Consider the following 61,937-nt stretch of genomic DNA (forward strand, 5'->3'; position numbering starts at 1 on the left):
CGTACCAAGAACGGTGAAATGATCTTGGTACTAGCGTGCAGTTGCAATCCAGCGGGTGGCTTACAAAAAGCTTCCAGGAGGCGCGGTGACGAGCGCTCAGGTGTGAATGTTATGCGGAAGTGACCCTCCAGTGTAAGCAGCTGATGAGGTACGACCGCGGAAGACGCTCGCCCTGCCGTCAAAGACAGGGTGGGCACAGAGGTTGAGCGGTCCTCTGTACGTCTGCAGAGGGGATTTTTGGTACGCAGGTAGCCATCTCAGATCCATACCGGTGGCTGACGCCAAAAAAGGTCATCGAGAAAGGGAAGCTGCAGATCGGCTGGTCAGTATGCCCAGTAAGCGTGCTCCAGCCACCTTCGGAAGGTGCTACGGTGCCTTGAGTCCGGCACAAGTCTTATGACGCGTGCATCGAAGCAAATGTGTCGTTGCAGGAGAGGGACAGCACAGGGGACGCGACAAGGCACCAGGTGCCTATTTGCGCCAGTAAAAATCAGGCCGAACCATGCTATGGGCGGGCCTGCGTGTCCTTCGAGAAGCCAATCGGAAAAAGCCGTGCAAGTAACACAGCTGAATCTGAATCACTGTGCACCGCCCAGCAGCTGCAGTGGCAGGCGGTCTCGAGTCGAGGATCGTGTCGCCTCTGTCCGACCCGGTACAACGTCCCTGCCGGCAATGGCAACTGGGTGGCGGACGGTTCAGGTCGGCGGAATCTGCTACAACGGGAAGGTACCCTGTTCAGAGGTTGTACACCTCCTGCGGAGGGTGTCGCATAGCCAAGATCAACGGGTGTTCTATTGTGAGCTGCCCCACCAAGGTGGGCCAATGGAACAGTTCAACCATATGATCGAAGAGTATCGGCCGACCTGAGGTCGGAGCCCGTTCGTTATAGGGAGACTTTAATGCTTGGCAGTGGAATGGGGCAGCTGCTGCACAATCAGAGGGGACAAGCGTTACTCGAGGCACTTGCAAAACCCGACGCAGTGCTTGTCAACTGACGGAGCTGGCAGCACTTCCGTAGGAATGGGGTCGAGTCATGGATAGATGTAACGTTTGTCAGCCCCAGTCTGTCTCGACCCGGACTGGTAGATATGGCTAACCCATAGTGATCACCTAGTAATTCGTCAAGATCAACTATGTGTGCAGCGTCCGAGGGGGTGATCCTGTAGGTCCGTGGGTGAAGACGAATCACTTCGACAGCATGTTCAGGCTAGCTATGCGAGATGCTCGATGAGTGTTGTTTCTGAGAGATGGAAAAGGCAGAAGTTGGTACTGCTGCCGAAGGCCGGAAGCTCCGGGGACCCATCGGCGTACAGACCAATTTGCCTGATCGACACGACGGGTAAACTGCTCGAGAGGATTATCCCTCAACAGGCTCACCCCCGATGCAGAGGGTACGGATTGGCCTGTCGAGTAACCAGTTTGGTTTTTGAAGGGTAGTCCACGGTGGACGCTATCAATTCAGTCCTCAAGACTGCAGAGGTAGCGATCCAACGGAAAGGCGAGAATCGATACTGTGCGTTGGTGACACTGGACGAAGAACGCACAACAGCGCAAGCTGATGCCATGCGCCTCGTTACACCGGCTTAAGCTCGCCGGTGGGACTGTACCGGATCTTGGAGTGCTACCCAGAACCGTGTGTTGCTATACGAGACGATGCTGGTCAGAAAGTGTTCTATAACCGCGGAGTCCTGCAGGTCAATCCTGGGCCCGGTACTATGGAACCTGATGTATGACGGGGTTCTGAAGCTAAGTTCCTCCTGGTGAAGATCGTCGGTTTGCTGACGATGTAACCTAGAGGTCTAGGGGAGTCAATCCCGAAGTAGAGCTAACCGCAGAACACGCGATCAGCACTGTGGCGGACTGGATGAGTGCGAGAGGCCTGAGCTCGCTCACATCAAGAGGAGGTGGTTATCGTCAGCAAGTAAGTCGGCAATAAACATGCAGTTGTGCACGGGAGACGTCGCGATCACTCAAAGCGAGCGAAGACTTGGGGTCATCATAGACGACAAGCTTACCTTCGGTAGCCATGTCGAATATGCGTGCAAGAAGGCTTGACCTGCTGTGGCGGCATTATCGAGATGATGTCCAACAGCTCCCAGGCAATGTGCAGTAGACGTTACTGGCAGGTGTTGCCGCATCTATTCTTAGGTACGGCGGCCCGTCCTGGGCAAAAGCACGGGGTAATCCAGTTACCTGCAGAACGCGAGAGCACCTACCGCTTGATGTGTCTCAGGGTGATATCGGCGGGGGCAGCAGGGACAGAGATGCATGGACCATGTCCAAGGGCTTGACGACCTCCTCCCCAGCTGTCTGTGAGTCAGGGGAACTGCCTAGGGCGTGGTGGGATTAGCAGTGGGCCCAAAATCCTCCCAAAACCACAAGTGCCTCAAGCAGATTCATCAAAGCGACTGTGTGCCGCTCAAAGCCAAGCAGGAGTGCCATTGGACATCAGGATTGATTCCAGTAAGATCCTGATTATGGTATACTGGTTGATGTTATTGGTCTTGTTTTTGGATATTGAGATATTTGAACGCGAGGGCTGGTAGTCTCGTTATTCTATTCTTCTTAGTAAGGCCGGTGACACCGACCTGAAACGGCGAATGGGCTATGGCCAGGCTGTCTTCCGTCCCCTAAAACCGTGGCGGGCCTCGCACGCGGTACATCCTGTCGCCAGCTGGCAGCTGAGGGAGAGGCCTCAGATGCTTTTCCCTGACTAGCTGGATCTGGCTCGAACACGAAAGTGTCAACCCCTGGGCCTCCCTCATGCCGCAAGGTATGTATAGATAACCTGGATCGGAAGGCGACACACCGCAGGATTCGACAGCAGCCGCAAGGGGACCCACAGAATCGAGTAATCCCATTAAACAAAAACGACGAAGGAAGAGGGAAGGAATGGTGGTAAGGAGAACCTTCACCAGACGCAGGCCGGGGTCGCCCCAAAGATCGCGGGGAAGGCGATGGTGAAGCCGTGGAGGGTCTGAGGAGGTGCCGGTTGAAGTAAGATGGACGGCCCACCCTGACCCGCGTCATCAAATCTGTGATGGCGAACCACGAAGAAACGCGTGGTCACACGATGGAAGTAGATCACGAAGTATCCGACGTGATTATGTCCTTTCCTAGACAACTGGGCTAACTTCACAGCAAGGGACTTGAAAGTTGTGTTGAAGGGCACCTGCCCAGTAGTTGAGGCCAAACGGAGTGGAGGTCCCTACTGAGGCCAGTAAGAGGTAGAGAAGAGCCCGCAAACCCTGTCAAGGAGCGAAGCAGGCGGATAAGGATAAAGAGGAGGCGGATTGAAACTGTCTCTTGTCCGAAATCGATGCGGAGAGCCAGGTCGAGGAACTCCGCAAGAGGATGGCTTAAGGGAGCGACCCGAGCTGAGGTAAGGTTACGCAGGAGGCGAACCTGAAAAACAGCTGTCAAATTCCCTGCAGCCCTAAGTCAGGAGAAGGAAGAAGGTCGAGCGAAAGGATGGCCATCTGCCGTTAACCAGTGCCTCCACCAGTGAGGACCACTGAAGCTCGCCGGGAGGAAGGCGACACCTGGAGGAAGTCTGAACCCAGACAGGCGAGACGACAACGACAGCAGACCGCAGAGAAAAGGCAGGCGGAGCGACACGCGCCACCGTTAAGAAGGGTAGAGCCCAGAGACGACGCTGAACCTTCCAATGTCGGGGTAGGCGTAAAGATAGAGGTGAGGCGATTATCTCGCACGTACTGACGATGGTGAGCCGAGTCTTGAAGGCTAGGAGTTAATGACAAACTCACTGGCCTAGGAGAGGATGTCAACTGCATCCGAAGGACGCGGAGAGGCGAGGATTTCGTCTTGAAGCGGGATGCTGCCCAGAAGAGTTCTGAGTACAAAAGTTGACAGAGGAAGTCCGGCGATGGGTTCAAGCTAAGAGCCCATGTCCAGTTTTCGAACATCATCGGTAAGGGTTCGGATGAAGTAACCGAGGCTCGATTCTGGTCGACGACGAGAGATCAGTGCAATGTCGAGATCCAGGAATCTACGTGTCTGGTTACGCAAAAGCTTCGCGGAATGCAGGTGCCTCATTCGCAATCCCCAGGCTGAGGCCAAAAAGTAATGGATAAGGCTAACACAGCTGGGTTGGTCGGTATGTCCGCTAAGTATAGCCAACCACTTCAGACCTGTTTCGTGTGTCGGCAACGGTCTAGTCCCGCGACAGGACCTGATGCAGTAAGCTGTGCCGTAGGGTGTGGCCGAAGGCCACCAAGTCGCACCTGTCAGGCTGCACTAAGGTCTGATCGTCCCCGGTAGACACAGACACCTCACCGGTGTCCAGGCTTGTCCGGCCTCTAGAAGGATCCAGACACGCAGGTAACACAGCTAACCCGAACCACTGCGAGGCGGCTCCAATTCTGCTACAACAGTCGGTTACTGAGTGCTGATGTAGCCTTGTTGTCCGATCTCACGCATCCCTGCCGGTAACGGTAGTTGATGCGGATAAGTCCCAGATGGTGGCCATCTGGACTTGCGGGCGATATCCCATCCAGGAGATAATATCATCACCTGACGATGAGGGTTTCGTTATAGCAAGGTAAACGGTGCTTTACTTTGTAGCTGCTACTGTCCTCCCAGGTGGTAGGTGCAGTTACTAGGTGTAGATATTTTGCAGCAAGACTAACTGCTAAAACCGTTAGTTGTAGCAGGCGACTTCAATGGGCAGTGGACTAGATCCCGGTTCACAAACGCTAGAGGTCATACCCTCAGAGTCGCAGCGGTACTAAATCGAGTCCTGCTGAACGAAGGCCAATGCCACGTTCAGGGGACCCAGCGGTGATTCAGGCATCGATGTGACCTTCTGCAGCGGGATGGACGGTGGAGCCAGAATGGAGAGTTCAGAGGGGCATACTCCAGCGATCATCAGGAAATCCGTTTTATGATCCGGTATACCCCGTAGCAACCATGAGGCGGATCGGCAAAGCGATTCAGATGGCGCACCTCGCAGTTCAACCCAGAACTCATGGAAGAATACTACGATGGGAGACGCGAACAACGGGATTATGGCGACGAGTTAATCGATGTACTAACCGTGCATGCGATGGACGATGCCATGGAGGACCAAACCCCGAAATCGGCAACCGTGCAATTCAGTGGATCACGACACAATTGCGGACCTCGAGAACCTGCCTTAGGAGCAAAGAGAAGGCTGCGTACGCCAGGACAGAGCTGAAAAGGTCGAGGAGACGCAGGGAATCCAGACAGCGAGCAGAGCTCGAACTACGAGATTAAATGTAGTAAGAGAGCCTGCTTGAGGGCTGTGCAGGATGGCAACGATAATCCATGGGGAGATGCACAGAGTGGGATGGCTAGGACTAATAGCACGCCACCTGAGAAATCTCCGGATGTTGGGCCAAAAATAGTCGCATTTCTGAGGCATGAATCATCGAACTGGCCGCTACACCATACGAGCAGCTGATGGTACCGCTATGACTAACGAAGAGCTTATCGTAGCAGCAAGAAACTAGCTACAATAAGGCGCCAGGCCCGATGGTATCTCCAAACCCGGCCCTAAACACGCCATTCTTGCCAATCCAGATATAGGTCAGAGCTGCCTCCAGATGCATGGACAATGAAACTTCCCAGATCGATGGAAAGCAGAAATTGCGCAATCGAAGCCTGGCAACAGCGGGGGATCTTGCATAAGACCAATTTGTTACCGCACAGCTGGAAAGCTGCTAGAGAGGTCATTCGAAAGATTGTCGGCCCATACAGAGTGTGCTGGTGGCTTATCTAGCAACCAGTATGGCTTGAGGGCTCTTACCCATCGAAGCAATTATGCGGTAAGGATACGGCAGAAGAGAGGTTTAAACAGAAGAGGTATGACTGCGCGTATGAATACCTTGATGTAAAAACGCGTTTATACAATGCTAGCTGGCAGCATGCTGACTCTGCACCGATTGAGTTCCGGATACTGTGCAGGATAATGGAAAGAGCTTTTCAGAATAGGGTGTTGTTATACGGCACTGATGCTGGTCAAAAGTCGATCGTAGTGTCTCGCGGGTGTTCCACAGGGATCGATCTCGGACCGGTTCTGTGGAATATTATGTACGACGGAGTATTGCGCTTAAGTCTCCGGCCGGAGTAAAGATAGAAGGCTCTGCGGATGACGTAATGCGTAAGTAGTAGGTGACACTTCGACGAAGTCGAACTGAAGGCTTATACGCGATTGGCAGAGTGGAGGAATGGCTCAACCGAGATGGTTATCCCTTGCACACCAAAAGACGGAAGTCGTGGGTGATAACCGTCTGGGTTGCAACAGGTGTATAAAGTAGGACTCCACAGTTAACTCCGTGAGGTCCCAAGCATCTGGGCGTGATGATCGATGATAAGCCAATTTTACGAGCCACGTCGATTATGCTATGTCAGCGGGCTTCATTGGCGATAAAATCTTTATCACGAATGATGTCCAACAGATCGTCGGTGCAAGTCAAGAGCGTAGGCTGATACTGGCGTAGCATTGTCTATCATCCGTTATGGCGTGCCGGCATGGCCGTAGCACCTAAAGCCGAGTAAATGTAAAGAAAATTGATCAGGTACACCGGCTGATGTGCTTACGTGTCGCGAGCGCTATCGCCTCATATCATAAGGCGGTGTGCGTTATAGCGGAATGATGCCGATAGACACACCCAGAGGAGGATGGGATGCCAACGAAAGGGATCGCGCAAGTGCGACGTGTCAAGAGAGCAGCTCGTTCTCAAAATGGCAAGACATGGGACACCGTAAGTCAAAGGTCGTTGGACCCACAGACTGATTCCAGATGTCTCAACTGGTTGATAGGAAGCATGGTCAGTCAACTTCCACCTAACACAGGTGTTGTCTGAACATGGTGCAAGAAATCTTTAACAGGTTTGGCTTCGCAGATTCTGCGGAGTGTCCTGAATGTAGGTGAGGTAGAATCGGCAGAGATGTGATGTCGCATGCCCGCGATTCGAAAGAACCAATACCATGCTGCCATAGTGGTATGGATACAACCCGGACAACCTCGTCGAGAGGATGTGGCAAGAAGCTATGGAATGCGGTGAAATACAGCATCTCAACAGATCATGTCGAAACGCAGCGGTGGTGGCGTCTTGAACAAAACCAAAGTGCAGTAAGGCACCTGATGCAGTGAAGTTTGTCACCCCGACAACCAACATGTCGCGGGTGGGCTGCGGGACCCCAGATGAGATATAGAGGCTGTCTGGCACGCGCGGTGGTTGTTGTCGGGTGCTCGTCTCCAACGTGAGATTATGATACGGACCGTTAGGTTACCATCATAGCTTGCGATCGACGGTGGTGAGGTAGCCACCCTTGAAGTCGATGTTGTGTGTATTGACGTCAAGTGCGTTAGCATAGGCGTGAGCGTTCTCAATAGTCCCCCTTATGTATTGCTTAATTGCGGGCCGGGGGTATGGATCGAAAGGGTTTTGTTTTAGTGGGTCGGGTAAGAGTTATGACATACCATCCCCACACCTACCAGACTCTCCTCAGGTGTCGTTGCAGATTTCCGTATCTTGCTCAAGAAAAAAAAAAAAAAGGGTGATATCGGCTCACCGCACGATCATGCGCGACGCATCCTGCGTGATAGCGAGTATGATGCCAGTCGGGCTGGTCATCCGGGAGGACGAGGAGTGTTTTGACCTACGTGGCACCAGAGAGCCCGCGAGCGTACCAGGTGACTTCGGTGCGATGGCGCGAGTGGGATAACTCCCGAAAGGTAGGTGGACCCACCGGCTGATTCCCAACATATCGCTGGTGAGACCCCATGGGGAGGTTCCATTCCATCTGACAATTCCTGTCAGGCCATGGCTGTTTCCGACAGTCACACCACAGGTTTGGGCACGCGGAGGTCTCCGTCTGCCCTGACGCCCAGGTGTTGAGAAACTGCAGAGCACATACTGTTCGTATGTCCCTCTCGACGTCGAAAGAAGAGCAATGCTAGACGTTTGCGGCCGGACACAACCCGGATAATCTTATCCAAGATGTGTCAAGCGGTGGAGAAGTGAACGCAGTCTCGACTGCAACCACTCAGATTGCCTGCAGCTTCAGAGAATCTGGCGCGAGCAACAATCGACAAGCATGACTAACTTGTGATTGGTGTTAGAGCGAAAGTGCCGAACGCGGATATGTGTGAATGGTCTGCCCATGCAGAGGTAATGGCGCAGCGGGTGGCAACCGGATCGTCACCTCAAGCATGGCAGAAGGGTGAATGAATAGGGCAGGAGGATCTGCACACGCCGCGCTGGGGAAGGCAGGAATTGGTTCTGATCACTCCCGCGGCGTGGCAGAGGAGTGGGTGAGCATCCAAGTTAGTCTCACATGGTACAAAAGGAATGAGTTGAGTCGTGTTGAGCTAGTCTCATATGATGAACGAGGTGAGTCAGACTCACATGGTATGTCAGAAGTGGGAACCCAAGGAAGAGTCCCTACAAGGGATGCCAGATGGAGGTTAGGTCGAATGACTGAGTAGTGTGTCAGCGCGAACTGAATGAAAGAGGTGAGCAGTCTCAAATGCAGTACGATAAAGGTGGGCATAGAATTAGTCCCACACGGATGAGAAGGTGGGCACAAAGTTAGTCCCACGGCATGAGAAGGGTGGGCACACAAGTCAGACCCATAGGAGCGTTAGCGTGTGTGCAAGCATGGAGTCAAAATACTATATTAACAATATGATTCACTCTCCGAAATTTGGCGACACCACATGTGGCGCCAACTCGCGTCCGAAAGGATCGATACACACGTAACGAACTACCCAAAATATGACGATCGTTTTACATACTTCAAAATGTCATCATGAAAAAAATAGGATGCTTGTTTTTTTGCAAACTTAATCGATTGTTTAATCGAATGCAAATGGAAAATCAAATGTTGTAGCAGAATGGTAAGGCTTGTGGAAATGTATAATAAATTTGATATAGCTCGTTGAACTGTATCGGCGAGGACCATGCCGGCATCTACTGCTCTCTGTTTCGCACACCATGTTGCTGTTTGCTCATTTGACTGCAACACTTTTATCAAATGCACTATTGTCGCGCTAATCTTTTCTAGAATGTGCGGCGGTCTTACACTCGCAGGCTCGACTGTGAAGGTAAACGTCAAGATACGCCGTTAAAAGATAAGAATTTTCCGCTCAAAACAAAACCACGTGCTTTTCGCGAAATGACAAACAGTGTTCGATTGTACTAGTGAGAGGCAACCTGAGCCTCGGAGTGCATGGAGAGTGTTTATCATGGCAAGTGCATACAGTGGGTGAGGTTTCATTGACACTGTTAAGCTTAGTGACCGTTGCGATTATTGAGAAGCAACCAGCAGGAACCCGCAGTATTCTATTTTATCTCGAGATGCATAATATATTAACAATATGATTCACTCACGAAATTCTGGCGACCCCACATTGGCGCCACGATACACGATAACGTTATAATTAACTACCCAACATATGACGATCGTTATACACACACACTTACGGAGCTGAATTTATTGAATTCAACATTTCAGCAAACATTACCGCTAGGCAATGGTTAAACTCACTGTATTTTTTAACAGCAAGGAAGGACCCTGATCAATTAACTTATGTTTTGATACACTTTTTGAATTTAAATGTAAATTAACAAAATTTGTAGAGATTTATAGATTTATGATTTATAGATTTATATACAAGAGTTTACAAAATGATTGTTTGAGCTCGAAAAACGATGGAATTCCGACATTCAAGACTTAGATGTTTGAAAACGTAACGATTTTTATCACATTTTCAAGGATGATATGATCAAAATATTCTACCTTTACTTGTGAGATGAGCATTAGGGTGGTTCAAAAATTGATTTTGCTCCACAGTGCTCATCTGATTCTTTACCATGTTCTGAGTGTCTGAAATTTGAGCTCATTTGATTAAAACCGATTTAGCATGTGCTTTCAAGTTTGCATGCAAATTAGATGGGAAAATTATTTTTCGTTGTAGTTAATGACGTTTCCCATCAAGCGCAGGTTAAAGAAAACCTACATAGCTAAAAGGAATACTCAACAGCTTTTAACTCAGTGTAAACCGCATCTCAATTAATAGTTCCAATGATTCATGATAAGACAATGTTTTCCCACGTAAATCACTTTTTGGTAGTTGATTTGCATTATAAATATATTAGGAGAAATATCAATATATTCATGGAAGATCAGGGATATTGCTGTTACAATTATTTTAAATTGATATTTGAAAACCATCCCTAGAACGGAATAAAACTTGTAATGTTGCTTGGATATCACGCATGCTAAGGAAGGCTTTTATATTACTATGGTAGATTATTGTTTACCATGATCAATCGTTTTGAATAATTTTATGACACCAGTTAAACTTATTCATTTCGCATAACAAGTTTCAATTTTGCAGGTGTTGAGAAAGAATTGGTATATATGTAAAAAGATATCGAACCAGTGCATAAATTCCATCCAAGCGTTTCTCAGCTATTTTCAGAGGATTACTATACATTTATCGAGTTTGGCTTCGTTATGCTCTTTGACGCTTGAGCTTCAATAAACAAGTTACTTAGACATACTTACGGTAATAATCGATTCTCCTTAATTTTTATAGATGATTGGAAGAAAAATCAGGAAACTCATTTAGTAGTGACGTGTTAAATAATTGACTGTTTTACAACTAAAAGGTTCCGTTTAAGGGAGAAAAAAAGTGTGGGGACCCTCGGTGATTTTTTCAAATAGTCACGAATGAAAGCGTAGGGTCAAACACAATGGACACGTTTGCGTGCGTTTTGACAGTTTTCCCATGTGTTTCCCATAAGAGCTATATTTTACGTAGTGAAAGTATTGGCGATGCTCTTTTTTTGTCTACACCGCGTTGAATTATCTTTTTTATAAAATCAGATGATTTCTTTTCAAATTAACTCGCATGCATAACTATTTTTGAGAATTCCCAAATTGTTATCAATTTGTGAATATGATTTGACAGAGAGAAACGTACTTTTGTGAACAAACTGCCCAATATGAGAGTCTGATATAAATACAATTCAAACATAATTACGTTTGTGGTACAATCTCTCTAAATAAAAAGAGTTTGCATTTTTGAGGCAATATAACTCACGAACGGTTGACTGATTTGTCGGGTTTCTATAATCGATTCGTCTTGAGAACTGCTGTGTTATAAAATATCACTAAATTTTGAGGAGAAAGTTGAGAAATTGGAAATACAATTTTATCGAGTTGTAATGGAAACTCAATACGAATGCTAAAAATGATCTAGAGTGCGGCGCTGAATGAACTCAACAATTGACAGTAAGAATGCAAAATATACACAATATATTATAAATATACACAAACGCAATAGCGTTTGTTAACCGATTTTCGAAATTATTTGCTGGTTTCCGCAATTTTGACAGAAATCTCGGCAAAAACATGTTTGCTGGCACGGCTGAGGATTCTGTAAAAGTTCAAATTTGGTGAGATCCTGGTAAAAAATTAAGTGTGAAGTTGACTTGTAAATCTCGATCAGTGTTGTAAAATGTCATTTGCATTCGTTTGTATAATTTTCCCAGAACTTTTTCAGAAGGTAGCATCAATTCATGATGTATGACGAACTTATAGCGCTTAAATGTGCCTACAACTTTTGTTCATAGACATTGCTGTAAATATGTAATCTGAGGCGTGGGAGGCAAAAGTCATTCAAATGACATTATGTCAAATGACACGTGACATTTTGGAGAGTTTTCTCTCCAGCCTCAGATGTATATATTTAGAGCAATGTACCCTTGGACAAAAATATAGCCCTACCAAGCGTTAGAGTACATCTAAAATTATGGAATAAATTTGGTTTCTAAAGAAAGTTAAGAAAAATTAGTCAAATGACATGCAGATGACATTTTACAAGCCTGATCTCGATTTTATATCTCGATATCTCCCTATATCGATGGTTTCCTCGTCCCTTCAATCTACATACATTTTGACTTTCTACATCTCGATAATCTCCTTATCTTGATATCTATCCGATGTGTTGTAATCATATTTTGTTCTGGATTCACTCTCCTTATGTCGATATTTCATTTAGGCTACTAGACCATATTTGGACGATAACAATACAGATAAGCAATGATATTTGTTTTGTTGTCGTTTTTCATAGCAACAAGCTGTTTTGGATCTAGTACCCATTTAAATTTTCCTTTCATTCCTCGATCTCTCCCTATCTCAATGGTCCCTTCAATATCGAGATGTGAGCGACTGTAGTATAATCCGAGCAAGGTCGGTACGTTCAACTAGTTTTTCTTGCGAAGAATCCGAAAATAATCTATTAAATCCCAAAAATATCTGATATTGGATACGAAATCGAGAAAGCCACAAATAGGCGTAATTAAGTTTAGCCGAAATATCTCACCGTAATGTTTTGTTTAAAGGGCAAGTGAATTGAACAGCTTAGTTTAATGCAATTTATCAGAGTTGAATCATGTTCAACTTACTGTCCGTTCAAGTGAGTTGAGCGAAGGTGTTTGGACGCGTTTAATCCAAGCGACTTGTTCAATTCACTTTCCATGTCTAAATGTAACAAAATAATCATACCCATTATGATAAGCGCAACATAACAAAACGCAATCGGATGAGTGTCTTCATTCGCTGGCTTTCCACCAAGATACATATTCATTCAATCAATGTTGGGCAGCAAAAGTTTTCAATTCATAATAAGCGTAACGCAGGTGTTGAGTTCCAGTAGAATTTAGGACACCGAAGAGGAAGAAGAATGATGCATTGAATAATATCGATAATATTCAGAAAGAATTAATCAAATTTCTTGCTGAAGAAAATGATAGAAATGTTTACAGTGGAACAATCATTTTAATGTTTGCGGAACGGCTTTCACAGTTTGAAAGATTGAAGCAAAGGTGTAGTTTGTCTGTTTTGACTGCTTCATCGAAATATTTACAGTAGTGTTTGTACATCAAAGTCGATATTCGTAATCGATTTATTGAAAAATGTATGGACATCCCCAATTAAAATGTCATCGAACAACTGTATGACTACTCACCGAAGATGGCAGGAGGGTTTCTCAGCACAAGCTAGAAAAAACATGTTAGATTCTCTTTGCCTGCTAGATGATGTTGTTATCACCGGCAAATTGTTCGCCATTTCGTTGTATGGAAAACTCAAGTGAACCATATTGTTAATATAATATATTTGATGGAGTGTATGAGCATGAATCAAGGGTTTGGTGGGCATACAAGTTAGACCCCATGGCATGAGAAGGTGGGCATACGTTAGACCTGCACGGCATGACAAGAGGTGCAAAAGAGTATGTAGGTGTGTTTGAGGGTGCGATAGAGCGAGCACCGCCGTCTCGCACGGGACGGGTGCCTGTGAGCGAGAACGAGCGACTACGTTTAGTACTGCCATCCCCAGAAGTAGTACTGGGAGGTAGTTCCTGGGGAAACGATGGTGGAGCCAAGGGAGTTTAATGGTATTACTGGATGTCGAGTCCGACACTCCAGTACATCTCCGTGGTAGTTTAGAACCAATGCACGTGTACTGGGTTGTGTGTAAATGCATTCTCCTTTTAAAAAAAAAAAAAAGACCGTTCACCACTCCGCAAAGATCCCAGTTGGACCGAAAGGGCTTCAACAGAAGTTGTCGGAGACCCTTGTGTGACCAGTCCGCAATCTTTATATGATTATCTGCTTGAGAAGAGGATTCTTGCAGCGGCCGGAGCCCTGATTTTTCGCAATAATCGTGAGCTACTTAGGTTCCTTAGCTTCCAAACTGAACCTAAGTACTGGCCGACAGCACAGCACAGTTACTGAAGAATATCCAATGGTTTATAGGATCAAACCTGACATTTTTTTAAAAGATACAGCCCTTTGGTTATGTGTGTATAGATCAAGGTCTTCGTTACGCGTGCAGATTCCAGGCAACCCTGGATGACTTGAAATGAATCACTTGTTGAAAGCAAATGTTGAAGATGCAAAACAGATACTTAGTTCTTTTTTGAGAGGTTTTTATAAGTTTACTTTTGATGTCAATAATGCTTTGATTCTTTGTACGTCACGTCAAAGGGACGTAAAACGAAGTGAAGTATAAAAAAAGTGCCAAAAAAGGGTTGAGTTTATTAGCAATCTTTCCACAAAATAAAAAATCCACAAGAGATTAAAACTTTCCACAAAGTAATCAATGAAGAAATAAAAATAAGAACATTTTCATAAAAATACAAAAATCAATAGAATTGATTAAATATTCCATGAAAATGTTCAGTTTTATTGTTTTTTACCCTTTCTTCGAAGTGTCTATAATTTCGCTTTGTATGCATTAAGAAGTGTACGTAATAATATATCAATCAATCTTTTGAATTATGAAATAAAATGTGGTATTTGAAACAAATCTACTTTAATATTGAAAATATAATTATAACAAATGATGATATGGAAATATGGTTTTTCTCATTTGTCTAAAAGAAACAATTTTTTTAATTGAGGAACATAAAGAAGCATGTACCAAACAATCTTCAGAAAAGGAAAACGTAAAAAAATTTTTCAAAAATTTCTTCAGTGGAAGCTAGATAGCAAATGTAGCATGGTTTGAGACACTAATAGATCACTTATATGCATGTATGTGCAAATTCAGATTTTTTTAAATCTTCGTTTATTTGAAGGCTATTCAAAATTTAAAATTTACTAACAAATAATCAATCATTTGTAAGGTATTAAAACAAGATTAGTATTATAAAATTATTCATCCAGAAGGCGAACTACATCTTATTATTGAACGCTATTAAGTTTCGTTTCACAGTAAAAAAATAAAATATCACATCAGATTTGATGCATCATCCCTGTCGTAAATAAGGTGTTTTATTACATCTGAATGATGTAGTAAAAAGTTGACGTACTTGATATGTTCTCAAATAAACGATGTAATACAATTTCGACGTAATATTTTCTGACGTAATTGAATAAACGACGTAAAAACGGATAGGATGAATCTTGCCCGGAAGCAGGATTAGGAATTCGGATTATTTCTTTTCATGCTGGAAAATATATTTTCAGAGGATACAATTTTACATTTTATTTATTTTTGACACATTTTTGTTTCTACAAATAATAATTTATACATTTACTCAATTTTATTTTGATTTTAAGCATGATACTTTTAGTTTTAAATCAATTAAAACCAATCAATCAATCAAATAAATTATCAATTATAAATTGTGTTTCGATTTCAAATATGAAAATTTTAATTTTAGGTTGGTATTTTTATATTGAATTCAATTTTAAAACACTCAATTCTTAGGAAGATTCATTAATTACGTAACGCAAATTGCCCATTCTCAACACCCTACCCATTAGTCACAATTTTGTATGAAACATCTGAGAATTTGGTATGGATTGTCAAAATTCTGCAAACCCTCCATCTAAGCGTTACGTTATTCATGGATGTTCCCTAACTTCTTATTTTCAATTTTCATTCTTTAATTTTTATTTTGGTGGCCTGACGAGCATGATTCAGGCATTGAAAATTTAATCTAATATTTCAGGAAATCCTTCGAAGTTTCAACGAGAATTGTTTCGAGTTCCTCCAGAAATTCTCCGGAAGTTCCCCAGAAATTCATACGGAAGTTCCTCCAGAATTCCTCCGAAGTTCCTCCAGGAATTCCTCCGGAAGTTCCTCCGGAAGTTCCTGCAGAATTCTCCGGAAGTTCCTCCAGGAATCTCCGAAGTTCCTCCAGAATTCCTCGAAGTTCCTCCAGGAATTCCTCCGGAAGTTCCTCCAGAATCTCCGGAAGTTCCTCCAGGAATTCCTCCGAGTTCCTCAGGAATTCTCCGAAGTTCTCAGGAATTCCTCCGAAGTTCCTCCAGGAATTCCTCCGAAGTTCCTCCAGGAATTCCTCCGAAGTTCCTCCAGGAATTCCTCCAGTTCCTCCAGGAATTCCTCCGAAGTTCCTCCAGGAATTCCTCCGAAGTTCTCCGGAAATTCCTCCGGTTCCTCCAGAAATTCCTCCGCAAGTTCTCAGCCTCCGAAGTTCCTCCAGGAATTCCTCCGGAAGTTCCTCCAGGAATTCCTCCGGAAGTTCCTCCAGGAATTCCTCCGAGTTCCTCCAGGAATCTCCGGAAGTTCCTCCAGAAATCCTTCCAGGAACCTTCAGAAGTCCTCCAAAAATACCCTGGAAATTCTTCAGGAACCTTCTCCGAAGTTCCTCCAGGAATCCTCCGACCTCCAAATTTCTCCGGAGCCTCCAGGATTCCCCCAGGGACAACTTCCAGGAATTCCTCTAGAAAACCTTCAGGAACTCCTCCGGAAGTTCCTAGGAATTTCTCCAAAAGATTTTTCAGGAATTTACCTGGAAGACCCTTCAGGAAACTCTCAAGATCCGTCAGAAATTCCTCCGGAAGTTCCTCCAGGATTTCCTCCGGAAGTTCCTTCAGGAATTCCTACGGAAGTTGCTCAAGATATTCCTCCGGAAGATCCTTTAGGAATTCCTCCGGAAGATCCTTCAGAATTTCCACGGAAGATCCTTCAGGAATTTCTCTGAAGATCCTTCAGGAATTCTCCGAAGATCCTTCAGAAATTGCTCCGAAGTCTCCAGGAATTCATGAAGTTTCTTCAGGAATCCTTCAGGAACTCCTTTGAAGACCCGTCAGAATTCCTCCGAAAGTTCTCCAGGTATTCCTCCGGATGTCCTTCAGGAATTCTCCGAAGTTCCTCCAGGTATTCTCTCCGAAGATCCTTCAGGAATTCTGAGTTCCAAGAATCTTTAGACTCGAATTCCATCCGTAAATCTACTGAATTCTCCCGGAAGTTACTAGGAATTCTCGGTCTCTTCATGAATCCTTCGGAAGTTCCTCTAGGAATCCTCAGAAGTTCCTTCAGGAATTCGAAAGATCCTTCAGGAATTCCTCCGAAAGTTCATTCAGATTCCTTTGGAGTTCCTTGAATTCCTCCGAAATTCTTCAGAATTCCTCCGGAAGTTCTTCAGGAATTCTCCGAATTCCAGGAATTCCTCCGAGTTCCTTCAGGAATTCTCCGAGGTTCCTTCAGGAATTCCTCCAGTTCCTTCAATTCGGAAGATCCTTCAGAATTCCTCGAGGAACTTCGGAGGAATTCCAGGAGGAATTCTGGAGGAATTCCTGGAGGAACTGAGGAATTCCTGGAGGAACTTCCGAGGAATTCCTGAGGAACTTCCTGGAGGAAACTCCGAGGAATTCCTGGAGGAACCTGGAGGAATTCCTGAGAACTCGAGGAATTCCTGAGGAATTTCCGGAGGAATTTCGAGGAACTTCCGGAGGAATTCCTGAGGAACTTCCGGAGGAATTCCTGGAGGAACTTCCGAGGAATTCCTGGAGGAACTTCCGGAGGAATTCCTGGAGGAACTTCCGAGGAATCTCTGGAGGAACTTTCGGAGGAATTCGTGGAGGAACTTTCGAGGAATTCTGAGGAACCTGGAATTCCTGAGGAACTTCCGAGGAATTCCTGAGGAACTTCCGAGGAATCCTCTGAGGAACTTCCGGAGGAATCCTCTGAGGAACTTCCGGAGGAATTCCCGGAGGATCTTCCAGAGGAATTTCCTGAGGATCTTCCGGAGGAATTCCTGAGGAACTTCCGGATAAATTTATGGAGAACTTCCGGAGGAATTCCTGAGGAACTTCCGGACGAATTCAAAAGAACTTCTGAGGATCTTTCAGAGAATTGCTGGAGAACTCCAGCAATTTTGATAAATTGAGGTGGAATTCTGAGGAACTCCGGGAGATTCTAGGATCTTCTGAGGAATTAACGAGAATTCTAGAGAAACTTTCGAAGAATCCTGAAGAAATTCCGAGGAATTTAGAGGAACTCTGGAGGAATTCCTGGAGGATTGTCCAGAGGAATTTCGAGATGAACTATCTAATGAACTTATTGAAGAACTTTCAAATTGTGGTGGAACTTCCTGAGAATTGATTTAGGAACTATTGAAAAATCTGGCGGAAGTTTTGGCGCTGAAACTGGTTCACGCTTCCCACGCCGCCGATCAGCAACGGCGTGACGTGTCACGCCGCAGCCGCAGGCTGAGAACGATCTATCACACCGTCCCGGAAAAAATCAATTTGCACATGTCTATTATAAGTTATAAAATAAAAATTAAAAATAAAAATTAAAAATAAAATAAAAATTAAAATTAAAAATTAAAATTGAAAATTAAAAATTAAAAATTAAAAATTAAAAATTAAAATTTATAATAAAAATAAAATTGAGAATAAAAATCAAAATTAATTGTATCATATTTGGCAAATCGTGCGTACGAAAACATTTTTTTGTTGATATATGGTGTGCATGTGACAGACATGTTCGAATGGAAATTGTTATTGTAATTTGCGAAAAGAATCCACGTGTCTTGAAGGACCTGAACCCTTAACCTCTACTCCTACCTACTTCTTTTCCGCAAATTTTCATCAATTTGTCCATTTTGAACATGTTCTGCATATGCACAGCCAAAATATTAAAAAAAAAAAAAATTAAAATTATAAATTATAAATTCAGAATTCAAAATTAATATTAAAATAAAAATTAAGAATTCAAAATTAAAATTTAAATTTTATTTCAAACCTAAAAATTAAAATTTTTAATCAAACCTAAAATTAAAAAATCTAATATCAAACTTCTAAATAAAATTGAAAATTAAAATTACAAATTTTAAAATGGAAAATAAAATTAAAGATAGAAATTAAAAATTAAAATTGAAAATTTAAATTAAAAAAAAATTTTTATAATTTTTTCTTGTCTTTGTTTTACGTCGTTCAGTGCTCATTTTGCTTACGAAAATTATGAGATTTAGGGTTTGGCCAGAGTAGACGCGAAGTGCGAAGCGAAGCGTCCATACGATTTGACAGCTCCTTATTATTGACTGTTGCTCTTTGCGTGCAGTTTTCGTAGCGTCGCGTAGACGCGTCTACTCTGGCAGGCACCTTACGCGGCTCACAAGTGGTTTCAAAATAAAAAAAATGTGCCAAAATCGAATGGGGTCTGTATTAGAATAATCACTGTTTCGTTGTTTTACCGAGCGTAGGAGTTTCCCATTTCTGCTAGCAGCTGTTCAGCTGCACTCCTCCACCGTTTTGCTTAGGGCCGAAAAACACCGAAAATTGAACACTGACACGATAAACCCGGAATACTCGTTGGCTGGACACTTGTTCGTGAAATTCAGCGATCACTGCAACAATAACATTTTAACATTGCAATAAACCTCCTGCCGATCGGAAACTTACCTTTCATCTTGAATCTAATTAAATTCATTCTGAACTTAACAAAAACTGTTCCCGTAATTATATTTAAACTCCATGCTTTATATTATTGAACATTAAACGCACTTTGTTTAAGCTTCATGCTTTCGCACAAAGTTTTTCTCCACGCACCGACATGTTCGTCAACCAGCAACAAGAAAATATTTCTTCTGACTGAGTTCGTTTCGAGGGCGGGTTTGAGTGCGATTCCGCAATGTTCTGCATTTCACGTTGATTTAACATAATATACAAATAAGTATGTAATATTACGCTTCTTTTTCCAACTGGCATGATGTATATTTTATGTGTAAGAAATTATCGAGAGGTAATGTTACGTACTTTGCGTCACGAAAAATATTTTTCCGTTAAATTTTACGTTCAGTTATGTAATAAAACATCGAATTGACTTGAAAATACATCAAATCGGCAATTACATAGGTTTTTGAAGTACATTGACCAATGTTACGTCAGGATATTAACATTTTTTTGCTGTGTTGATTCAGTTAGTTCTGGTTAATTAAATCGAGGTGTTGTAATTGTTTGTTGCTAATATGGATTTAATTATGGAAATTTTGAATTTTTTTCAATGGAATGGAACGTTTTAATTTTCTGAACATAGTTTTTTTATAATTGTATTTCGCTTTTAAAAGTGCTAATTTATTTCCATTTTTGAAAGTTCTTAATTGTTTATGGAATTTTACATGATTTGAGGAAATTTTATATTTATTTGTTGCTTAATTTGATTTCTTCATTGACAACTTCCTATTTTTATGAAAATTTCTAATTTTTAGAGGAGCTTTTATTTTAGGAATGAGAAACCTGGTTCGCCCAGTGAGACAGTTTTTATGAATGTGCGAACGTTTAGAGCTGCGGCAACACACAGAAGCTGGAAACAGCTTTCATAGTGATGAGTGATATGCAAAGGCTCGTGATCAGGTGGTGGCCGATCAATGAGAGAATTTGTGTTGAGGATCAAAAGCCGTTCTTCAACTATAGCATAATCTACATCCAGCCCACATCCGGAAGCACTGATGATGATAAGGACGCACCATTCGCGCAGCTGTAACGTGAGTACTGTGGGCAGAGGGGCAGAAGGGTCGACGATCCTCCCAGGCTATCTGCGAGTTGTGGCTTCTAGGATGGTGGGGTTTGACAGGGCCCTGTTAAACCTCTTTAAAAGCTGCATGAATCCGCAAGTAGGCTCCGCCAAAGCGACCGTGTGCCGCTCAAAGCGCACATGCCCAGTCCTGGTGTTAGGGACTAAACAGCCCTGACACGACGGCCCTCCGACGAGAGATGTTTGCGCAGGCCCAATTGCCGCCTGGAAAACCAATCATTACGAACAATATAAGAGATAATGCGACTCGATATAATCGGCAAAGACCTAGGCGACGAATACAGGATCACGATTGGCTTGAAACTGCAAGTCGCTAGGTTTCGCAGGTTGCGACAGTATGATCTACGATGAATTACATTCCCGCAACTTGACGTCGTGGCGCTGCAGGAGATTTGCTGGACAGGACAGAAAGTGTGGAAAAGGGCATCGAGCGGCTACCTTCTACCAAAGCTGTGGCACCACCAACGAGCTGGGAAACGGCTTCATAGTTGGGTAAGATGCCAAAGCGTGATTGGGTGCAGCAATCAACGCAAGGATGTGCAAGCTGAGGATTAAAGGCCGTTTCTTCAACTATAGCATCATCAACGCACCGCCCACACGAAGGAGACCGACAACGAGAAAGAAGCGTTCTATGCACAGCTGAGCAGACATACGATGGATGCCCACTGCGGGACGTCAAAATCGTCATCGGTGACATGAGACGAATTTCGCGCCAACTCTTCTATGGGGCTGGATCACCATCTCAGAATCGAATGAAACTTGGTGGGCATAAATATATGGTATTTCTAAGCCACCCTGCATGTTTAGTTTTTCAAAAATTGTCAAGAGTAACATTTGATGAGGGCCTAATTTTTCATGGATTTTTATAAATCGCTGTAACTCTAAAATGACAAGACCTACAAAAGTGTTGTATGGCGGACTGTCGAAATTCTAGAAGTTTTTGGAAAATATCCAAAAAATAAAAATATGATTTCTACACGAGAAAATTATTTTTAAAATTAAAATCGATATTAAAAAAACCTCATCTCAGAAATCGATAAATTTTTCGCAGATAGGTATTTTAATTATCTAACTTTTCTGGAATAATGTTCCTGTGACATATTTAAGTAAAAAAGTTGTTCTAACAAAAACTTTTTCATGTCCATATTGAGTCAAAAATAATCAGCGTGTTTTATGCCTACAGCGCCATTTATAGGTTCAGCAGCCTATCATCAACCAACGACACATTTTGGACGTATAAAAATTTGTTTAGAAAGCAATTTAGCATAACCAACATAATTGTGAACCAACATTTGAAAAGGGTTTATATTTTATTGACTTTTTGTATCGAAGTAACTTAAAACAATTACAAAAAAGAATTACTTTGAAAACGGAAATGTTGCCGAAACGAAACTGAAGTGATATTTAATTGTAATAGTGGAAAGAAGATAACTTTTTGTAAATATCTGCTGCTATATGCCCATAGAAGATGTTGTTTTTCAGCAAAGGCTAACCACTGAACGGTGTAATTTAGAAACCGTTATAAATCCTGTAGATGATTTTGTTTCGTATTTTATTGAAGAAATTGATAAACTTATAACTTATGACATTATTTAAACAGCAATACCCTTGTACTGTTAGATTTCTCTGAAAATTATCCATTCATTATCCAAAATGCTGCTCAAGGTTGAATAATTTCAGGCAACAATACATCCATTCGAAGTTTACTTTAAAGAAACGGTTAATTAGAAAACATTAGCTTTATTAATCAGAAGTATGACTCATGACACAAAAGCTGTTCACTTATTCATTTCAAAATTAATTGACTATTTGAAAAGTCGATCGATTTTATAAAATTACTTTGTGTCTGGGTGAGCTGCAGCACATTATAAAAATAAAAGGAACTTTGCAAGTCTGTGTAATTTAAATTCAAAACATGGCTTAGAAGCAGAATGGCACTTTTTACAACATCGCACTGAAAAGCGCCTTGCGAAGCTATTGGTGGCACTCTCAAACGAATGGCAAAACGAGCAACTCTTGCCAAAGATTCTAGAAATACCATCAAGACTCTCGGAATGGGTGAATGGGCAGTTTTCAATCAAACAAAAATATCATTGAATTACATTTCGTTATATCACGAATGAGCACACGCCATCGGGGTGGTAATGGTCTGGGGTGAGAATGGGTCATCGCCTCACCGCGAGCATGGAGGGCGTAGAGAAAATCGTTCAAAAGGTCTTTTATATTTTGTCTTCTTGTCCTCAGATACATCCATTCTACAAGCATTCTAAGTAATTGAAACAGTGACCCATTCTCACATCATTTGACCCTTTTGTCACCCCAGACGACGGTAGTCAAGAGTTTGATGAAATTTCAAAAAGGAAAAACTATAATTGGCACAAAAGCTTCATTCTTTTATACCAATCGCTCATAATAAAACTTAGCTAAAAATATTCCAACTCAGATGAAGACCAAAAGTTTTGAATTGTTCGACTAAGATTACAAATTAATGAATATTCAAGTAGAAATAAGAATTAAATGTAGTAACAAATAAAATTGAAGAAAAATGTTTATCTGATTAAAAAATCGACCTCCAATTTTTTTTGCTAAACCAATTTTAATATTTAATTCATTAATTTATTTTCTCGGTGAACGAAACACTCTTATATGTTTCAGATTTAGTTCAGACAAATTTACAATAGTCCATCAAACATCACAATTTTGTAAATCTGGTCATTTGTGTGTAACATTGATATAAGCAATCTAGGAAAATAAACGCCCTTCCAAATGTTGGTCCACAATGTTAGATTATGCTAATTGTATCCTAAACACATTTTATACTTCCAAATGTGTCGTTGGTTGATGATAGGCCTGAACCCATAATTGGCGCTGTAGGTAAAACACGCTGATAAATTTTCACTGATATGGACATGAAAAAGTTTTGTTAGAAAAACTTTTTTCCTTAATATGTCAAGGAACATTATTCAGAAAAGTTAGATAATTAAAATACCTATCTGCAGAAAAAATTTCATCGATTTCTGAGATGAGGTTTTTTGTAAAATCGATTTTAATTTTAAAACTTTTTTTTCAGTGTAGAAATGGTATTTTATTTTTGGATATTTTCCAAAAACTAGGAATTTCACGACAGTCCGCCATACAACACTTTTTGTAGGTCTTGTCATTTTAGAGTTACAGCGATTTATAAAAAATCCATGAAAATAAATTAGGCCCTCAACAAATGTTACACTTGACAATTTTTGAAAACTACTGATTACTTCACTTCCGCTTAGTGCTTAAACCAGGTTTAAGCGTATAGTAAGCGCCGCTTAGGAGTTAAGTGGAGGTGAAGAAATTGGCCCTTGCGGAGAGTGGCTTGAAATACCATATCTTTATGCCCACCAAGTTTCATTCGATTCTGAAATGTGCTGCCAACCACTGGTCGAGTTGGAGGAAATTCGTCATGAACGCACAGGTAGGAAGGGAGAATGTATAGACCGGTCATCGGACCGAGAGTCTGCACACCGAATCGAATGACAACGGCCAACGATGCATAAACTTCGCAGCTTCCCGCGGAATGGTAGTCCGAAGCACCTCTTTCCCGCAAAAATATCCACAAGGCCACATGGAAATCACCCAACCAAGTAACGGAAACCAAATCGACCACGTTCTAATCGACGGTAAATTCTTCTCCGACATCACGAACGTCCGCACTTACCGGTGCGAATATTGAATCCGATCACTACCTCGTTGCAGTATGCTCGCGCTCAAAGTCTCGACGGTGTACAACACGCGTCGAAGTCGGACGCCGCGGCTTAACATTGGCGCGGTACAAGACGGTAGACTGCAAGAATACGCGCAGCTGGAAGTGGCACTTCCAACGGAAGAGCAGAGCGCAGCGTCTCTGAAGATCATGGAGAGATATTCGATCCGCCATTGGTAGCACCGCAACCGCTGCACTTGGCACGGTGCCCCGGATCAGAGAAACGACTGGTATGGCGGCGAATGTGAGCAGTTAGTGGAAGAGAAGAATGCAGCATGGGCGAGATTGCTGCAACACCGCACGAGGGCGAACGAGGCACGATATAAACAGGGCGGAACAGAAAACTCGATTTTCCAAGGAAAAGCGCCAGAGGAAGACTGAGACCGTGAAGAGAGAGCAACTGTACCGCGCCAATAACACACGAAAGTTCAGGAGAAGTTAAACCGTTCACGTAAGGGCCACGTGCCACAGCCTGATATGTGCAAGGACATAAAGGAACCTTCAGAACGAGCGGAGGTGATCCAAAGGTGGCGGCAGCACTACGAAGAACACCTGAATGGCGATGTGGCAGACGAAGATGGCGGTATGATGGACCTGGGAGAACGCGCAGTACATAATTTTACCGGCCTGGATCTACAGGGAACCAGGAGGAGATTGGCTTGAAGAACAACAAACTCTGGGGAACCAACCACCAGGAGAGCTATTTAACACGGTGGTGAGGCACGCACAGAGCGCTGCACTGGATCATTACCAAGATTTGGGAGGGAGGTTTTGCGCAGGAGGATGGAAGGTCGTGTGTCCCATCTACAAAAGGGCGATAAGCTGGATTGTAGCAACTACCAAATCACATTGCTGAACGCCGCCTACAAGGTACTCTCCCAAATTTTATGCCGTCGACTAGCACCAACTGAGAGTTCGTGGGAGTGGAAAGGCGGGTTTTATGGGCGAACGCTCCACCACGGACCACCACGCCATTCGCCAAGTACTGCAGAAATGCCGCGAATACAACGTGCCCACACATCATCTATTCATTGACTTCAAAGCCGCATATGATACAATCGATCGGGACCAGCATGCACGAACACGGATTTCCGGGTAAACTGACACGGTTGATCAAAGCGACGATGGATCGGGTGATGCGTAGTTCGAGTTCAGGGCATTCTCGAGCCCTTCGAAACCCGCAGAGGTTACGGCAAGGTGATGGTCTTTCGTGTCTGCTATTCAACATCGCTTTGAAGGTAATACGAAGCAGGGATTAACACGAGTGGTAACATTTCACAAGTCCGTCCAGCTATTTGGCATCGCCGACGACATAGATATTATGGCACGTAACTTTGAGAAGATGGAGGAAGCCTACATCAGACTGAAGAGGAAGCTAAGGATCGGACTAGTCATCAACACGTCGAAGACAAAGTACATGATAGGAAGAGGTTCAAGAGACGAATCAGATCCACCCACCGCGAGTTTACATCGGTGGTGACGAAATCGAGTGGTAGAAGCAGGTATTGGGTTCACTGGACTGCCGAAAATGACACCAGCAGAGAAATTCGAGCGCATAGTGACTGGAAATCGTAGTACTTTGACCTCCGCAAGACGCACCGATCGAATAGAGTTCGCCGCCGTACCAAACTGACAATCTACAAAACGCCATTAGACCGGTAGTCCTCACGGACACGAGGACCGATGCTCAAAGACTAACACGCACTTGGAGTTTTCGAAGAAAGCTGCGTATCATCTAGGGGGTGCAGATGGCGGAGCAGTGGAGGAGGCGAATGAACCACGAGTGCTGAGCTGCGGGGAACCATCCATCGTTCACACCGCGAAAATCGGACGACTGCGGGCCGGGCACAGCCAGAATGTCGGACAGTAACCCGGTGAAAATGGTTCTCGACAACGATCCGACGGGCAAAGAAGGCGAGGTGCGAGCGGGCAAGGTGGATCGATCAGGTGGAAGATGACTGGGACCCTCCGCAGACTGCGTGGTTGGCGAAGGCAGCCTTGAACCGAGCTGAATGGAGAAGTCTTTTATGTGCAGCACAGGCTACTCCGGCCTTAGTCTGATGATAAATAAACATATCAGAGACTAGGGACTGAATTATTCAAATTAACGATTTGAGAAACGTTATCAACAAATGTAACTTATAATTATGAATAGAAAATAATGTTGAGTAAGTTTTTGTATAGAAATAAAGTGATGGTTCTAAATGAACTCCTATACTGAAAAGCGTAATAAATGTTATTAGTTTAAAATTGTCGGTTTTAAAGAAATTATTACCTCACGGTAGCTTAACATTTTAAAAATTTCAAAGTGAGGTAAATAGATGAATGATGAATGAATGAAAAATTAATGAATGACATAAATTTTTCAAATTTTGAACAAAAATTAAAATAATAATATTAACAATTATGTTTTAATATATGTAGCATTAAAGAACTGAAGAGCTGATCCAGGAGCTGACTATTTTCAATGAGCTGAACGGAGCAGATCCGCTCACTGCAATGAGCTGTTTTGCCCATCTCTAGAGTCGATGGTCCTTTCAATATCGACTCATGAAGGTTTGACTGTATCTTTATGCTCGTGTTGACCATGCTCGAATTCGATAACGGCATGCGAGGATTCTCGGACGGGTTCCAGAAGGATTATCATTCAAATTCTCGATGGTGATAGTCAAACCATTTTGAGTACTCCGGGGGTGTCATTGGCCAAAATGTGGTATGCTCCAAGTAAATGTTACAAAGCTCTAGTAGTAATTTTGGAACAAGTAATTAGTTAGGTACAAGCTTGAATAATAAATTCACTACTGTGGGGAAAATAATAAATGAGAGAAATTCATCAAAGTTATATGTTGTTTAAAATTGACATTCTCACCTCACAGGGGGTATATTGCCACATAAAAAAGTTCAGCGGTGACGATGCAAATGAATCAATCGTTCAATAAAACAATTGCCTACATAGGCTTTTATTAACTATGTGGCAAATCAACCAATAGCTTTTCAATCTCACCCCTTTTAGCATGTATTGCCTGCTGCTACGAAAACAAAACCGCTAAATAAATATTCATAAAATTCGATAAAACAACAAACAGATTATCGTAACATGATCACCAGGTATCCATAGATCTCAAATTTTGTTATGTAATAGATTTGTGGCACATTGACACTATTTTAATACGGGTTCATTTGATCAATAGTTTTAAATTACCAAGCATTATGGTCTTTCTTCTTCTTATTGGCATTACATCCCCATAATGGGACAGAGCGCTCGCAGCTTAGTGTTCATTAGCACATTCCACAGTTATTAACTGCGAGGTTTCTAGCCAGGTTACCATTTTGTATCTATATCATGAGGCTAACAGATGATACTTTTATGCCCAGAGAAGTCGAGACAATTTCCAATCCGAAAATTGTCTTAGATCGGCACTGAATCGAACCAGCTACCCTCAGCATGGTTCTGCGAAAGCCGCGCGTCTTACCGCACGGCTAAGGAGGCCCCTTAGCATTATGGTAAGCCAATTAATTCTTGGAATTTGTTTTGTTATTTCAGACGAATTTTAATATAATTTCGAACCGTTTGAAGTTTTCATCAAAATTCGTAAAGCTTGAGATATTAGAAGTTGAAACATTTTTCGTTTTGGCCCAATCTTACCCCTCAGGCCCAATGTCACCACGAGCGACGAGGTTTATAGATGATGTATTCGAAAGCTGATGATGTTTGACCAGTCCCGTAGCTAGACTATATTTACTCAGCGTATTGAATGTGTGGTTGGGTAAAATTTGAAACGATCCAACCCCACGATCCATTTTTGTTATAATTGTACTCAAAGCAACAGATTTAAAACGAAGCAGTTGAAGTTCGCTCGGCGTGCCGAAATCACAATTCACAACTGTTAGTTCCTCCGAATCGCCATTCTTTTGTTTCCAACCAGGTTTTAACTTTCTCATGAATCACCATGCTTGATTCATCTTCGACAGTACTCTTTGAGCTGAGGCTTCTAGTGCATTTCTTCGTCTTCGACGGTTGAATACGTTGAGCAATCACCTTCAGAGGGGCTTCGGTCATTTTGTGCTGTAACTAAGTGGTGTTTAGCAACATTAATTAATTAATGACATCAAAAATCAACGTGCCTTTTAGAACATATTTTTATTCTCTGGCAATTTTTTTCAGCACACGCATAATTAATGTCCTGGGACAATCCGAAAATCGTGAATTGCGATGAAAGATTTGAGAGTTTTTGATGATTTTTCAAAATGGTAGGAAAGGATTTCAGCTCTACTTTGAACTCATCTGAAATAGTCTTCAACACGTTGAACCGAGCGAATCCAGCAGCATCCACTTTTTAAATATATTTTTCGAATATAAATACAGTATTCCAAAAGGAATTATCGATTGTTCTCTCCTTCTTGCAGATACCGATGATCGAGTGGGTTATATTGAATCTAGATTACACAACTCACGAGTTATTTGCGTGCCGGATTTTTTCTTCAAAATATTTTAACAGCTGTCAAAAAAACAAATTGATTGGTATTGACAAGTATTGACGTATTTTTTGGTGGGTTAGTGTTAATCAGGTATTAAAATTGTATTAAAGTCGTATTGATGGAATGTCGTCTCATTGATACATTATTTTAAATTGATGTATTAAAAGAATTTTCGTATTTTCCAGGTATTTTTATGTATTTTAGATAAATGATTAATCAGTTGATCGACCTTCGCGATATATCTCCTGTTAGATTGTTTTTTTGACGTAAACTACGTTTAGAAGAGATACAGGGTGACAAATGAAAATCCAAACTGAGACCGTCAAGAAATGAAAGATTTTTAATAATAGCGCATTCATCTTTCGATGGATTTTGAGATTTATATATCAATCGACTCTGAAACTCCACCAATTTCCAGTTATATTGAAACATTTGATTATCAACGTTAAAGTAGGGTATTGGACCATTTTGGCAGCAATCTTTTTCCTGCTGCAAGTGAGACCATTCGGCCGTCGTTCAGTGTAGTTGGTTTTTGGCTTTCGTGGCATTGCACCAGTTTGCCATAAAAGTAGGGCACAGTGACTGCAGTCGGCGATATACATACAAGCGCATGTTTGTGCAAGGATAGGATGATCGATTGTTCAACGGCAATGCAATGTCATAATGCGATAATCGCAATGCAAATGAACAACATGTTCGATTCAATATAACTTAGGAAAATGGTAAGCCATTTATGATAAACTGCAAATTGTTAATTATATTTTATTATTAAATATGCGCCAAAATCAGAAGAATTCAATTTTAATTCAGGAAGTTTGAATGCACTTCAGATACTCTGTAGGTACAATCATGCGGGGCTTATTGTAAACGGTTATAGCTTCGAACGATACTTTATTGAAACGGGCTATAGGTTAATAGAACTATTACTTTAGCTCCTGGATCTAGGATTCTGCAATTATATTAATAAATTGGTTGCACGAATATGTTATCCATAATGCCACTGCCAGATAGTGGGAGTTAGATTGATAAAATAGCACAAATACTCTATTCCTGTCCGCAGCGTTTACTACTCTGGCGCATCTCTGAATGGCTTGGTTTTGGTACCGTTCTGACTCAAACCCGAATATGACTCATATTCCGAACACTGGCGTTTTAGCGCCCTAACTAAAAAATGTCATTGGTTTTCCGCACTGAGGATCAAGATATTGATTATTATATGTGCCCGAATTCCTCTCTATATTATGGTTACTGCAACAAGATTGGCCAACGTGTGCTGTTGGGATATCATAACCATGTAACGCTAGTGAGTTATTTTTATTTCAGAATAGTATTACTCAATAATCATATCCTCTATTTCCACATATATTACAACAAACTAGAATAGTGGTAGAAAATTTGGAATGAAACTGAATCCCTAATTACTTACTGTCGAATGCAACAGTTGAATTGGAAACATTATTACTTGAGCAAATGGTGATAGAATGGTCACGTTTCAACTACATAGAATGCTTTAGAATAGATTTAATGTATCTGAGAACATAAAACTGAATTATAAGTGACCTTTTGAACGATTTGTTATCCGACCTCCAGACTGTCGGTGAGGGCTCGGACGTCACCTGACTACGGTATCCAACATTTTTTATATTTTAGGGGTATTTTGTTCTAAACCAGTGACATAAGTAATCAAATGAATTATCTTATAATATGACTACATTCCTCAATGCACCAAACTGTTCTACGTAGTTTACGTTGGCGGTCGTGTCTTGTACATTACCCTTCAAATTTTTAAACTTGAAAAAGCTCTAAACTACTGAATCGACTTGAGCCACCTTGAAATTTTATCCAAATTCGCAGAAAATTTGATAGGCTTATTTTAGCATACAAATCGTGATTAGCGACCGGTTGAAGTTTTGATTTTTGAAAGCATGAAGAGGTCTACTGTCCAGTTATTCGAGCTCTGCTGATCTTTAATCAAAACCATCCAATCAGCTACTTCTTTCTTCCTTTCTTGAAGTCTGCGAAAGTCATTCCGATCCGAAAGCTTGAAAGGGTTCTCTCTCCATATGTATGAGAGTTGATAAAAATAATCTGAGCGCTATCATAATTACTGCTAAAAATCAGTTTTCAAGCTGTATCTAATGTTGTTCCAAAGGAGGTCTATTACTTCGCAAGCCAAATGATTTCATAAGAATTAGCCTCAAATGACGGGATTGTGGGGACTCATTTAAATTTCAAGTATATTACATTAAACTGCTTAGGATACATTCACAACATAGCAGATTCTGTCTCTGTAGTCTTGTGACAAAAGCGTAGGATTGCAATCCGGAGATGGCGAGTTTGATTATCGAGTGGTCGGGTGGGAAACATTCTCGACTTCCTGGGATAGTGTATCCATCGTACTTCCCACACAAGATACATACTGTGCAATGGCGATAGAAATCAAATAATAACTGAGGAAATGCTTTTAGAATATCAAGTTGAAAATCAGGGCAAGTTCCAGTTGGAATGTAGAGTCATTGAATTCTGTCACATTTTGTAAAACAGCTAATCTTCGTTGATCTCACACTAGTGCATCTTAAAGAAGCTCACTCCTTATTTCCCATTGCCATTGACCGATGGAGAGTCATAAATCAACTTTGGTGCGCAAATCCAATTTTCCACAAAATTAGCAATCAATACCGTAAATGGGTTGCAACTGCCTGCTCGTTCAGATCATCACTTGTGTCCATGATCATGTGCCATGACCCGTCCCAGCATGTTGTTTGTTCTAGCAAATGTCCCTCATTTCGCCTTTGTGGTTTTCCAAATTCTGATTTCAAAGTAGTTATGACTCGATACTTGAAACCGATAGGGTTTTCGCTTCAGTATGGGCGTTGCTGTAGATGAAAGCGGCTTAGCATAATTGCATTAATATTTTCGTAAGGAGCTGATCCGTGAAAAGAAAACAAATGTACGGACGCTGATCCTCACAGCGCTGCTGGAGCAGTTTGGCTTGACTGTGCGGTTTTCGGCTATCGAGATACAATCGAAATGACAATAAGCGGAGATTATCTGCTGACTCCTCCCACGGTTTGTTTTTCTGTTCACTGGCAGTAAGCTGAATTAATTGAGAGTAAGGTCAGTTCCTTTTTTTGTGCGCAGGTAATAAACAAATTTGTCCTTTTACGTTCATTAGGACAAAATTGCCCGGAGAATCCAATTATTTTATTGGTAACCATGCAGGTAGGATCTCTCATTACTTTAATCAAGGAAATTTTCGTGTGTTCGTTTCTGTCGCCGCCATTCGTTCGTTTTAATATGCCAATAATGACGGTTCTCTCGTATTTTGTCTGCTTTGTGGCTCGGCGCACACATCGCCAATTTATTTAGGAGTAATTTGGCAATTTTCACCTCCGTACCTAGTAATCATGGTCCGTGCGAAGCCACGTAAAAAGCAATTCGGGCCATTTCAGAGCGGGAGATCGCGGTGATACGTCCTGAAAATGCTTATGGGAATCATTAAATTCTGATGGAATGCAGCGCCATCGCCTTTTGCCGAGCATTATTTCATTTCGTCAGAAACGCTGATATTAATCCACCTAGTTATCCTTCAACACTGCTTAAACATAACTGTAAAGAAGAAGTAAGGTTTTGTTCAGCACAAGTTTCTTCGATATTTTTTGGCTACGGCTATGTTGAGCATTTTATAAATGTTAGAGACTATAACTTACTTTGCATAAATTGCGTTGCTTATCAAGTCAAATTTTAATTACCAATTATTCCTGTCTAACCAAACTCATTCATTGCGAAATTGTAGAGATAAACTTTTAGTCACCAATTATGAAGTCAGACAAATTTTTTGTCTTGTTGATAGTGAAAGATTACTGAACCTGTAAATTGAAAAATAAGCTAGTCCCAGGCACAATTTTGCATTCTCTGTTCAATTACCTAGAGAACTAGAGATCAGAAGATCAATCGAGAAGTAATAGTTACTATGAAAAATATGGTCAACATGTTCGTATTTATGCTCTACAGATCTCTGATCGCTTGGATTCTACTATTTGTAAATTCACTCGTCAGTTGTTCAATCAATCGTTTATTGCAACAATTATAACACCTTTCTGCACACGTTGGTGTGAAACCAGGAAGGCCAAAAGGTTTTCATCTTTGGCCAGGGTGCTCCAGTTCGTGATGATGTTGATGATGATGATGATGATGAAAGAGATCGAAAAGGATTGATATGAGCACCCCGTTGTTTGTTAACGCCTGCTGCTGCTAGGAGCCTTCCATATTACAATCATATTGAGAGTAATACGGTGTGGATCGAAAAGGATAAATAAAGAAAACGCGAACAACAAACAAAATAATATAAATTACAACTAATTATCGCTGATTATTTTAATAAACCTGCTGGACGTAGTCGATCGAAAATGTAGTGGACTGGTGCATGGGTCAGCCAAAGTGTAGATGCTGGATGGAAAAGGTTCATAATAAAATTCAACATCATGTCGAGTCTTAACCGACTTAGCTATTAGAAGATCATGAAAAAAAGCCGGCGTAGATAATAGCCTCATTTTTAGTCATTTTCATTAATCTGTGTATCAAAAGTTACATATTTTAGATTATTTCAGGGTGCAATTGGAATCAAAAATAAATTATTGATCGCCGTTACACAGTACGCTGCAACTAAGACATCTTCCTAGATTTTCCTCTCGACCGCAGATAAAATCTTCAACACGTACCATTTTACAGCCGAAGACAAACTGACCCTATGCTCACAGCGTTATCGCGCAGCACACATCAACAGAAGAACAACCGTCCCACCTCAATTAGCATCATCAGTTTGTGGCAGTCACGATTTTGGCATATTTTGCTGCGCTGATACCTGCAGCTCCGCAGGACTATCGCCGATTTGTATCCACAGCTCACAACAATGCAGCAATTATGCACCGCAAACAAGCTCTTAAATCTCGGACTGCCCCGGCCCGGGTCTGACCTAAGGTGCGCGGAATGCCCAGGTCTTGACAAATTTGTACAACTTTATTTTCGTGGAATATGGCCCACGGTCTCTATCTCCGCGCAGTTCGGTCAGGAGTTGCAACCGGTGGTGGTGATGGTGTGATGGTTGTGCGAATAAACAAACAGAGACAAACGATAGCCATATAATAAAGAGGTCTCAAATTACAGAGTTCTCGCGTAGCTTAGCTTGCAGCAGCGTGGGGATTTTGGCCGCAGTGAGTGAGTGTAAGCGAGTCATTAAGATCGGTGTATCATGTTAAAGTAATGTTCGGCCTGGGATTATTACTTCGTCACGCTGAACAACCGGCTCTCGGATGTTGGAACAAAGTTTCATATATGGCATGGGTTCTCAATTATTGGACGGTCGGTATGATCGTGTCAAATGCTAAACGACTGAAGCGCAACCTCCAAATAAAGAAATAAAAATGATTCACCGATGAGATCTGAAAAATAAATAGCATATACAAGACATTTGTCCTTGATGGTCAAGTTTTCAGCAATATTATTAGGAAGATCCTTCGAAATAGCAAAATCAATAGGGTCACTTGAAGTTTGAAAAGCAATCTATGGGCAAAATCAATAAAATTATTTTATATTACTTTGAGTAGCCAACTGATTCCTTTAACAGATTTACTCGCAACAAGTTACATCCTAGGGTAAATCCTCTCAGATTATTTCCTATTGAAAATTGGCAGTTTCGGACTATGGGATCAGAAGTTGTGGTCAAAATACGACTTTTTTAGACCAAAAACGCGTAAAATGTTTAGCTCACTTTACATGCACTTATCCTTGACAATTTTTTTTTCGCAACAAGTTGCATTCGGTTTACTCGCATTCGACAAGTACAAGTACATGTACACTAGAGGTGTGCGCAGGTCCGAAAATCGGCGTTTTCGGCGTCACGCCGAAAGCCATTTTTATCGGCGGTGGTGGCGGCACGAATCGGCGTGAAGATTTTTTATAACATTCTCAAAGGTGCATTTTTCATTTTTCGGGATATTTTCAAGACATCAACGGGAGCATCTTTTCCAGAAAATTCTTTGAGCATTTCCAAAATATTCATTATTGGACATTTTTTTTCGATCTTTTTTCATGAACTACACAAGGAAAATAGTTAAGAATTTCAACAAAAAAATATTCGGAGTTTACATGAAAAAAATTACAGAATTTTCACAAAAAAATTGTTCCAAAATTTGTACAGGAAATTGTTTGGAAAATTCTCGGAAAGTTGCGTTTTGTTGAGTGTTTTGTGAAATTTACACTCCAAATTTTGTTTTTGGAATATCCGCGTGAGACTTTGAGGAGTTTTTATGGGACACTCACTGGAAATCTCACCAAAAAAAATCCGCGAGAGATTTTGGGCCTGCCCACAAACCAAGTAGACTCTTAAGGAGGGAGGGAGGGAAAATTCCCTGAAGTATTCTATAGAAGCCTTTCAATGTTTTTTTTTTCAAAATTTCCATTTTACTTTATAGAAATTATTGATTCTACTAGAATTTCTTTTGATTTTCGGCGGAAACTTAAGAGAATTACAATTAATTCTTTAGAATTTACAAGCGAAATTTTTTAGTACTTGTGTGTGTGTGTTTTCATTCTACCACCCACTGTCCGGCAGTACTTTTATGGAAGAAACATGTCTACATCTATTTATTGATATTTTTATATCCCTAGATGGAAACATTTTGAGCCCTGGAGATAGAAGGTGATAGCTCTACTGTGCATTCAAAGCCCCTATAACAAGGTGCTACAGACCACATCTTGAGGTAATTTTCAGCACAGCAAGCACCGTATAGACACATTCAGATATCAAATAGATATATGTAATGTATTTATATTTCTGTGATCATTAATTTACATAAATGAAATTCGTCAAATAATATTTATTTTTGATCTCAGCCCGTATTTAGTACGATCATTGTATGGGATAAATTTTATGTATAACGCACTTTCGGGGATGATCAGGACTAGAATATAATTCCATTTGTATTGGGAACTCCGGGATCTTGTTCTTGAAAACACCTGGTCTGACATGGGCTTTCCTTATTCGTGCAGTATGATGCGCGATTACAAAACAAGACCATGATAAAGGTGGCTGGGTTCAATTGCCGTTCCGGTCTAGGACATTTTCGGGTTGGAAATTAATAATCTGCCCTCAATCTAGCATGGAACTTATAATCGAGTTCATCTCCTCCACATATTATATTTCAGTAGTACCACCCACTTTCGAACAGATCTGTTTTAGAATCAATTTACCAACCCATCTGATACATCCATTACCCTAGAGAATCACTTTTTTCCTCTTCTCTATCATTCATAACCACCATCCTGTAACTATAGATCGCTCCCGTTATTGCAATCGAATTAAATTTGAGAATCGACTTACCAATACTAAGTTCGTTTCCTCACCACAACTCACTCACAATCTCATGCTTGTATGCCAAAACAAAACCGCGGTTCAGTTATGTTAAAACAATTGTTTTTCCACAGAGCCCTCATCCTTAGGCTTGGCACATGTTGCGTAATCTGATTAAATGTTAGCAGAGCTGCAGCCTTACAAACATACACCTATCTTTTATTAACTATTTTGTACTGAAGCTTCATTTATTTATTCAGACTAAGGCTGAAGTAGCCTGTGCGGTATATAAGAGTCTTCTCCATTCGGCTCGGTCCATGGCTACACGTCGCCAACCACGCAGTCTATGGAGGGTCCGCAAGTCATCTTCTACCAGATCGATTCACCTTGCCCGCTGCGCATCTCGCCTTCTTGTGCCCGTCGGATCGTTGTCGCAAATAATTTTCACCGGGTTACTATTCGACATTCTGGCTACGTGCCCGGCCCACCGCAGTCGTCCGATTTTCGCGGTGTGAACGATGGATGGTTCTCCCAACAGCTGATGCAATTCGTGGTTCATTCTCCTCCTCCACGTACCGTCCGCCATCTGCACCCCACCATAGATGGTACGCAGCACTTTCCTTTCGAAAACTCCAAGTGCGCGTTGGTCCTCCACGAGCATCGTCCAGGTCTCGTGTCCGTAGAGGACTACCGGTCTAATGAGCGTTTTGTAGATTGTCAGTTTGGTACGGCGGCGAACTCTATTCGATCGGAGCGTCTTGCGGAGTCCAAAGTACGTACGATTTCCAGCCACTATGCGCCTCCGAATTTCTCTGCTGGTATCGTTATCGGCGGTCACCAGTGAGCCCAAGTACAATTCTTCAACCACCTCGATTTCGTCACCACCGATAGAAACTCGTGGTGGGTGGCTTACATTGACCTCTCTTGAGCCTCTTTCTATCATGTACTTCGTCTTCGACGTGTTGATCACTAGTCCAATCCGTTTAGCTTCGCTTTTCAGTCTGATGTAGGCTTCCTCCATCCTCTCAAAGTTACGTGCCATGATATCAATGTCGTCGGCGAAACCAAATAACTGGACGGACTTCGTGAAAATCGTACCACTCGTGTCAATCCCTGCCCTTCGTATTACTCCCTCCAAAGCGATGTTGAATAGCAGACACGAAAGACCATCACCTTGCCGTAACCCTCTACGCGTTTCGAAGGGACTCGAGAATGCTCCTGAAACTCGAACTACGCACATCACCCGATCCATCGTCGCCTTGATCAACCGTATCAGTTTATCCGGAAATCCGTTTTCGTGCATTAGCTGCCATAGCTGGTCCCGATCGATTGTATCATATGCGTAGGGATGAAACGATACCACTAAGGTATCGATACTTTTACTTTAAAGTAGTATCGAATAAAAGTATCGATACCACTAAAGTATCGAATTAAAAGTATCGATACCTACTTGTATCATATCATACTCATCAATTTGAAGTAAAATTAATTTGTCACTTACAAATAGTCATTCTTAAATTATGTTGGATGAAACACTGAATAGTGGAAGGATTAAACACTTTCCATTACTATTACTATTTATAAAAATAATAATTCATGTTCCTATAGACGTAAATCTCTAATGCTTCTTCAATGGATTATTAGAAAACAGCTGCAAATATTAGTGCAAATCCAAAATTATCCAAGATATTTGCGTAATTTGTAATCGAGTTTGAGGAAATTCTGAAGGATCGGCCACAAATAAGTGTTGAATGGCAAAAAAAAATACTTGAAAGTATTAATTCGATTTAAATACTAAAATTTGAAAGATTCTTACGAAAAAATATGCATGTTTCTATCATCATATATATAATAGCCCTGTTTGTCTGTCCGGTGACTAGCCTACCAGACGCAGCACGCGGGGAAATTCTCACAAAAAATAAAATATTTGACACTTAAATTCTTTTTTACTATCAGATGCAGAAAACAAAACCAGTGACAACCTTAGACAACCAGACACAGCATTTGATGAAAAAAGTCACAGATAACAGACGTTGAAAATTTGGATTTTTTTAGATTCAGAAAATAATCTATCACTCTTAAGAATTGAAAAAAAAAACAATTGCCATGGGTGCTATTGCGTCCACAAATAAACTAGTTTATAAGATTTAATAGATTTTGAATTGAGTACTCAATTGATTCAACTACTTCAATTCGATACTTACTTGGTATCGGTATCAAAGTATCGATTCCAAAAGCACTTGACGTATGACGAACACCTCGTCTGTGATAGAGCGTTCACCCTTAAATCCCGCCTGGTACTACCCCACGAACACTCTTGCAATTGGTGTTAGTCGGCGGCATAAAATTTGGGAGAGTACCATGTAGGCAGCAATGTGATTGCGCGGTAGTTGCTACAATCCAGCTTATCGCCCTTTTTGTAGGTGGGACACACGACACCTTCTATTCACTCCTGCGGCAGAACTTCATCCTCCCAAACCTTGGTAATGACCCAGTGCAGTGCTCTAGCCAATGCCTCACCATCGTATTCAAACAGCTCTCCTGGTAGTAAGTCAACCCCAGAGCTTTGTTGTTTTCAGCCGGCCTGGATTTCCTGGAGATTCGGGGCCGGAAGTCACATGTCCTGCGCGCGTGCTCCTAGGTTTATTACCATACCGCCACCGTTGTCTACCATATCGCCATTCAGGTGCTCTTCGTAGTGCTGCCGCCACATTTGGATCACCTCACGCTCGTTTGTAAGAAGGTTCCCGTTTATGTCCTTACACATATCGGGCTGTGGCACGTGGCCCTTACGTGAACGGTTCAACTTCTCATAGAACTTTCGTGCGTTATAAGCGCGGCACAGTTCCTCCGTCTCTTCACGGTCTCGATCTTCCTGCTGGCGCTTTTTCCTCCGGAAAATCGAGTTTTGTCTGTTCCGCACCCGTTTGTATCGTGCCTCGTTCGCCCTCGTGCGGTGTTGCAACAATCTCGCCCATGCTGCATTCTTCTCGTCAACTAACTGCTCACATTAGACAGACTGTACGACCGTGATCAGTTTAATTTAATTTTATTGGCATATCGGTCTCGATGCTGCTCGTATAGAGGAAGGGAGCAGCGTGTACACGCTCCTCCCTTCCTCTATACGAGCAGCATCGAGACCGATATGCCAATAAAATTAAATTTAACTGCTCACATTCGCCGTCATACCAGTCGTTTCTCTGATCCGGAGCCACCGTGCCTAGTGCAGCGGTTGCGGAGCTTGCAATGGCTGATCGAATATCTCTCCAGCCATCTTCAAGAGATGCTGCGCCTAGCTGCTCTTCCGTTGGGAGTGCCACTTCCAGCTGCTGCGCGTAGTCTTGGGCTAGTCTACCGTCTTGTATCCGCCAATGTTTAGCCGCGGCGGACGCCTCCGACGCGTGTTGATCACCGTCGAGAGTTTTGAGTGCAGACATACTGCAACGAGGTAGTGGTCGGATTCAATATTCGCACTGCGGTAAGTGCGTACGTTCGTGATGTCGGAGAAGAATTTACCGTCGATTAGAACGTGGTCGATTTGGTTTTCCGTTACTTGATTAGGTGATTAACATGTGGCCTTTTGGATATTCTTGCGGGGGAAGAAAGTGCTTCGGACTACCATTCCGCGGGAGGCTGCAAAGTTTATGCATCGTTGGCCGTTGTCGTTGGATACGGTATGCAGACTATCCGGTCCGATGACCGGTCTATACATTTCCTCCCTTCCTACCTGAGCGTTCATGTCACCGATGATGATTTTGACGTCCCGCAGTGGGCATCCATCGTATGTCTGCTCCAGCTGCGCATAGAACGCTTCTTTCTCGTCGTCGGAGAGATTTGCGGATGAAACATGTAATTGTTTGCAAATATGTGCTCTGATGATCCCAACTGTATTTGCTATATTGTATATGCCATTTCTAGGCAATTTTATCGAGCGGTCATCGGAAAGTCCTCTGGAAGATCCGGAACTTCCGTAAAATTGGCCAATTCTAAAAGTTAATCCAAGAGCTCCTCGATTTTTTCGTAACCATTCATTCTGGAAAATTGTGGGTGCAATCAGTAGTAAATGTCTTCTGTGACCTCCAAATGCCTCAGAAATGATTATCCGGAACATCCGTAAAATGACCAATTCCAAAATTTCATCTCTTAGCTTCGCGATTTTTTGATAACCATACATTCTGGCAAATTGTGGATGCAATAAATAGTTAAAGCCTTCTGTGACCCCCAAATGCCCCAGAAATGGTTCTTCGGAAAGTCCGGAACATCCGTAAAATGACCAATTCTAAAAGTTAATCCCAGAGCTTCGCGATTTTTTTTCGTAATTATTCATTCTGGCAAATTGTGGGTGCAATCAAAAGTGAAAGTCTTCTATGACCCCTAAATGTCCCAGAAACGGTCTTTCCACAGACAAACAGACGTAACACTGAGGAAATTCTAATCGATCATGAGCTCAACGGTCGTTTTAAATTCAACTGCTTGCGTGTTTCACATCCAGGGGCGCGCGCATCGTATACCTTTTTTATTTGACATCTCACACTAGCGCTTTCTGTTGACATTGTCGTACTAAACTTTGTTTCATACAACCACAGAGAACATACGTTGAAGCTATAATTGCTATGTTGTGATAACTTTTTACTGTCCATTTTGAAATAACTTTGAAATGTCGCCGTTATCCCGTGCATAATCAGCGCTAGCGTCATCAAATAATGCCACTGTGCGCTAGTGTCGTTATGCATGCAAGAGCATAGCAGCGCCATCGTGTTGTCAAAATGAGATTGTGATTTGCAATGTCGACGTCGTTGGCGTTGCGGTTCGGTTTGTTTGTTTACACATGTTTTGCAAGAAATTTTGTTCGAGCCTCCATGTCTGTTCTCTGTGGTACAACATGCACGTTAGGTGGTGGTAAAATAGCTGGGCGATGGATTTTAAAACAAATTGTTCTAGCTGTTACGTCTGTTTGTCTGTGGTCTTTCGATAGATCTGGAACATATGTGAAAATGGCCGATTCCAAAAGTTCGTTCCAGAGCTTTGTAATTTTTTCATAATAATATATCGTGGCGAATTATGAATGCAATCAATAATGAAAATCTTCTGTGACTTCCAAATGCCACAAAAACGCTCCTCCGGAAGATACGGAACATCCGTGAAAGTGACCAATTCCAAAAGCTCACTCCAGAGCATAGCGATTTTTTCGTAACCATCCATTCTGGCGAATTGCGAGTGCAATTAATAGTGAAAGCCTACAAAGGTCTTCAAATAACGCAGAAACAATCCTTCGGAAGATCTGGATCATCCGTAAAAGTGAACAATTCCAAAACTTCAGCACAGCGATTTTTTTTCATAACCTTTCATCCTGGAAAATCATAGGGAAAGTCTTTTGTGACCTCCGGGAGATCCGTTTCATTCGTAAGTGGTCAATTCCAAAAGTTTATCTCAGAGCATCGCGATTTTTTCGTAACCACCTATCCTGACGAATTGTGTTTGCAATCAGTAATAAAAGTCTTCGATATTGTACAGTAATAGTACTCCGGAAGATCCGGAACTTAGCCCAATATGATGTGGTTGAGACTTTATCGTTGTAAATCTTCATATATTGAAGCTCTAACCAATTATAAATCAGACGGCTTGCTTACGTTCGGCTATTACGCAAAGTAGTCAAAAACAACAATAACTGTGCACAATCTCTTATTCAAGCCATCAAAAGTGAAATAGACTTTATGTTCGGCAAGTTTTCCTAATCTGTGCTCTAGTGATGGATGCTTTTTTAGGGTATGTAAAAGCCGTAAGGTAGGCAATTAAAATATGCTGATTCAAATAAAAATCGTAAGCTATATTTTCTTCAAAAAGTGTTGAATAACTTGTCAAAAATGTTTGCCTTCCACAACATTGTAGTTGTTTTTCATTTTTTGTTCAATATAATCAATCTACTTAATATAATTCCTCGAATGTAGGAGGGGCAAAGAATTTTTTTTTTAAATTTTGGTAGGATAATACTAAAACACGTTTTATCGGGTTTAACATAATCATCGGTAGTTGGATTTGAGATTCAATTTTATCTTGTAAATTCCCCTGTTCATCAAAATAATATTTAACATTTCGTTTTTCAGAGGGGTATCAAGTATCGAATACTGTTATGCTATTGATTGTATCTGAGGTGGTACCAAATGTATAAAAATCAAGGTTTAAAAATGATCCGCAACGGCGAAAAATCGTGTGACGCATTTTCATTGCATAGGGGAGAACGGTCCGAAACGCACCCCTTAAGCTTTTTCGATGTTTTCGCCCATATAAACAAAAATATCAAACCATTTCAACGTATAGCTGCAAAATTTAGAAAATCAGCTACATTCCACAATGATCTCCAATTAAAAAAAATAAGGTTTTCATGACTTTCTAACGGCCGCATTTAAAAAATGTTTTAAAAATAGGCGTGGGGCAAAACGCCCGAATGGTGGTCTAAAATGAATCAATTGCATGTAAAATGATGGTGAACGCATGGTTGTTTGATTTTTCTTAATGGATTGAACTAGAATCTTACAGATTTGGTGAAAAAATAACAAATCGTTGAATTTTAGTAAATATGAAGGGATTTTCCTAAAGTTTTGCAATGGAGCTCAATGATGGATAACTAATTATGAATTGTAATGGTAATATTCGTTCATAAATATACTACAACAGATTATATGAGGCCATTTTGCCCCAGGGGTGAGTTTTGGACCATTCTGCCCTACATAGCTTTGTTTGTTCTCCAATCATAGCCCGCGTTCCATCGCCTCGGTAGTGTGGGTATAGTTTGCTCAAGAATAGTCTTCACAAGTGACACATTGATAACAATTTTGTTTAATGGTAGGGACATGGCTGGTATTTCCGTCCCTGGTCGTAGGGACCAAGACCAACGAAAGCAACGTCCATATGCTAGATCTTCACTATAGCAGAACGTTTCTCCTCAGCTTACGATTGTGTACGAATAAGTTTGGTAAAAAAAAGTGTCTCTTTTATTGATATTCTAGACTATGATGATCAAAATAACGTAGACGAGCGGAATGGATCATGAATTACAACCAGCAAATTAGATTGATCAGATGGTTGATTAGTTGTGAATCCTTCGTAGACTGCAGTTATGGATCGAGCGGAATATGGAAAAATTTCTTATGTATTGCACAACCCACTCTGACTTAGGTTTGAATAAATGATAATAGTATCCCAAAGTGCTATACTTTGCTCCTTTAATGCCCTTATAAAAGGCAAAAGAGTCAACAAGTTTGAAAACCACTGCCGCACGTAGGCAATGACAAGTTCCTGAACCGGTGTGACCCAAGACCCAAGAGAACTTGGCAATAAAACGAACAAATTTTCTTGTTCTAAGCCCGTCGCGTCGCCGTCGGTCGATTGACACTTCCCAGCCAGTGCCAGTTGTTTGTGAAAGCTTATCTGATCTCTAGATTAGCAGGAATTTTTGTCATGCGCGGGAAATTTGTAGCCTAATTTATTCGATTGCCATTAGCCACGGCGCGCGGCGTTCAAGTGAGTCACTGTTGACTGGCGAGGAGCTAAACTCGCGAAAAACGCTCGGACGATCGCCCGAAACAAATGGTGTGAAGAGTAGTGTTTTCGACGATATAAAGGCAGCGTAATTAAGCAACGTGATAATCTTGCTTCTTTTTTTGTGGAGAAAACGAGAAAGCCTGCTTTAGGGGTAGTGTGGGGTATGATGAGAAGATTAACCAAATTTTTAACAATTTGAATTGTGTTTGCCGGATTTTAAAATGAATCTTTAAATACTCCATCTGAATATTCTGACGGTCGAACTTCTGTTCTTGTTTCTTCGAAATCACATTCAAATATAGAAGCTTTAATGAAGTAAAGTCGACGGTCGTGAGATCCCATTTTGTTCGGGCCAAGTGACCATCTTGCCCTTTCTACCTCTATTAGATTATTCGCTTGTTTTCTTTGATAGATAGTACTTCTACTACTTCAACACAAATAAGACACAACCAGGGAAATGTTAATTCATTTTAATTAGGTACCACCAAAAATTATCAATTCTAAATGCGTTCCACCGATGACTGACTTTGCTTCTGTTGTTGCTGCTTCAACAGAACACTGGAGCTGAAAGACACAGAGCTGACATGGATAGACAATCCAAGAAGGCTCAAACTGAATTTCATTTTATAGGAAAAATAAACATAAACAAACAATTAAGCGATTGTTAACAACGGTTAGAGCGCAAGATTTATGACCACCTTTTAATGGATTTCTCCATTTTCGTAAAACAGTAATCAAGCTGCGCACGCATACTTTCTTCTCCTTGGCTGCACTCTGGCCCGCAGAGAGACCTCACGTTTCTGACGTGCGCTTTCTTATGAAAGCTCATAACTGAAGGCCCCTTTACGTACGGCAGCGCTGGCTAAACTCGTGCTGTCAAACAAATGTGCCATCAAAATTTTACGAGTTTTTCGTCTGCTCATAAACGATGAACGTTAATAAAAAGGTTTGGTTACAAGAGTTTAATCTGCGCGTAATTTCCATGCTAATTTTTTATTGAACTGGAGCAACGGCCAACGTCATTAGCTAGGCATGGTAAGTTTAAAAGGTGTGGTTTTTGTTTATTAAATCTTAAGGGTTTGTACATGTGTGTAATTAACCCGAAGTGACCCATCTTATGTCGACACAACCTTCTCAAATGAGACTAAAGTTTGCAGCATGATAAAATTTTAGGAATAAATAAAATAGAGGCACTATGGCCGTCGAAATGTATATTCAAAAATATATATTTTAAATCAACTTGACTTTCCAGTTGAAGTCTGGTTTGCTTATCAACTTAGTGTTCTATTATTATTTCCACATTTATTAACTGAAAGCTTTTTCATCCCCGCCATTGCATGAGTAGACTGAAATAATTCGTAGGGAAACTGTTCCATTTTTCATCTCACTGAACATATAGTCATCTCATCACAAAACAAGAAAAATACAGCACCAATCTTATCGTTTCTTTTTGCTAACTTACATGTTCACAGCTGAAAAAATCACAAAAATAAAAAACCAAATCAAATTCCTTCTCATTACTTTGTTTTTGATAGGATGGACATGTGAGCTACGAAATGAAGTGCCGAACCGTTCCTGTAATTTAAATTTTATTTCAATTCACACATATATATATATATATATATATATATATATATATATAAATATATATATATAATATATATATACATGCAGAGCATGAATATAAACCCACAAATAAACTCCCAGTTTAGGTCAAAATTGCACGATGTAAAAATCAAATAAATTTATTTAAATTTTTAATAAATATTAATACATATAAATATACACGACGGATCTAACCACATCATTATTTTTTATTAAACCCTATTTTACAAGCTATTTAATTTTCATTACTTTTTTCTGTATATTTTATGTGGCAAGTTACAATGGATATACTATGCTAAGGAAGTCGAGAATGTTTTTCATCCGAAAACATCTTAGACCGGACCGAGAATCAAACTCGCCATTTCAGGATTAGAAATACTTCAACTTTACTCACTAAGCTAACTAGAGATAAAGTGATTCTTTTTCTTATTATTATTTAGAATTATTATATTGAGAAAAAAACTTACGAGTGAATATTTGTTCTCTAAATTTATCTTCTGCAACACTTAAATATTCAAAATAGGACAAATGCTTTTTAATCCCATTGGAGCTGGGGTCTTATTAATCGTGCATTTGTAGCACGAATTAAAAAAAAATCAAAATCTGGTCTCACAATCATGAGGTTCACTTAATTACGACTGACTGACTGCGTTGCAGCAAATTAGGCTGCAATTGAATGAATAGCTCTTTGCAAAGACACAGCTTTACGGATCTTGTTTTGAAAAAAATGATTTAGGGGTGATCATACATCGTTTCGTTATGCCTTAGAAAACAAGAAAGGCATGAAAATGAGAACCTGTCAAGTACTTCCAACAAAATTCTTCAAATATACGAACATCCATTTATGGAACCCTGCGGCTACAGAACCTCAGAGACCATCCGCACATCTAATTAACCTAATTGATAGCCACAAAACTGAAATTTGCTGCAGCCCTCCTTCCTGCTGATAGGCTATTTAAAAACAACATCCACCTCAATCGCTTTTATAGTGCACATTTGGGTTCCGTTTCCCAGCATCATCGCATCGCATCCACGATCTCCTCCTTTCGATCCAAGGGCCTTTCAACGCCAAAACGGGGTGTAAAGAGCCACATAAAGAAAACAATTTAATCATCTCTAATTTTCAATGTAATAAATTTTATACCCATTATCACGTCCATTCATTTAAAATGAATTTCATCAATATGTACACAGCGTACTTGCGGTGCCGTTCACGCTTTCGCATTTTTCTTCCAGTGGGTCCGTCCGAACGTTCGTTCGCTGCTGCCCAACCGTGTACTGCCCCGAGGAGTAATGTTTTCGCTCCGAGAACGGCTGATTGGGGCTCTGAGCCGATGTCTATCACAGGATTCAGAAGCCCTGAATTGAAAATGACGTGTGACCTGTAAGAATGTTCGATGACGATACATATAAGTTGACTCAGGTGACACTTATTTTTAATTTTTAAAAAGATGAAATTTAATGTGACAGGAAGATAAGTTGAGAAAGGTCTATTCAAGTGGAGGGAATTCCTTCAGTTTGGCGGAATAAAGGTTCTCCCAAACGTGAAGCAACTGTCGCCGCGACTCTATTGCTAGGTCGCTGCATGCAATGTTTCATTTTCGCTTCCATAACGGCGAGAGAATCGCAGTCGTCAAGTGAAACCAATAATCACGCCGTGTGTGTTTGGGGGAACCTGACGATGCTGTTTCTGCACATTCGCGAGCAAGCCTTGATTTCAACATCACTAACCATTTCTCACTTTTCACTGTGAAAAGTGAGTAGTGCGAAGTCAGAACTGAGACTCACTTCCTACTGTGCCAAGGTACTGCTCGACGTGTACCACGGCACGGTGAATGACGAGAAGGTTGACCATCGCCTAATTTTGGATATCATCAAGTACATCTGCCTGAAACTGTCGCCGGGAGCAATCCTTGTTTTCCTTCCTGGTTACGATGATATTCTTGAGCAGTACGAAATGTTAAATTGCGGTCTCTGTGGTACGTCAAACTTTCGAATCTACATGCTGCACAGCAATATGCAAACGAATGATCAGAATGCTGTGTTCAAGCCGGTTCAACCGAACACTCGTAAGATCATCCTGTCCACAAATATCGCAGAGACCTCGATTACCATCGATGACGTCGTATATGTGATTGACAGCGGAAAAGTTAAACAAAAGCACTACGATTCGGTGACATCGACAACTTCCTTGACGGCGACCTGGATCTCGCAGGATCTCGCCGCCACCATTTTTGACCGGCGCGCCGCTGAAATTTTTTGACCGCGCCGCCGGTATGGTTTTGGCGCGCCGTTGAAATATTTTTAGTGACGTAGTTTTCGTTTTTTAAGGTTAATCCGACTCCCAAATTGGTAAAAAAAAATTTTCGTTCAAACCTAAATAAATTTGAAAAATTTCGGCTGCGCCGCTGAAAAGAATAAGTAGTAAATGCATACCTTCACACCAAAAAATTATGAATATTACAGGTGATGTATTTCAATAAAATGACACAAAACCACATGACATAAACAGAATCGTATATTTTTCAATGTCGAATGATTTAAAATTACATGTCACGGAACCTAAACACAGCACCCGTTGCAACGCACCTAACGCACAAGCAGTTTTACTTCGATCATCCCTCTTTCAAGAAACGGAGATAGCTGAGTGGTAGCGTGCTGGGCTATCACTCAGCGGACTTATGTTCGATTCTCGTTCTGATCAATCAATTTTTTTGTCAATAAAGTTGTGATGTAAAATTAAAGTACCACCTAATTTTACGTCAAAAATGACGCTCGTATATGTCGGTGTCACAGCACCTAAAATTACATGATTATTTTTAGGTGTGTTCTCTAACTCGAATTTCAAAGAACTAACGAGTAATGTCTTCCAATCCAGAACTCGTTTAAGCGTTTCAAGAAATTGCAGACGATTCATAGTGAGCAAATACAGACATTTGCATTTCTCTGTCATTATTCCCCTTGCAAATTGGTGAAAATACAGGCAAGACATGTGCTGGAGGTTGCGGATCATACTCATGACAACCCAAACGATTGTTCATGCTTTGAAGTAAAAATAAGATTTTGCATATTTTGTATCATGGCCTAGATATAGGAAAAGCTAATAAATACTGATCCATAATTTTTGTTATTCTGTCTGATTTATTGGCCACTGTTTCTGGTTGTAATTTATAATCACAAAAACATTCGCGTTCAATGTATTATTTGCATCCAGCAGAAGTAGAAGAAATAAACAACTTTTTTTATGTTGATGAGTGATATGTTCTCACAAGTATCTTGAAAAAAAAACTTCCGTTATGTAGGAGTCTTTTCTAAATATTCGTAAAAATTGGAAAACGATCCGTTGTGCTCATTATTTCACTTGCTAGATTGAAACTCAAAAAACGAAAAGATTCTGTATCATTATATTTAAAAAACGCAGGACACAAAGTCAGACAGAAGCACAATTCTTGCATAATCAAACACAACTCCCTCCTACAATACAATTTTCGGGTTATGTTATCTTTTTAAAGGCATCTTATTATATCACTGATATTTTGAAGTATGATGCCATCAGAGGATGCGATGAGGTGATCAGCATCGAATTTCAGGCAATAGTAAAACCACAATTGAATCATTTCATACACAAAAAAGCTAAAAATAATAGCGAACACATTTTACATAACTGGTGCCATTTTTAGGAAGGTAGAGAAATACTTTCTTCCAAAATTCTGGAGAATTGTCTTTCTGTAGCAAAATGCTAACCTCACTCCAGGTATTGTGAAAATTTGCTTCTTCAAGAATCCTATAGACTTATTTCTTCAGTTATTCCTTTTCTAGGAATTATTCCTTTTCCTTAGTTATTAGTTATTCCTTCTCTAGGAATTCTGAGGAATTTATTCCCAGGAATTTTGAGGATTTACCCCTTTAGAAATTATGGGTATGTCTTCCTCCAAGAATTTTAGAAAACCTTGACTTTTTCGAATTTTGAGAAAACTTTTCGTTGGAAATTTTTGGAAATATCTTCTCCTGAATTCTGGGAAACTGATTTTCCAAGCATTCCGGGGTCTTCCATCACTAGGAATACTGGGAAATTAGATAATTCCTATAGATAATTCCTCTCTCTGAAAACTCTGGAGATTTTTTCCCGCACAATTTATGAGGAAATCTACTCCCGTGAATTATACCTGAACAGCTCATATGTTACACAGATATCACAGTAACTTATACTCATTTATTTGGTTTTTGATATCTAATTGACCTAACTGTGGTCTTAATGAACTTATAAATTCTAAATAGATCATACAGATCCCAATAGCAGGTTTCATCAAGGGTTTCACTAACAATAACATAAGATTTAATGTAATAAATAATACAGCACAATTTATACAGCCATACATAGTGAAATAGAGTGCGTTAATTTACTGCGCAAAGCGAAAACCAACGATGATTACAGTTAATTGGACTTGGCTTCCATACGTTATTTGAACGGTTAATAAACTCGCGAGATCAAATACCGATTGGCCAAGTGGAACTACTAAGTGCCAACATTTTCCACTTAGCTTTCAGAATGATCTTGGGTATTGGGTTTTGTCATCTACATGCTTAGGAACTAATGTAAGGGTTCATCCACAAATTACATAACGCCAAAATTGATCACTTTCAACCCCCCATCTCTTTGTAATGCTTTTGGTAAGGAAAGGTTTGAAAATGTGTAGGCCGCAACGCTCAGACAGATACCCACCCACCCCCTAAAGCGTTATGTAATTGAATTTTCTCCCAGATTTCACATTCACTCGAAGAAATCCGTTTCTAAGAGTTTTAGGGATTCCTTTGTCCAGAAGTTCTGAATATTTGATAATACATTTCCTAGAATTTCTGATTGGGGAACTCCTGTGAATTTCTTCTGCTCTTCTTTGTTGGCATTACATCCTAATTTGAAAATTGCTATATTGCAGCTTAGTGTTCATTAAGCACTTCCACAGTTATTAACTACGAGGTTTTTGAGCCGCTTCATCATTTCTGCATTCCTGTGTAATAAAACTAATATGATAATGCTCAAAAGCAGAGGGAAGTATCATAAAACCTACATCGTACCATGAAATGAATCCAGTCACTTTCAGCATGGCCTTGCTAAAAAGGCATAATTCTGGATTTTTGCTAGTATTTTTACTACGAATTATACTTCCTTCCGGAAGAACTATTGAAGAAATTCATAAAGAATTTCTGGAGAAATCACTGGAGAAAATTGTAAAGAAATACCTGATTTTTTTTTTTTCAAAGGAATCTTAGGACAATCTGCTCATGGTATTTCTGAAGGAATTCCTGGAGAAGTTTATAAGGAACTCTTGAAGAAGTTCCTGGAGGGATTCTTGGGTGACTTACGAAAAAATGCTTTACTTAAATATTCTGGAAGTTTCAAATATTTTTCACATGTAGCATCTCTGTGGAATTTTATGGGATTTCCAAAAGAGACTTATTCCGAACCATGTCACCTCTATATTAATTAGAACGAACAGCAAAAGTTTTTGCACACTTTCTCGCTACTATACAGTTTTAAAAGTAGCGGTATATATAAAAAATAAAAAAAAAAATATATATATATATATATATATATATATATATATATATATATATATATATATATATAAAATATTTTATGCTTTTATTGCACGAGAAATGCAGACAATTAAATTGCTTGAACTGTTTGAAGGAAAATTTTCAACCACGCCGATTGAGCCGCCGCCGCCGCCGCCGAAAACAACCGTGGCGTGGCGCCGGCTAAGCCGCCGCCGCCGTTAGAAAAATGCATTCACGCCGCCGCCGGTTCAAAGTAGATCGGCGCACAGGTCTACTCGCAGGCTTGTGCCACGCAACGAGCTGGTCGAGCAGGACGAACGAAGCCAGGTGTCTGTTTTCGGCTTTTCAGTCGACAAAGGTTTGACGCGATTGACAAGTTTACGCTGCCTGAGATCCTAAGAGTTCCTTTGACGGAAATTTGCTTGCAAACGTCGATTATTGTAAGCCATACTTCGATTCTGAACTTCTTGAGCAAGGCCATACAGCCACCGTCTACGATGAGCATCAAGCAAAGCATAAAGCTACTGCAGAAGTTGGGCGCTTTGGATGACGACGAGAACTTGACAGAATTGGGGCTTATTCTGGCGGACTTGCTGGTGGATGCCCGATTCGGAAAGATTTTTGTTCGAAAGATTCTGTTGTTCGGGATATTTTTGAATCGCATCGATCCGGTGCTGACCATCGTCAGTGCGCTGAGTGTGAACGATCCTTTCGTGCTGCCGACGACTGCTCTGGATAAGGATAAAGCGTCCAAGCTGAAGCGGGACATGGCGGAGGATTCGTACAGTGATTGTTTGTGCTTGCTGAGGGCCTTCCAGAAGTGGAATGAGCTTAAGCCGTCAATGAAGGAGCGTCAGTTCTGCAATCGCTTCTTTTTTAATTTGGGCACGATGGACACTATTGGAAGCCTTCGGAGTAAGATTCTCGGCCATTTGCGTTCGGTGGGTTTGGTGAAGAGTTACGGGTCCGGCAATATCCAGGATCTAAACCAGAACTCCGACAACTGGCCCGTGGTAAAAGCCAGCTTGGTAGCCGGTTTGTATCCCAACATCTGCCGTGTGGATAAGGAAAATGCCACAATCAAAACCCGCATCGATAAGAAGATAAGTCCTCATCCCAGCTCTGTCATCAGAGACAAATCGTTGAAGAAAAACAAAGAAAGCATCCTGTCTCTACCATCGGAATGGATCGTATTCGAGGAGAAGACGCGAGCGGGAATTCACTGCCTGATTAAGTGCAATACGGTTGTAGCGCCGGTTACTATCGCGCTATTTTGCGGTCCTCTGTTTTTGAACGAAGAAGAGTCGCTTCTCTCTTGGAAAGATTTGGATGAATCCAATTCGGATAACGACGAGCATGACATGTCAGACAAGAGCAAGTTAATCGTGGACGATTGGATTAACTTTGCCGTGGATAGCAATTTCGGAACTTCGGTGTTCCATTTTCGGCACAAGCTGAGTGCGCTCTTCCTCAAGTTCATCAGCCATCCGAGATCATATCAGCCGAATGCGAACGACTTGTACCTGTTGAACTCGGTGGCCCAGCTGCTGAAGGACGAAGACCGCCACCTGGGATTCGTAGGCCACACCAACATATCTAGAAGCCTCGACCTGTGATACAGAACCACCTGAATGCGACTAATGGTTTGGGAAGTGCGTTCAATTTCTCAGTGAACGATTTCAAATTGGCTGCCAGTAGTCACAACAATAACAGCAGCAGCAACAATGGCGATGCGAGCAGCAGCCACAATACCAACAACAAACATCATAACAGGAATCAGCAGCACCACCACGGGAGGGGAGGCAAGCAGCACAATAATAACCAAAAAAGAGAACCCAAGGTCCGATACTTCATAGTGCGTGCGTCGTCTATAATGCTGATAACCGAGAGTCCTGATCGATGGAGTATTTCATCGTCGTTGCAACAGAAACTGATAAAATTGGTAAAGAAACAACCGCGTCTCAGCATCATCTTATGTTGCCACAATCACAAAGCCAATGCTTCTACGGAGCAGGTCGATTGAACCCATTTGAATCTGTTTTCCAAGAGCACGGTCTCCTTTGAAACGCTAAGTACCTTCGAGAAAAGCTTCCTGCGAGAAAGAGTACTGGAAGAATACCTCGACGGAGAGGAGCTGTCGCCCTCCAGCGGGCATGAGTTGAAGGATTTTTTCAACTAGATCTTGAAGCTTCTCACTATCTACTACTTAACAGCGTACTTTACAACTCATGTCTACACCCATATTTACTGATATACAAAGAAGAGAAAAACAAAGGTTACAATGATATTCAAATTTCAACACTGTAACATAACGTTATTTTATCAAAAAGTGGTATGGTAAAACAAGGTAACAGTTTCGAATTCGCAACAGAATACTGAGTTATAAAAGTAAACATTAGAGATATGAGTAATAATGTAAAAACAAAACTATTAGCATTCAGCGATTGTTAGAACACGAATCATACGTGAACGTACACGCAACATGCATACAATTCTCTCTCTATGGTTAGCTTGTTTGGATTATTGTATCTCAAGACCCGTATGAACAAACGAATAAACTGAGTAATGTTAGATATTCGATTTGAATCCAAGTAATAGAGATTAACGTCGTATTACCTACAAACAAAAAAGGAAAAAAAAGTGAGTAGTAGTTTCGCTTCTCAGTTTGCACAACTCACTTTCCACAGTATGAAATAATGAATGAGAAATTAATAGTGAGAAGTGAAAAGTAAAACGTCTCACTTCTCACTTCGCACTTTTCACTTTTTTCAATGGGCAAGGGTGAAGTGAGAAATGATTAGTGGGAAGTAAGACGTCTCACTTCTTACTAAATGAGAATTTCTCACTAATCATTTCTCACTTCTTACTTTTCACTGTGAAAAATGAGTAGTGCGACGGTAGACGTCCAACTACTCACTTTGCAATAACGCACTTCACTTTTTACAGTGGGGAAGTGTTAGGTGAGAAATGATAAGTGAGAAGTAAGACTTCTCACTTCTTACTTCGCACTACTCAATTCTCACTTTGAAAAGTGAGAAGTGCGAAATAAGTAGTAAGACGTCTCTTTTCTCACTTCGCCCTGCTCACTTTTCACAGTTAGAAGTGAGAAGTGAGAAATGATTAGACTCACTTCTCACTTTTCACTGTAAAAAATGGATAGTGCAAAGTGAGACGTTAGACGTCTAACCACTCACTTTGTAATCCTCACTTATCTCAGTGAGAAGTGAGAAATGAGACGTCTCACTAATCACTTCACACTTTTTGCTTTTCACAGTGAAAAATGAGAAATGATTAGTGCGAGTGAGAAAAAAAGACGTCTTACATCTCACTACTCATTTCTCACTTCTCACAGGGAGAAGTGAGAAGTGAGTAGTGAGACGTCTCACTACTTATTTCGAACCATTCACTTTTTAAAGTGAGAAGTGGGAAGTGAAAAATGAGGAGTGAGAAATTTCACGCTTATCACTTCTCACTGTGAAAAATGGTAAGAGTGCAAATAGAAGTGAGTTGTCTCTATTCGAAGTGAGAAGTGAGAAATGAAGATTGAGAAGTGAGACGTGTTGACTTGTTCGGGCAAATGACTTGCTTGGCAAATGACTTGTTCGGGCAAATGGCTTATTCGAGCAGATGGCTTGTTCGGGCAAATGAGTTGTTCGGCCAAATGACTAGTTCGGGCAAATGACTTGTTCGGGCAAATGACTTGTTCGTGCAAATGACTTTTTCGGGAAAATGACTTGTTCGGGCAAATGACTTGTTCGGGCAAATGGCTTGTTCGGGCAAATGACTTGTTCGGGAAAATGAGTTGTTCGACCAAATGACTTGTTCGGGAATATGACTTGTTTGGGCAAATTACTTGTACGGGCAAATTACTTGTTAGGGTAAATTACTTATTCGGGAAAATTACTTATTCGGGCATATGACTTGTTTGGGCAATTACTTGTTTGGGTAAATTACTTGTTCGGGTATATTACTTGTTCGCCCAAATGACTTGTTCGGGCAAATAACTTGTTCGGGCAAATGGCTTGTTCGGGTAAATGAGTTGTTCGGCCAAATGACTAGTTCGGTTGAATGACTTGTTCGGGGAAATGACTTGTTCGGACAAATGAGTTGTTCGGCCAAATGACTAGTTTGGCTGAATGACTTGTTCGGGCAAATGACTTGTTCGGACAAATGAGTTGTTCGGCCAAATGACTAGTTCGGCTGAATGACTTGTTCGGGCAAATGACTTGTTGGGGGAAATGACTTCTTCAGGCAAATGACATGTTCGGGAAAATGACTTGTTCGTCCAAATGACTTGTTCGGCCAAACAGATTTCGGCCTAATGGCCTTCGGCCAAGTGGCATTCGGCCGAACGGCTTTCGACCGAAAGTAGTGGTATGATGGACGAGGATACCTTAGAGGTGGTCGATGAATCTGTCTACCTTAGATGCTTGCTAACGACTTTTGGCCGTAAAATACGAAGGTGGAGTGGAGAGCGTAGCGAGCTAGGCTGGCGGACCTGGTTAATAATGATTTGGCGGGCGTGGGGCGCAACCGAGAAAGAGAGGTGTGTCCTTGAGTTATGTATTGCGATGTCAATTCTCCAGTAAGTGGACTGTCATCTGGTCAGCTGGAGAATCTACTATCTCTTGCGGTGAATGTCCTATGTTCCCAGTTATGTACGATACCTCGTGTTCGCATCTGCAGTTCTGCCTTGAACGGGTTTCTGAAGGTTTCTGTTTTGATCCCCAAACTAAAGATCAAACACACCGAGTGCATGCTTTAGTAATTTTTAAAATGAATCGCATTCATGCATATGAATACTACTAAAGACCAATCGGCTCTGAGCGCTGATCCACCGGAATCGATTTAGCAACCTACGATGGGCAGAGGAAAAATGCTGAAATAAAACAGTTTTGAAAAATGTTCATAAAGTATCCGCCGCCCCACCGCTAGCCGAGGCTGACCCGGTACCTATCCGTCCCTTATTCATCCAAGGCGTCGAAGGGCACGGAAAACAAAGTGGCGACCAATATTATAAACAAACCAGTATCTCCTCCACGCGGGAGAAGGTCCCTCGCAAGCATTCATTGTCTCCCGTCGAACTGAAATGCTGGTCCAAGTGCGATCCGCTCTGCCGTGTGCTTGCTATGGTTGATGCCTTTTGGTAAACAGATATTACTGCCTGCAATAAATTATCACCTGCGATGAGTACTCAACACTTTCAAGGCAAATTTCCGCGCCAGCTTCCGCTGCTCCGCACTGCCGCAGATCGCGAGCTATTATTCGCCATCTCCGGGCCACGGTAACCGTTTCCCAATCATCCCGGAGGGGTAGATTTATGCGGTGGTCGTGCATTTTTCGCGCAGTGATTAAGTTTGTATTTGTATAATTTGAAATTCGTGGAAAAGCGCGAAACCTTGAATCATGTGGTACTCAACGATACGATGCTGGCTGGGACAGGAAAGGAATCGTATGTCTGTGCTGATTATCGGACTATATGTGGACTTGAGGGGCAACAGATTGATCAATTTGTATCAATCATGAGGGGATTGTATCTAAGAAAAAGCAAGCAGCGAGAAATATTTTTAAGAACAGTGGGGCAGTTTCCTGGGAAATGAAATGAGTGTCAGTGAATTTCTAGTAGGTTCTCAAAAAAGTTTAACATAAGTATCATTTAGGGAAGCAGCACTTCTTAATCTACAGTAACGATCTAACGTCCTTATTGAGCCAGCCAGGCTTCTCAAAATAGTTTGCCTACAACATTATTTTTTTCCTAATTCAATTTGTAAATAATTTGGTTTAGCACACATTCTTGAAATACCTTCGTCGGGAGCGATAATGGGTCAAATGGAGGTGAGAATGGGTCGCTGTATGGACTACTCAGAATGCTTGCAAATTAGATTAAATGTGTCTGACGGCAACAAGACTAAATTATAAGACACTTTTTGAACTAATTTGTTAGCCGATCTCCAGACTGTTGGTGAGAGCGATGACCCTCTTCTCACCCCCTAGACCCATCGTCATCCTGGATGACGGTGAATTAGTCTTTATCCTACTTTAAAGTTATGACAAGTAAGTACATTCCACAAAAAGCTTATTTTTTTTACATGAGATGTAGGAAAGATTTTTTTACCCTTGTGAAATAAAATAATCCTGTAGATAGTATTTTTAAAAGATTTTTTAAATTACGGTACGTCAAAAATACTTTTTACGATGCAATTATTTCCAACGGGCAATATTTATTTCCATTAAGAAACGCTAAAACACTGCATCACGATCTGCACTCAGTCAACGTCGTCAGGCGCATTTGACTAATTAATTAAAAGTCCATCCCGAAGCAACTTCTGTCCTTCCTCATCGTCGTTCAGTGACGTGTGGCGCTGGTCAGCAGTTGCCGCGGATGGACACACAACTGTTCTATGTTCCCTGTTGATTGCTTCATTTCGAATGCTCATTCCATCCGGCGTGCGCTCATTTCCTTTTCAAAAACTTGATTAGGCTCATAGCTCATGCCTCAAACAGCAACGCTTCTCTCCATGCTAAAATGCTTCACGTCTTCTCAAAACTTGTAGCTCATTTTTCCTCCGACTTGCTTAGGTGTAGGATCATATTATTCTTCATTTCAGTTTGTTTCATAGCACGCTAATTTGCGGTCGTGGAACGTGATGGATTTCAGCGGTTGATTAAGACATTAAAATGCTTTCCCGTGCCTCTTGGTCCGTAACCCTCCCACCAAACTCGCGTTCGTCAACGGCGAAGTTTGTTTTTCATCTTTTCGATGGCGCCCATTTAACATAAGGCGCAGGCCGTTAATGACTTAACACAACTCACGCATAACGAGATATCTCCGCCCCTTTGGCGGCCACAGACATTCCTCATAGCGCTGAGTTAGGGGATCTGTAGCCTTCTCCAAAACAGCTAATTACCACAGGTCAGAAATTTCTATCCACACTACTAAACACTAAATTAGGTTCGTCTATGCGCACCTCGATCACTCGTCGGTAAGGGTTCGAAAACTGATCATTTTAGGTTAGGAAAAAATAGCCGAAACAAAAATCACGCGTCGGGGCTGTCAAGGCAAGGTTCATCACTCATCTTCTTCCAACCCCGTGCGGAGGCACGGCCGATAGCCATGGCATGCATATCTAGGAAGAGTTAATTACGGGTTAGGAGATTCTAAATTGGAACAGATAGCTTTCCTGTATGTGGCATAAGGACACTGATTTGCTTAGGCAGCCTTTTATACCGCACTCTGCCTTTCTAGCTATAATTTAACACAATATCCCGTCGAACTGGATTCCGTTCGGGTTGAATTTTTTAGTAGCAGAACTGCAGTTTTAGGGTTAGCTTCAACAGGAACGTATTCCGATATTAGGTTTACCCTTAGTAATAACAAAGAAGCAATCACATTCAAATCTTATTTTTTTAATTTAAATTAATGTTATCTCTTAGCTAGCAGAAAAATGTAAATATTTATTATTGGGGACCTCCAGTATGCCTCGCAAGCACAGGTTTGGGATTGCTAATTCGGAAATGACTAGTTTGATTGGCGGGAAAGGAGATGACAGAAAAGTGTAAGATTGATGAATACGCCGAATAGGTTATTTGGCTGAATAGGTCAATTTGCCGAATAGGTTTTTTAGCCGAATAGATTATTTTGCCGAATGTCTGATTTGACGTCTCACATCTCACATCTCACTGTGAACAGCGAAAAATAAAAAGTAAAAAGTGAGACGTCTCACTACTCACTTCTCACTTTTCTCAGTGAGAAGTGAGACGTCTCACTTCTCATTTTCTACTTCTCACTGGAAAAAGTGAGAAGCATGAACTGAGATAGACGACGTTTCACTATCCACCTCGCGCTACTCACTCTTCATAGTGAGAAATGAGAAGTGAGTAGTGAGAAAGTCTACTTCTCAATTCTCACTACAAATTTTTCTTAGTAAGTAGTGGGAAATAAATAGTGAGAAGTGAGACGTCTCATTTTCATACTTTTTTTCTTGGTTTTAAAATGACCTATTCGGCCAAATGATTTGTTCGGGTCAATGACCTATTCGGGAAAAAAACATTTACAGCCAAATAACCTGTTTGGCCGAATTACATGTTCGGGTAAATGACCTAATCAGCCAAATGATCTGTTCGGCCAAATAACCTATTCGGACAAATGGTCCGTTCGACCAAATGACCTAATCGGCAAAACTTTCTATTCGGCCAAATGTCTTATTCGCTCAAATGTCCTTTTCGGCCAAATGACCCTTTCTACCAAATGATCTTCTCGACCAAATGACCTATTCGAAAAAATGTCCTATTATGCCAAATGTCCAATTCGGCCAAATGTCCAATTCGGCCAAATGTCCTACTCGGCCAAATGCTCTTACTCGGCCAAATGTCCTACTCGGACAAATGTCCTACTAGGCCAAATATCCTTCTCGGTCAAGTGTCTTACTCGACCAAATGTCCTACCCGGCCATATGTCCTATTCGACCAAATGTCCTATTCGTTCAAATGACCTTTTTGACCAAATCACCTTTTTGACCAAATCACCTTCTCGACCAAATGACCTATTTGTTAAAATGTCCTATTATGCCAAATGTCCAATTCGGTCAAATGTCCTACTCGGCCTAAGGACTTTCGGCAAGATGGGTTTCGGCCTAGTGGCATTCTGCCAAATGGCTTTCGGCCGAATGTCCTACTCGGCCAAACGACCTTTCCCCATTACACATTTAGCCAGGGAATAATTTTTTCTTGGATGCGCATGCAATACAAGCGACTAATAAGAATTTTTATGGAGTCCACATTTTTCAATAAAGTATTTTACATTCCTAGATTGAGAGTTTTCCGTGAAAATTAAAATAAAAAAAAAATCAATAAAAATTCATAATAATTCCAGAAAAATTTCCATGGAAATTTTGAAGAATCTCACTGAGAAAACGTTGACAAAAGAACTTGCCGAGGAACTTCCGAAGAATTTTTCAGGAAATAAATTACAATGAACTTTCCGAGGGGGGGGTTCCGAAGATTTTTTGCCATAATGTTTCGGAGAATTTCCTGGAGAAAATATGAAGAGTTTCCTTTAAAAAATTTTGAACATTTTTCATTTTTCAACAATATTCTGATAATAAAATCCTGGAGAATTCTTTGAAAAAATCATTTCGAGATTATTTTAGCCGAAAGGCATTTTCGATCAAAAGGCTCGGGGTGGCATTGCGTACCTCAACTCGAAACGAGCAAACCATGCAAACTGTAATACGAAAGAGCTGTCGAAAGGAGATGTGCAATGAGGCCCCTGGTCAGCTAAACGACTTTTTTGTCGGAAAAATTTTTTTTGCATATAAACATTAAAGAATGATCCATAAAAAAATTAAAAACGATCCATAAATAACACCGCAATGTTTTGTAAAACCCTACCATAAATCCATAAAATACTTCAGGGGTATCCATAAAGAATGATTTTAAGATAAACTAAACTAAAATTTAGCAATTAATTTGAAATTATGTCTCGTTAAACATGATAAAGAAAAACAATATTGTTCCTGCTATTTGCCCTTGAACCTGTTGCCACAATTCATAATTCTTTGGAAAATGATCCACATAAACTATATTTTGATCCATAAAGCTTCAAATTTGAGCAATTTTATATCGTGATTATGATCCATAACTTTATTATTGATCATCATTACGATAACGATTTCGCAAATTTGTAATTTTATGGATTAAAATATAGTTTTGCCTTTCTCGTATACAAAGTAAAGGCTATATGTTCGCTCCAAAAACAAACTTTTTATAGGAGGGTCAGAGACCCATTGTGTTATATACCGATCGACCGCTCGACGAATCGAGGGGATGTCTGTGTGTTTTTTTTTTCTTCCTAAGCAATGGAGGGGGAATCTGCTCGACAGACATCCTGGGTTGTCCAGGAAGTGCGGGGTTAGGAACCACCTCCGACAGCAAACGAGGGAGGCAGCCCAAGGACTCAAGAAAGTTATAAAACCAGCATAAAACAAAAATGTTACTAGGGAGGACTACATTCCCGACCCGCTAAACCGTATTCATTGCCGCCAAGTCCATAGTCCCTTCTGTACAACCAGAAAGTAATGCTTCAAAGGGGGGCCAGTGCACGACGCACCCTCGAGGTTAGCTGCGTGTCCTTGCAGCATCGAACATCGTGACTCGCTTTTTTAGAAGAACACCATGGTATCGTTCCAGCGCATTGCCGGCTTTCCAGGTGGCCTTACCACGCCCTATGTCCTCGGAAGGTGGGAAGGGTCGACCTCGCCATCGCTTCCTCTGCACGACTGGTAATCAAGAATGATGATGCCGCGTGCACCAAATTTACCTTTCTGCGATAGGGTCTATTCGCCAACCTTTCCGTCTTCGGGCTCGAACCCGCCGGTTGACCGACGCCGCGAAAGCGACGATACCATGTTGTTCTTCGCGCGGCCACTTGTTCGATAAAAGGATCGATTCGACCACAGGGGCACTGTGACCCGAAGCCGACTCCGAACCTTTGGACCACCTCTTGTTTGCGACTGAACTAGCCATCCTTGAGTCCACGCGCCACCTTCTGTGTAGCTCAGATGATTTGGACGATAGCCGACAAACGGAATTCAGCCAACTTCATCTTACACATCCTCCGATTGTTCTGGGGTGTCCAGACCATATGTGGCAAGCATGTGGTCACGCATTGCGCAAAAACGTGGGCACGAACAACACGTGTTCCGCCGTTTCCTCTAAACCTGCTTGCTGGAACAAATCAAGCAATTGGGAGGTTCGTGCAGCATTGTGCCTTATGTCCCTCAATCACGCAGCGTCGACAGAGCTTGCTTCTGTCAGGGCCATTGATTGTGCCCCGGTTCCAGGCCGAAGCAAACTTCGGTTGCTCGTATGCCCACAGGGCACCGACCATCCACCTTGACGCTCCCTAACTGGCTACCTTGAGAGGCATCCGCTGCAGATAGCAGGACTTTCCGTAGCCGAACGGCTGCGGTGGGCGTCTCCACTTCCACAGTGCCGTGACAGGCTCTTCGACTTCGGTGATCTCGTCAGGTCTTTAACCCAGATTCACCTCCGTCAGGTGCCTCATCCGACCGTCTCGCCTGGACTTCCTCCGCCAACTTCTTGTAGGCGGCGCCTTTGCAGAGACGCCCGCTTCAGCTCGAGGATCATCTCCTCCATCCTTGTACATCTTATTCGACGTACGTCGGCGCGCGAGTTCACCGAGCAGCGTCACTCTCATCATCTTCAAGGCTCCGAGTACTTAGCCTCGTCCGTCTTGATGTCTGGGCATCGCCCTGGAGCGAATTGGCGCAGCAATACGTAACTTCT

General features: G+C 41.5%; 1 protein-coding gene across 1 annotated transcript; it reads left to right on the forward strand.

Annotated features, from left to right (window-relative positions):
• Positions 1 to 8,396: 8,396 nt before the first annotated feature.
• Positions 8,397 to 52,809, forward strand: LOC134202779 (3'-5' RNA helicase YTHDC2-like). The gene is given in 6 exon segments (XM_062677771.1): positions 8,397 to 8,454; positions 46,829 to 47,292; positions 50,912 to 52,226; positions 52,229 to 52,612; positions 52,615 to 52,651; positions 52,653 to 52,809. Coding segments are annotated over 6 exon segments (2,415 nt in total).
• The last annotated feature ends 9,128 nt before the right edge of the window (positions 52,810 to 61,937 follow it).

Source organism: Armigeres subalbatus, unplaced genomic scaffold, assembly GCF_024139115.2.
Source record: "Armigeres subalbatus isolate Guangzhou_Male unplaced genomic scaffold, GZ_Asu_2 Contig141, whole genome shotgun sequence".
Taxonomy (NCBI): domain Eukaryota; kingdom Metazoa; phylum Arthropoda; class Insecta; order Diptera; family Culicidae; genus Armigeres; species Armigeres subalbatus.